The sequence below is a fragment of the Ochotona curzoniae genome, unplaced genomic scaffold (genome assembly GCF_017591425.1).
Source record: "Ochotona curzoniae isolate NIBS_2020 unplaced genomic scaffold, NIBS_Ocur_1.0 contig_1, whole genome shotgun sequence".
Lineage (NCBI taxonomy): Eukaryota > Metazoa > Chordata > Mammalia > Lagomorpha > Ochotonidae > Ochotona > Ochotona curzoniae.
Window position 1 is genome coordinate 2704671 of NW_024464918.1, and position 66959 is coordinate 2771629.

Genomic DNA, 66959 nt, shown 5'->3' on the forward strand with positions numbered 1-66959 from the left:
CTAAAGTCCTTACCTTGCACGTGCTGGGATCCCATAAGGGTGCCAGTTATGTACCAGCTATTCCACTTTTCATCCAGCTCCCTGCTTGTGGCCTGGGAAAGCAGGGAAGGATGGCCTAAAGCCTTGGAACCTTGCAGCCTCATGGGAGACCCCAAAGAAGCTTCTGGCTTTGGATCGACACAACTCTGCAGTGAATCATTGGACAGAAGGTCTTTCTCTCTGTATATCTGACTTCCCAATAAAAATAAATCTCAAAAAAAAAAAAAAAAACCCACATAAGTTTATTCCCAAAAGGAAGTGGATGAGAAACTGAGCAATCAGGATTTAAGGGACAATGATTCTCCATGAGCTTTAGTGATAGGCCACAATGCCCACCCCCTGGTATTGCTTAGGATATTTTTCTCTACAGTCCTATCAGACTACCGATTTTGTTTTCAACTTAGATGACAAATACATTATACAAACAGACAAAAAAAAAAACCCCACACATTTTCTTCATTTATTTCCCAGATTTAATTTTTTACATACAGATCTTGATTTATACAATTGTTTTCCTGGAAATCTCAAATAAATGCTGTACTGTCAGAATTGCTGCAAATTTAGCTATTTTCATTATGAGCCCCTCTGCTACTTCCTGTGGCACATCATCTAGGAGGTGTATTGGAAGCGGAGCAGGTGAAACCCCTGCATCACAGCCCTGCATTTAATAGGGCCTAGGGGCCAAATCCTCACCTTGCATGCACCGGGATCCCATATGGGCACTTCACATCCAGTTCTCTCCTTGTGGCCTGGGAAAGCAGAACATGTCCCAGGGCTTGGGGTCTCGCACTTGCATGGGAGACCCCAAAGAAGCTCCTGGCTTTGGATGGGCTCAGTTCTGGTGGTTGCAGCCATTTTGGGGAGTGAACCTACCAATGGAAATCCATCTCTCCCTCTTTGTAAATTTGCCTATCCAAGAAAAATATCTAAGAAGAAATTTAGGAAGATGCAACAGCCAAGAACCTGAAACAAGACTGTATGATATACATGAAAGGATACTTTGTAAAACAAAGGAAATCAATTAAGACATCAATGTTGTTGAGATACTAGTTATCAGGGAAGACTGGGCATAAGGAACCATGGTATCTGTGCATTTATGAAATAAGAATGGACACAGATCCCAATATCCAATACTGTAGTGCGTAGGTTCATGGCCCTGTTGTGTCTCAGATTAACAAGCAACCTAGGAGGCAGTGAATGATGGTTCAAATACTCGATGATCCAATTCCAGGTGTACTACAACCACTTAGGCATGAAACAGGGGTTTACGTTCTTCTGTCTCTGCTTCTACATTTCAAATAAAAATAACCTCTACTGATGCTCATTCCATATAACATTTCCTAAGGAGCTATAAGTCATCCTTAATTAGATTATTGCACCCAAAGGCCAAAGATGAGACAGGAATTCCCACGTCATGCCTCAGGTTAAATTGACAAACATGACACTGTAAGCCATTTTGCTGAACGTGCTCTTAAATATAGGATTAAAGAAAAATGCTGCTAAAAAGAAATGCTTTTGACATATTGTAGTTAATTTAGTGAAACTTTTCCAGGAGTATGCTTAAAAGTCCATTTAATGTAGCTGTTCATAAAGCTCTAATTAAGCATCAAGATTCCAAGGAGGCATTTTCCCTGCTCTTTATGTTCAATTAGCTGCTCTGAGCAAGCTGTTTTCCTTGTGTGATCTCCTAGGTGTTTACCACCTTTGGGTGTTCCTTTGGGGCCTGTGGATTTTTTCCCTCAGGGTTTTATTTTCTTAATTGAAATCAGACATAATTCAAAATGTCAAAGGTAAAAAACATTTAAAAAGCACCTTTCCTTTTAATCTCCAAAAAAAGTGAAATGAAATGCGAATAGGAGCAAGGGATAGCATTTTAACTGTGGTTCCCTACTTACCTTATAGTTTCCTCTTAATATGGTTCAGGACTGGAACCTGAAACTTGGCTGAAGCAATTAAGAGTGGTAGTTTTGGTTATTAACTGCCACTTAAGGCAGCTTAGGCCCTTAAATATTTACACCAGCTGTCTTGGCCATCCAATTCCAGTTCCCCTGCAGTATAGTGAAAGGGTAATAGGAAAAAAAAGTTATTTTGCAATGTTCTATTTAATCTCACCAGGAAATAAATTTTCTTACAAAATTAACATCACTTAGTAAGATAACCTGTATCCTCAGAGGTACTAGACTCCAGATTGAAAACCCCATAGATTATGTATGACTTGCCAACATTCCCCCTATGCTTAGCAAACACTCCTATACCTCCCTACCTGGTTCTGAGGTTGCAAGCTAAGGATCCCTTAAAGCACAGTAACAGTGAAGAGCCATCGAGAAAGCCCAAGCCAAAAGGGTCTATATTACTGAATGACTTACTACAATCATCATAGTTCTCTAAAACAGGAGTGGAATGATATAAGGCAAATACCCTGACAGCATATAGAATTTTTCAGATATGTTAATCTTAAATGTGTAGATCTCAAGGCCTGAATTTCTAGAATGGGTCTCAGTAAGACCCTACAGGCCAATTCCAGCCTGTTTAACTTGAAGTTTTTGCACGGGCTGTTCAGCATACTGATGAGCTGGCCATTGCACAAAATGAGGACTGGTCTTTAGATTCTTCACCGTTTTCTCTAAATCTAATTGGGATTTTTAGGACAATGTATATTACTTACTCTGATGTCACCACGGACTGTCAACTGAGGTGGTAGTAGGTACTGGTTTCTCATTCAGGAGATGGCATCTAGATTCAACAAGGTAAGGAATGACAAGCTGCCCTGTACCTGGACAGGACCCCATTTTAACAGAAACCAACTGTTTGCACCCAGACTAGGACTAACTCCACAGGAGGAGTCATTCCACTCTCAGAGGTGCAAAACACTGCTCAGAGTTCTTGACCCCAGCACCAAAACGGTGCAGGGCGCCAAACCTCAGTGGAGCCAGTGCTTGCTCTTCCAGCAGTGTAACACCATCCCAGGCATCACACAAGCCTGGATAGCTGACAACCACTGGATTATCCAGAAACAGCTTTCTCACCCGCCCCCACCGATTCAGATACCTCAGGTGTAGAATGCGCGCGCACACACAGGTATCAATCAGTAACAGATACACGCCGATTGTAAATCAGAAAGGGAAGCAATGATTGTTTTAGGAAGCAATAGACGGTATCTCATTCCCATGCTTTCACAGGGATGCAAGTCCCTCAATGTTTTGGTTAACATAATCTTGCTGCAATTCCTCAGGTGGAAGCGTAACTAGTCATGCCTTCATACATACCATCAAAATCCCACCCAACTACTGCCCAGAGGCTACAGTAGTTGCAGTTTCAAGCACAGGTGAGCTTTGCTGATGGTAGTTAACAACTAGCAAGCCTGGCACAGTTAGTAGTCCATTGGGGAACAAACAGGGACACTTACCAGTTAACTCCACATGCAGACTGTTCACCAGCCACTATTTTCTCTTTCAGAGGATGGAGCATTCTCTTCCTTTAAACTATCCTAGAAATGAATAGCAGCCAATGAGCTTCAGTTATCAAAACAGAGGGAATCAAAAAGTTAATAGCAATGCATTTAATATTTCTAAACTCGTACAAAATACAAGTGTTTCACCAAGTTCTGGTAATGTATGTGCTGTGAATTTAATCAGTATGATTCAGCAGTGCAGGGGCAAATACCAGGCACCTGCTACCCACATGGGAATCTCAGATGGAGTTTCTAATTTCCAACTTTGGCCTGGCTATTGAAAATCTGTTGCTTTGTCCTAATAAATCCTAAAGCAGACAAACATGGTCACTGCCTATGGATTGCAGGGTTCAGACAAAGCAGTTCCTCGGGTCTCAATCTAGAGACAGAAACAAAATGCTGTCACCATAGTTGCTACATCTTCAGGATATATTTTGTTTTCTTTCTCCTGGCGGTGAATACCAAAAAAGATAACCACTCTCCAAGCTCCATGCTAAAAGTATTCACAACTAGCATCTGCACTCAACTTTCAGTTGAATCTAAGAAAAAGCCCCGTGGTGGAACAAAAGTAGCTTTCATAACCAATTCCTTTCCTGAACACTCACAGTACTTCCTCCTGTGAAATCATCAAGTTGTCTCAAGTCTTCTGCTTAAAACTGCAAGAGGCATCTCTCCTTGGATAGTCAGCATTCAAAAACAGTCACTACGAAGGTCTCAGAACTTGCCGACTGAGGCAAAAATGGCTAGGATCAGAGTTAGTCCTGGTATCCAAGGTCTAACCAACATGCTTAATTTATCATAGACGTCTAGATTTCTATTCTAACCGAAGTCAAGCTCTTAATGTTAAAGAATAGCTAGCCATAATGGAAAACTGGTATAGATGGTATGAACCAGGCCTAGAATGCCAGTTGGATATTGGTTGCTTGTCTTAGTTTAACACTTGCCTAGTAAACCTGGCAAACCTGGGTGGCGAGCAGCCTAGGTCCAGGGCCAAAGCTGTTGCACTCAACTGGACTGTGTCGCTGTGCCCCTCCAAAAACTCATCCTTCTTTGAGTCCTGAGCCACGGAACCACAGCAGATACCATACACCTCATGCTGGGTTAGCTGGATTTTCACTTTGTTGCTACTCATCACTGTGTCTAAACCACACTGGGCTAGTAACCTACCCTCTCTACTTCATGTCTGTTGTCTCACTTCCCACACTTCTCCGGGGGAGCCTAGGCTGGCCTTACCACGTGGAAGCCGAGCCTATTACATACTTGGCAGGCAGCTCCCTGTGCTGCCCCGGAGGAATTAGCTGGCGCTCCCATTTGGATTTCATAACCCCCAGTACGGCTTAACTTGCTTTACAGTAAAGCTGGCTCTTGAAGGTGTTCGTAATAGTACTTTTCCATAGTGTGGTTCATAGGCTTGCCACAGGGCAGCATCTGGGACAGAAAGGAAATTCAGGAAAAAAATGACCAAAGAGTAGAGAAAAACTTAACCTGAGAGAGCAAGGGGTAGTGAAAGTTGGACGTTACAAATGGGACCTCTTCCGGAACAAAACCAATCCTTAAGAAACGAGTGCAGTAGCAGTGTAAGGGAATTTGGAAGCAATCAAGCTGCTGCTGCTGGGAACCTCAACTACTGATTCAAAGCAATAATCAATTTGTTCGCAAGAATGCAGACAAAATTCCTGCAGTTTGCCTTATTCAGATCCTCTGAATCCAGGTATTTTCTAACCATCCTCAAATTTGCTCCTAATCCCACCCAAAGTGTCAGGAAAACCAAGGAAACCGTCTCATTCGGGTTTAAAAATCATTCTCAATATTGCCTGCCCCTTTCAGAGAATCGCCTTGACCGGATTTGTCCAGTTCCGCCCGCACACGTGCTCCTCACAAGTGCGGGACCCTGCGCCTGGAGGGCGAGATCCTCTTGGGATCCGGTTCTAGGAAGCTTCCTGGGGGTAGAAACCCGAGCCACGATTTCCCGCCGCCTGCTCCACATCCCTCCAGACCGAGGCCAAGAAGCCCAGTCGGGTCCCAGACCCTGGCAGAAACCTCCCGACACCGCTTCTCGCCCGAGGACTCCTCACCACCACGTGTCCGGAGCTCCGCGAGAAGAACCTTCGCCGCCCGAGTTCGCAAACGGAAAGGCCGGTCCGCAGCCGACGGAACTCCGCCCCGGGGCGGGCGCTGGGCGGGGCTTAGGGCGGGACCGTTGAGCCCCGCCCCGGAAAGGCCGGGCTAGAGGACGGCGAGCGAGAAGGGGTGAGGCGAGCGTAGGCGTTGTGGGATTTGTTCTGAGGAGAGAAAGGGTGGATCTCGGAACTGAGGCCGCATCTGCTTGGATTGCCGCTTTAGGTTTTATAGACTAGGAGCGCTGGGTATCGAAACGTACGGAGCCAATCTCGCGTGTCGGAGCTGGGCCAGGCCTCCCCCCGGCCCGCACCAGCGTCTCCTCCGACAAGGGGCGCCATTCTCTCACTGTAGGCCCTGCGGTTTTGCGCTAGTCGCGCGGGAGCAGCTTTCGCTGGCTTTCTGCAGCAGCGTGGTCACGCGGTTAGCTTGATTGGAGTCTTCCGTCGCCCTGGAAGATTTTCGAGTGGATTAGGCTAGTCATTGCTGGCCTTCGTCTCCAGAGCTCTGCCTATTATCCCTAGCTGAGCTGTTGGAGAGACCCAAGTACCAGAATGCCGAGATTAACACTAAAATTCTGCCTTGCGGAATAGATAGTAGAAGCTGGGGTCCAGTCATTTATAAATCCATTGTGTAATTCCCCGGATCCTTCCCCCGACATCTTTGGACTCTTTTCATCTATTGCACCTGGTGCCATTTATTTGCTAGTGGGCCCCTGGGAATCTGCTCTTGGCATCTGCCAACAGGGTTTATTATCTGTCTCTTTAGCCGTTTGATAACGGAGGGGAATGAAGTGCTTTCTGTGCTAGCCCTGACCCTCGCAGTCCTGTCTTCAGAATCCCTAATGGACTTACAGGGGATAACCCTACAAGGCTATAGAGCCACAGGGTCAGCCGAGGAGAAAACAGCACGGGTCCTCCCCAGTTTGGATGGAGCTGGACTCAGATTCCGGTTGAGAAAAGGCTTTCATAAAAACAGTAATTTAAACGGTCCTGTGATCAAGCCGGGCCGGGCTGGGGGCCACCACTCTGCTTTGCGGATAAGCAGGGTTTATCTTTTTGATTAACAGCAGACTGCCGCCACAATCAATGCCCCATCTGGCTGTCACCGTGTGTACCTACAGGAGGGTTCTGAGAGCCATCAAACCGAGCACAGGAGAAATTGCAGTAGTACCTCATGTATTCTGTCTTTTTTCCTTCCAAACTGGAGAAGACAGAGTTACCCTGAGGACTCAAGAGGAGGGCAGATGAGGGGTGTGCCTGTGCAATGTGGGGGGTGGGGGGCGGAATAATTGAGTGGCGGGAGGTAGGAGGGCCAGAGGCTGTGGGGAGGAGCCAGTAACCTGAGGACCACTGAATCCACAGGTCAGGCCAGGTGGCGGGCAGGACCTGTGTGGAAGCAAGGCCAGCCATTAGGATTAAGGAGGAACTCAGTTCTGTCAAAAATCTAGCTACCTGTTTTAGCTATAGGCCTAATGATTTCTTCTTTTCCTATTGGAAAACATTAAATCTTACAAACTTCTTGACCTCTAACCTTTTAACTTTTTAATTCATTTTGAGGGTGGATATTTGACCTAGCAGTTAACACCTGCTTGGGGCACCACACTCTGCATCAGAGTGCCCGATTTGTGTCTGCTTATCTACTTGCAATTCTGCTCCCTGCTCACGTGCACCCTGGGAGGTAAGACACAGTGATTCAAACACCTTCGGTCCCTGCCACCCACGTGGGACACCCAGATTGTACCCTGGACCTGGTTTGGTCCTAACTCAGCCCTGTCTTTTGCAGGGATTTAAGGAAGTGAATCAGCTGATGGAAAGTTTTAATCTCCCTCTCTCCCTTTCAAATAAAGTGAATGAAAGAAAAAAAAAAACCTTTTTATTTTAAGATTTATTTATTTTAATCATAAAGAAAGAAAGAAAGATCTTCCATCCACTGGTTCACTCCCCAAATGACCACATGACTGGAACTGAGCTGATCTGAATCCAGGGATTTCTTCTGCATCTCCCACACAGATACAGGATCCCAAGGACCTGAGCCAACCTATGCTGCTTTTCCAGGGCATTTACAGAGAGCTGAATGGGAAATACAATAGCTGGGACATGAACCAGCACCTACATGGGGTCCCAGTACTTGCAGGCAGAGAGTTGGCCTGAAGAGCCATTTCACTAGTCCTCTGAAAATTAATCTTTGTATATTGATTTTTTATAAGATTTTTATTTTTAAAGATTTTTAAAAATTGGTAAGTCAGATATGCAGAGAGGAGGAGAGACAGAGACGAAGATCTTCCATCCGCTGATTCACTCGCCAAGTGACCACAATGGCCAGAGCTGTGCCAATACAAAGCCAGGAGTCAGGAGCCTCCTCTGGGTCTCCCACATAAGTGCAGGGCCCAAGGCTTGAACCATATTCCATGGCTCTCTAAGATTCATTAGCACAGGGAGGTTGATTGGGAGTGGAGCAGCTGAGAGGAACTGATGTCCGTATGGGATACTGTAGCACAATTTGTATGGTTTCTAATGTGTAATATTAATTAGTTTTTCTACTTTTTGTTTCTAATTCTTACAAAGGCAACATTGTTAGAAATGATAACAGAAATTAAAAGCATTTCTGGGGACAGGGGAGAAGAATGCAGCCTGGCAGAAGGTAAAGGATTAGGGCAGTCTGTTAGCTCTGAGTTTGACCTCATCACTAAAAATTTAGGCCCCCAGTAACACCAGGTCCCCAAGCTGCATTTTTCCTTCTCCTCCTTCTATCCCTTCCTTCTGGCCTACCTGCTTTGTGCCTTTTCCGCTGCATTTTATTTCTTCCTGAGTAAGAGCCACCAGTAGAGAAATGTAATCAGCAGTGCAAGCAGTCAACTAATCAGTCAATCAACATTTACTGAGCATCTATCATGTGCTGCACTGTTCAGGTGCTGCAGATAAAATCAGAGCAATAGACAGGCCTGTCTGCCTAAAGCTGACATCTAGTGGGAAAGAATGACAAATACTCCATCCTTGTACATGAGGCAGGAGGTAGCAAGCCTACCCTGGAGATTCAGGCTGTGATTCTCCAAGGCTGACCCCAAAGGCTTCTGGTATGGGGGAGATTGCTGCTCCTCCACACCTTGGTCCTCTGGCTGCTGTGTCATAGCTACCCATGGGTTACATAAGGCTCTGCAATTGTCCTTATTTCTCAAAAGCACAGCTGGATTGGCAAGGACATGGAGAAACTGGAACCCTCATATTCTGCTTAAGAGAATATAAAATGCTACAGATGCTTTGGAAGACAGTCTGGTAGCTTCTCAAGTGATAAAACCTATAACTCTTTTTTTTTTTTTTTTAAAGATTATTTGGAGCCCTGAGTGGTGGCCTAGTGGCTAAAGTCCTTGCCTTGCATGCACTGGGATCCCATATGGGCACCGGTTCTAATCCCAGCAGTCCTGCTTCTCATCCAGCTCCCTGCCTGTGGCCTGGGAAAGCAGTTGAGGACGGCCCAAAGCTTTGGGACCCTGCACCCACGTGGGAGACCTGGAAGAAGCTTCTGGCTCCTGGCTTCAGATTGGCACAACTCAGGCTGTTGCGCTCACTTGGGGAGCGAATCATCGGATCAGAAGATCTTCGTCTCTGTCTCTCCTCCTCTCTGTATATCTGACTTTCCAAAACAACAACAACACCCAATATTTATTTGAGGTTTAATTTGAAGTGGAGATTTATAGAAAGAAGGATCTCTGTCCGAATGGCCACAGTGGCTGGAGCTGAGCTGATGTGAAAAACCAGGAGCCAGGAGCTTCTCCTATGTCTTGCACGTGGTTGCAGGGGCTCAGGGACCTGGGCCATTCTCTGCCCTTTTCCAGGCCAAAAGCAGAAAGATGGATGGGAACTGGAACAGCCAAAACACAAAATGGCTCCCGAGTGGGATTCCAATGTTTTTAGGTAGAGGATTAGCATATTGAGCCATGGTGCCAGCCTTGCAACCTAGAGTTATTTTTATATACCAAATCCAGTCCTAGCTATACACCCACAAGAAATGAAAATACGTCCACACAAAAATTTATACATGAGTTTTTAGAGTAGTGTGATTCAGAACAACCAAAAGGTTTTAAAAATAATTGAATAATTAATGTTTTACTAATTAATGTTTATACAAAATGTGCAAACTGTGGAATATTTATGTAATGGAATATTTTTTTTAAAGATTTATTTATTTATTGGAAAGTCAGATATACAGAGAGGAAGAGAGACAGAGACGAAGATCTTCCGATCCGATGATTCACTCCCAAAGTGACTGCAACGGCCTCCGAAGCCAGGATCCAGGAACTTCTTCCGGGTATCCCACACGGGTACAGGGTCCCAAAGCCTTGAGCCGTCTTCGACTGCCTTCCCAGGCCACAAGCAGGGAGCTGGAAGGGAAGCGGAGCCACGGGGATCAGAACCGGTGCCATATGGGATCCTGGGGCGTTCAAGGCGAGGATTTTAGCCACTAGGCCACGCTGCCGGGCCCTATGTAATGGAATATTATTAGGTCACAAAAAGGAAGGAAGTACTGATTCATGCTACAATGTGGACGAATCTTGCAAATGTTAACTTCAAACAGCCAGCCACTAAGGATGGTTCTTTTGTTCCAAGATTGGGATGTGGTTTGCCCCCAAAGGTCCAGGTTTGGCCTGCAGGGTATCAGTATTTAGGTAGTGACATCTTTAAGAGATAGAGCCTAATTGGAGATGACTGGTCCAGTGGGGTCTTACCCTCGGAAGGAATTAATGCAGGTGCAAGTGCTGTGGTGCAGTGGGCTAGGCCACTATTTGGGAAGATGATATCTCTCATCCCAATGCAACTTTTTTTTTTTAATTTTATTGGAAAGTCAGATTTACAGAATGAAGGAGAGACAGAGCAAAAGATCTTCCATCTGCTGATTCACTCCCCAAGTGGTTGCAATGGCCAGAGCTGAGCCAATCTGAAGCCAGGAACCAGGAGCTTCTTCTGGATCTCCCATATGGGTGCAGGGTCCCAAGGACTTAAGCCATCCTCTGCTGCTTTCCCATGCCATAAGCAGGGAACCAGGTTGGAAGTGGAGTAGCCAGGACATTAACTGGTGTCCATATGGGATCCCAATGCTTGCAAGAATGATGATTAGCCAGTAGAGCCACTGCGTTGAGCCCATTTGTTTTTATTTGTCCTTTTTTTTTTAAGTTTTGTTTATTTTTACTCATAAGTCAGATATACAGAGAGTAGGAGAGACAGAGAGGAAGATCTTCCGTTCGATGATTCATTCCCCAAGTGACCACAACAACCAGAGCTGAGCCGATCAGAAGCCAGGAGCCAGGAGCTTCTTTCAGGTTTCCCATGCAGACACAGAGTTCCAAAGCTTTGGACCGTTGTTAACTGCTTTCCCAGGCCACAAGCAGGGAGCTGAATGGGAAATGGAATAGCCAGGTTACAAACTGGTGCCTATATGGGATCCCAGCATGTGCCATGCAAAGACTTTAACCACTAGGCTATCGCACCGGGCCCTTTTCCTCTTCTTGGTATCATATTCTTGAAGCTCCACAACTGCAACATGTATTAACTTATTTTCTTTATAAAGTACTCAGTGTCAGGTTTTACTTATTTATTTGAATGGGGGAGGGCAGGAAGAGATCTTCCCTTCGTTGATTCTTTTGTGAAATGCTTGCAACAGACAAAGCTTAGTCAGAATTAGGAGCCAAGAATTCAGTCTAGTTCTCCCATGTGGTAAGGACTCCAGAACTGGAGCCATTTCTGTTGCCCCCCAGGGCATACATTAGTAGGAAGCTGAATTGAAAGCAGAGTTGAGGTATCAGTCTAATATGCTAATGTTCCAAGCAGTGTCTTAAATACCATGCCTGACTCCCACTGGTGGAAGTTCTTTTATTTTTTTATGATTTATTTACTTGAAGGTCAGAGAGGCAGAGAAAGAGATCTCTCTGTTGCTTCACTTATCAGGTGACTACAATGACCCAAAACTGAACCAGGCTGAAGCCAGGAGCCAGAAGATTCATCTAAGCTTCACACATGGATGACAGAGGCCCTAACTCTTGGGCAACCTGTTGCTGTTTTTCCAGGCTCTTATCTGGGAGCTGGATTGAGAGTGGAGTATGCGGAATACAAACTGGTCATATATGGGATGATAGCATTGCAGGCGACAGCTTAACCTGATCTGTGTAAGTTTCGTTTTGAGTTGATTACAGTGTTCTAAAATACTCTATGGTGATGGTTATACACATCTATGAAAATACTAAAAAACATTGAATTGTACACTTTAAATGGATGAATTACAGGATATGAAAAATGTGAATTATCACCCAATAAAGCTATTAAAACAAAAATAAAAATCATTCTTGGGAGTCTAAAAAATCTGCACCTTTGCTTTTAATTGCAGGCTGCATGGTCATTGCAAATCTTAAGGATGAGCAAGGACTTAATATTGTTCTGGGTCACGTGGCCTTTCAGAGCCCCAGCATAAACCTGTGAAAAGCTTTAGGCCCAAGAGTGAGCAGCACAAGCTGCTGGAAAGGGACAGAACAAAAACCAGGCTGTCCTTGCCCCACTCCCATCCATCATGGCTCAGATTAACATCTAGAGTGCATCTGCTAGGTAGAAGGCATGAGAGACCCCAAAGAACCAGAGACGCTATTCTCTGGATGCTCACTTATTTTTTTAAAGATTTGTTTATTATTTATTTTTTAAAGATTTATTTATTGTTATTGGAAAGGCAGATGTACAGAGAGGAGGAGAGACAGAGAGGAACATCTTCCGTCCGATGATTCACTCCCCAAGTGAGCGCAACGGCCGATGCTATGCTGATTCGAAGCCAGGAGCCAGAAACTTCTTTCTGATTCTCCCATGTGGGTGCAGGGTCCCAAATCTTTGGGTCGTCCTTGACTGCTTTGCTAGGTTACAGGCAGGAAGCTGGAAGGGAAGTGGAGCTCCCGGGATCAGAACCGGTGCCCATATGGGATCCTGGGGCGTTCAAGGCGAGGACCTTAACACTATGCTATCGAGCTGGGCCCTGTTTATTATTACTTAGATCATATTTACAGAGAGAAAGAGATCAGACAGAATCTGCTTGTTCACTCCCTAAGTGGCTGCAATGGCTGGAGCTGAGACAATCTGAAGCCTGGAGCCAGGATCTTCTTTCAGGTCTCCCATACAGGTGCAGAATCCCTCCCAAAGCCCTGGGCTATCCTCCATTGCTTTCCCAGACCATAAGCAGGAAGCTGGGTGGGAAGTGGAGCAGCTGAGGCACAAACTGGTGCCTGTATGGGTTCTTGGCAGTTGCAAGGTGAGGATTTAGCCATTGAGCAATTGTGCCAAGTCCACTTATTTTTATTTTTCAAGGTTTATATATTTGAAAGGCAGAGTGATGGGTCGGAAGAGGGAGAACTTTCATCTATTGTTTCATTTCCAGATGGATGTAATAGTGGAGCTGGGTCAGGCTGAAGCCAGGAGCTTCATTCAGCTCTGCCATGTGGTTGGCAAATACTCCAGCGATATTAGCAGAGAGCTTAATCAGAAACAGAGCAATCAGCATTTGAACCAATACTGCAATATGGGGTGTGGTGTCCAAACCAATGGCTTAACCTGCTGAACCACTAAGGTGGTCCCATTTCAGAATGCTCAAACTTAAATTGTTAATGTAATGCCCTCTAATATAAACAAATAAAGCTATTTGGATAAGAGGCAATGTGGAATAAAGAATGGTAGCAAGGGCCCGGCGCGGTGGCGCAAGTGGTTAAGTCCTCGCCTTGCACGCCCGGGATCCCATATGGGCGCCGGTTCTAATCCCGGCAGCCCCGCTTCCCTTCCAGCTCCCTGCTTGTGGCCTGGGAAAGCAGTCGAGGACGGCCCAAAGCTTTGGGACCCTGCACCCGCGTGGGAGACCCGGAAGAGGCTCCTGGCTTCGGATCGGCATAGTATCGGCCCGTTGCGCTCACTTGGGGAGTGAATCATCGGATGGAAGATCTTCCTCTCTGTCTCTCCTCTCTGTATATCCGCCTTTCCAATGAAAAAATAATAAAAATAAAATCTTTAAAAAAAAAAAAAAAAAAAGAATGGTAGCAAGGCAGCCTATGAGTCTTGGCTCATGTAGCATGAGGAGCATCATAGTGACATCAGCTAAAGTAAGACCAACTTGCAGTCCTTGGAGTTGGGCAAGTTCCAGGATTTGGCTCTCTGCTCACATGCCTCCAATCACCCCTTCGTTTGGCTGCTAGACTCAATTTGTTAGTCTATTTCCATACCCCTCATTTTCTCACCAACCCCACCCCCACAATGTCCAATTTGGCCCTCCACTACTGGAACCATTTGCCGGAAATTCATTAAACTGAACACATGGGAAATTACAGAGGAGATTTCACTTGTCACTTAAAGTTCAAATATAGAAAGTAATTTTAAAAGGACAGTGGTGAGAGGTTATTTTTATCTTACTTGTTTGTGCTGAGTTTTCTTGTCTTGCTGCCTCTCATTCTTCTCTCTTGTTCCTTGATTCTTTAAACTAAATTTTAGCCTTTTAAATTTTATTTTTAAGATTTATTTTACTTTTGTTTGAAAAGTGGAGTTACAGAGAGAAGGTAAGACAGAGAGAGGGAGACAAATCTTACATCCGGTGGTTCATTCCCCAAATGGTTGCCACAGCCATGGCACTGGGTAAGGCACTGGGTAAGATGCCCATGTCCCACATTACTGTGCCCAGGTTTGATACGTGGTTCCAGTTCTTGACTCTAGCTTCCTGCTAATGCAGCCGTGGGAGGTAGTGGCGATGACTCAACTAACTAGATTCCTGCCACAATTTAGTTTCTGGCTGACATCTAGGGAGTGAGCCAGTGGGTGGAATACTCTCTCTGTGTTAAATAAATAAAACCTTAAAACTTAAAACAAACAAACAAACGAACTTAAGTCTCCCAGGTGATTGAAATATGGTTTCATTGGGGCCAGCATTGTGGTTTGGTGTGTTTGGATGCCCCCTGCTACCCCAGCATCTTATGTGAATGCCACTGATTGAAGTCCTGGTGGCTCTACTTCTGATCCGTCTCCCCACTAGTGCTCCTAGTAAGGCAGCAAAGTGCTTTGGCCCATGTTGCACACTGGGAGACCTGAAGGAGTGCCAGGCTCCTCTTCAGCCAGGGCATTTGGGGAGTGAGCTAGCAAATGGATGATCTCGATCTGTCTTTCTCACTGTTATTAACTCTCTCTACTGTCATTAACTCTGCCTTTCAAATAAATAAATAAAAATTTAAAATATTTATTTGTTTTTGTTGTAAAGGCAGATATACAGAGAGAAGGTGATACAAACAGAAAGACCCTCTGTCTCCTGGTTCACTCCCCAAGTGGCTGCAATGGCTGGAGCGAAGTCGATCTGAAGCCATGTACTAGGAGTCTCTTCTGGGGCTCCCACATGGGTGCAGGATCCCAAGATTTTTGGCCATTCAACTGCTTTTCCAGGCTACAGGTAGTGATTGGGAAGTGGAGCATCTAGGACATGAACTGGCAAACATATGGCATCCTGGTGACGCAAAGTGAGGATTTTAGCCACTAGGCTACCGCACCGGGCCAAATAAATAAATTTTTGAAAAAAACTCAGAAAATGTGATTTTTTAAAAAAGATTTATTTATTTTTTATTGCAAAGTCAGATATTCAGAGAGGAGGAAAGACAGGGAGGAAGATCTTCCATCCAAACCAATGATTCACTCCCCAAGTAAGTGCAACAGCCAGTGCTGAGCCGATCTGAAACCAGGAGCCAGGAACTTCTTTCCGGGTCTCCCACGTGGTGCCCCGTCCAAAAGCTTTGGGCCGTCCTCGACTGCTTTCCGAGGCCACAAGTAGGGAGCTGGAAGGGAAGTGGAGCTGCTGAGATTAGAACCTGCGCTCATATGGGATCCTGGCATGTTCAAGGCGAGGACTTTAGCCACTTGGTCATGCCGCCAGGAGAAAATATGATTTCTCAAATGATACTTACCAATTACACATACGTCCTAGGAGATGGGTTGTTACTATATTGGTTACATTCATTATGCCTACAACTTCTGACAGTCAGATCATACCCTTCTTCTAGGGTAAGAAAATGACAACAAAAAATGAAATCCTAGGAAAAAGAACTAAAGGGGATAGAACAAAGGCGTTCCTCACTATGAGAGCTGGAAATGAAAGTGGCTGCCACGGAGAGCTACAAAATCTCCTTTTCGAAGAGTAGCTATTTGGGCCAGGCCCGGGACCTCCTGGAGGTCAAGCATGAGCTCGACTGCCTCTTCCTGTCCCATTTAGCAGCACCTGTTAATCCTTGCAGCAGAAATTGCTGTTTCTATTCCTTTTTCCAGGCAGGCGTGCCCTGGGAGATGAATGCTGCCAACGAGGCTCCTTGCTCTGAAGGAAAGGGAGAGATGACAGCTGCCATTTTAGGCGCTTCGTAAGGACGCTTAGCAAGAAGCTGCTGATTTGGTTTACCCAGTTCCTCCTCCCTGGTTAAAGCAGAAATCTCTTGGATCAGAGGTTCCTTGGAGGAGAAAAGGAAGCCTGAGCTCCAACTGTGGCAACTGGCAGAGACATCACTCAAAAGACCAAGCAGGCCTACCTTCCCAGCAGCAGCATTGCGAGCCGGGGATTCCCACCTCCCACCCCCAGCACAGATTTCAAGTTGCCTTGCTTCTTATGTTGCTTGTCCTTTTCTCTCTTGACACCATTTTACTTTCTTCTTGCTTCTTGTTTCCCTTGTTCTCATTTTCTTCCCTTCTCTTTTATACCTCCCCATTTTCCTTTTTTTCTCTTCTTCTCATTACTGTTTCAGCTGCCGGCTCTCATTGCCCACTCCACTGGGATTTTTGTTTCAAGAACTTTAGCATTCCTTCTTGGTCTAAGATAACAATATAGTCTGATAATATAAATGACCAGATTGCATGAACTGGAATGTCCACAAAGGTCAACATATTTGAACCTACATTTACAGAGCTTCTTTGAGCTCTCTCTCTCCTTCCCTTTTCATAGCATATCCGGGGACAAATGATCTTTGGAACAAATTTTAGAAAACATTTATGTCATGGGTTAAATTTTCTTAAATGTTATAGTGTAATTATTTAATTTGACCCTCACAAGTATGCTATGATGGGACAGGAAAGCTACATTATTCCTGGTTTAGTTAGTTTTAAGGTTTTTTTTTTTTATTGTTTCTTTATTTATTTATTATTTTTTTTTAAGGCAGAGTTACAGAGACAAAAGGAGAGAGAGAGGGAGAGATCTTCCATCTGCTGGTTCACTCTCCAAATAGCGGCAACACTGAAGCTGAGGCAATCCGAAGCTGGCAGCCAGGAGCTTCTTCCAGGTCTCCCATGTGAGTCCAAGGGCCCAAGGACTTAAGCCATCCTGTGCTGCTTTCTCAGGCTGTTAGCAGGGGACTACTCAGAAGTGGAGCAGCTGGGATATGAACTGGTGTCCATATGGGATGCAGCACTGCAGGCAGAGGTTTAGCCATGGCTCCAGTGCCCATTATTCCCACTTTATTTTTAAAAGGATTTTATTTTTTTATAGTGTATTATTAATCAGGGTGGGAAGGATTGAGGTTTAGGGGAAATTGGGTGAACTCATTGTTTCCAAAATTGCTATTTCTTCTTGTTTCTGGTGGTAGGGCAGAGACAAAGGGGGAAGCCACACGGACTTTCCAAATGTCCCAGTATCCAGGGATGAGAAATCGCCACCTATTCCCACTTTATAAATGAGTAAAACAGAGGCCTAGGTAGTCACAGTCTGGCTCATAGTCACACAGTGAGACAACAAGCAATACAGCCAAATCTTATTTATGGGTCTGTTCTCTCTGCACTACCTTGTACTACTTTAGTATGTATTATACAGGTGATCTTCTGGAATATAATACATGATACATGAGGTATGAAATGGGGCCAAGAAGTGATACTATCACTGGTAAGTTATTACATTCATTTTTAAAAGATTTATTTTTTGAGAGCATGTCAGAGAGAAAGATGTTTCATCTGCTGCTTCACTCCCCATATTTCTAACTGCAACCCACAGTTCTGGGCCAGGTGAAAACCATGAACCTGTAAATGCATGCTAGTCTTCCACAGGCATGGTAGGGGCTCAAGTTCTTGGGTCATTTCTATCCTCCCAGGCATGTTAAGAGGGATCCAGATTGGAATCAGAATAGCAGGACTTGAACTAGTGCTCCAGTGTGAGATGTCAGCATTGCAAGCAGCAGCTTGACTTGCTCTACCACAGTACCAGCTTCATTATATTCATTTGTTCCCAGTCAATCAAATATATACTGTACTTCTGCCAAGAGCTTAACACTACTCCAGGTTTTGGGACGAGAACAGTGATTGAAACAAGTACACAAGTTCTTGGAGCTTGAATTTTTCCTGGAGCTTATATTCTGGTGAGGGAACATAGGCATTACAAGATACATATGTCAAATATTTTAGTATACATGCTAGATAATCATAAGGACTGAGGATAAAAATGGGAATATAATAGTAAGAGGGTAGAACTGCAATTTAAGGGATGGAGGAGGTCAAGGAAGGTAATACTGAAGGTGACATTTGAATAAAAACCCAAAGAAGATTAGAATGTGACCATGCAGGGACTTGGGAGTGGGTGGGTGGAAAGAGTTCCAGCAGAGAGAAAAGTCAATTAAGGTCTGAGGAGGAGTAAACCAAGGCTGAGGCTGACTGGGGAGGAGGCAGAGTGGTAAGGGAAAAGGTTGGAGAGGTTGGTTGAGGGGCTGGAATCCAGACACTAATCTTGAAAATAAATAAGCTGACAGAGGGCAGGGATATGCCATGATGTAATCATATCACATGACAGGGCTGTTATGTTGCTTTAAAACAGATGATCTCAAACGTCAAGCCATTGAAACAGCACACATTTATCTCACTCAGTTTTCATGGGGTGAGGTCTGAGAGCTGCTGAGCCGTGATGGTTCTGTCTTTCATGGGGGTTTCGGGTTACTGAAGCCTTGATTGGGTCTGCAGATGATGCACATGGCTGTTGCCAGAGACCTCATTTCTTCCCACGTGAGCCTCTCTGTAGGGCTTGTCACAACATGTTACCTGGCCTCCCCCAGACTGAGTAATGGGAAAGACCGAGAGAAAGTGGCCTTCAAGAAAGCCATAGTGGGCCCAGCACGATAGCATAGCAGTTAAAGTCCTCGCCTTGAATTCACCAGGATCCCATATGGGCACATGGGAGACCTGGAAGAAGTTCCTGGTTTTGGTTTGGTTCAGTTCCAGCCACTGCAGCCGCTTGGGGAGTGAACCATCAGATGGAAGATCTTCCTCTCTGACTCTCCTCCTTTCTGTATATCTGCCTTTCCAATAAAAATAAATAAATCTTAAAAAAAAAAGAGTCATAGCTTAATCATGGAAACTGCTTATCATTACCTCTCTTTTAAAAAATTATTTATTTCCACTGAATTCGAAAGGCAGAGGAAGAGGGAGACAGATCTTCTATCCATGTGTTCACTACCCAAATGCCTGAAAAAGCCAGGATTGAGCTAGGCCCAAACCAGGAGCCCAGAATATAATCTGAGTGTCCTATTTGGGGACCCAAGTACTCGGGCTGCCATCTGCTACCAAGGTGTGCATTACCAGGAAGTTGGAAGGGAAGCATAGGAGCCAGGACTCAAACCCAGCACTTCATTATGGATGGAGGCATTTCCATCAGTGTCTCACATACTGCACTAAATACTTACCCTGGAACAGGATCACTTCTGTCATATCCTATTGTTCACATAGACAAAGCTGGTACCTTGCAGCAGGGGACCACCATTACATAAACACCAACAGGTCAGGATCACTGGAGGTCATCCTGGAGACTGGCTACCACTACTGACTTGCAGAAAATTCCCTCAGACTATTCATGTTTCCCACAGTATCAACAAACATGTGGTCCCTACAATAGTTATGCTCATAGTCCTCCATGTGCCAAGAATTTGGAGGCCCGATTTCAATTCTGCAGTGGTACGCTTGCTTTTTCAAAGCCCAATTTCCTTTCAATGGCTTTGTTATTTCTTTCTCCTGATTCACTCAAATTGGAATACTCTGAGTTAAACCTGTAACAACAACAACAACAAATGCTTTGGGGTCAGAGTTGTGGTATGGGGGTAAAGCTACCACTTGCAATACCAGCTTCCTATATGGATGTCAGTTTAGGTCCTGGATGCTCCACTTCTGATCCAGTTCCCTGCTAGTGACCTGTGAAAGCCTCAGAAGATGGCTGAAGGATTTGGACCCCTGCCACCCACTTGGAAGACCTAGATGGAGCTCCTTGCTCCTGGCTTCAGCCTGGAGCAGTGCTGCTCATTGCAATTATTTGGGGGAATGAACCAATGGATAGATGATTTCTCTCTATGTTTCTCTCTGTAATGACTTTCAAAATAAATAAATCTTTTTTCTTAAAAAAAAAAAATGTTTGTTGGGCCCAGAGCCGTGGCCTAGCAGCTAACGTCCTCGCCTTGAATGCACTGGGATCCCATATGGGCGCCAGTTCTAGTCCTGGCAGCTTCACTTCCCATCCAACTCCCTGCTTGTGGCCTGGGAAAGCAGTCGAGGATGGCCTAAAGCATTGGGACCTGGCACTCGTATGGGATACCTGGGAAGAAGTTCCTGGCTCCTGGTTTCGGATTGGCTCAGCACCGACTATTGTGGCCACTTGGGGAGTGAATCATCGGACGGATGGAAGATCTTCCTCTCTGTCTCTCCTCCTCTCTGTATATCTGACTTTCCAATAAAAATAAATAAATCGGAAGAAAGAAAGAAAGAAAGAAAGAAAGAAAGAAAGAAAGAAAGAAAGAAAGAAAGAAAGAAAGAAAGAAAAGAAAAGATGCTTGTATGAAAGGTATAATGCTTCAAAGGTAGACTGTGGGTAATTTAACCTTGGGATGACACTGGACTTTTATAAAGGGCAGAGTTGACCCCTGCCCTTTGCCCCAAGCCTCTAGAATCTGAAGGCAGCCATCAACTAAGAAGAATGGCTGATGACAGCAAACAGAACATTCTCTCTATCCCCAAAGATCAGTATGGGTTCTGACTCAGGTGCCTTCCCGCTAGGCTTGGCTTGGTGGCACAGCTGGCCTCGGCCAGTTTCTGAAGTGAGCAGCAGATGGCATCGCAGGCTCAGGAGCGAGGAAATGAGGCTGCAGGCACAGGCAGCGGCTCCTGCTGGTTGGCACCTGGGGGCTTCTGCATTAGGGCCCCCGCCTCCCCAGCCTCCAATGCAGGGACATCTTGACTGGGTGTCTGCCGATTAGGGTGCTGTCCAGCCAGGATCTCATAGAGCAGGACCTAACCTCCACCCCCCACCCTGGGAAGAAACAGATGGTGAACACTGGGTCTCTGCTATGCATGCTGTGCTGGCTGCTCTTCTCAGAGCTACTGTGTTTTCATCATGGTCTGCTCCTTGCTTGTGAGTGTTCCCCATAGACAATGCCTAGTTTAAGGGTTGGTATGTCCCTGGCAAAAGCTTCCTGGGATGGCCAGATGGGGCCAGAGAAAACTCGAGGCATTGTAGATTTGAAAAAGCAATCTAAGGACTCTCAAGTATTCAGAATCAAATACTCTTTGCTTGTCAGTGACCCAGGTGGGGAGCTACACTTCAGAGCTGCCTGGCAGGGCTGAGTCCTGTAGGCTTTCTGTGCACCTGTGTCCTTCCCTTGCCCTAGGTTTCTTTCCTCCTCTTTCTCTTCTCTTCTCTTCTCTTCTCTTCTCTTCTCTTCTCTTCTCTTCTCTTCTCTTCTCTTCTCTTCTCTTCTCTTCTCTTCTCTTCTCTCTCTCTCTCTCTCTCTCTCTTTCTCTCTCTCTCTCTAAGATTTAAGACAGATTGTGCTCGCTCCGGCAGCACATACATTAAAATTGGAATGATACAGAGAAGATTAGCATGGCCCCTGCACATGGATGACACTCAAATTCGTGAAGCATTCCATAAAAACGAGAGAGAGATTTACGGCAGACTTATAGAGAGAAGGAGAGTCAGGCAGAAAGATATTCTGTCTGTTGATTCACTCCCTAAGTGGCCGCAACGGCCATTGTTGAGCCGATCTGAAGCCAGAGGCCAGGAGCTTCTTTGAGTCTCCACACAGTACAGGGTTCCAAGGCTTTAGAACATCCTTGACTGCTTTCCCAGGCCACAAACAGGGAGCCAGAAGGGAAGTGGAGCAGCAGGGATATGAACCAGTGCCCATAGAGGATCCTGGCACGTGTAAAGTGAAGAATTAGTCACTATCCCCTCATGCTGGGACCTCCCCCTCTCTTCTTGTTTCTCTTCAACTTCCTCTTTCCTCTATAGATCTCTTTCTTTGCTAGGGTAGGAAACAAAACCAGTTACCAAACTGCCTTGGTCAACGTGACTCTATCTTTCTGCTAACACAAACCCTAGGAGGCAGCAGTAATGGTGCAAATAACTGAGCTTCTGCCAGCCACATGGGAGACCCAAATTGATTTCATCATTCCCCGGGCTTCAGCTGGTTGGCATTTGGGGAATAAGTCAATGAATGGGAACCCTCTGTCTCTCTGCTTCTCCAGTAAACAAATTTTAAAGAGTAACGAGTGGATAGAGGAAAGGATGAATGCTAAGCTCTGAGGTATGCACTGTAGGTACAAACATTCAAGTGTAATCTCAGTCCATTAAGAGAGCGGAGCACTCAACAAGCAATCACCCACAATCTTGAATAAGGACTCTGAGACTGAGGTAGGAGCAGCAGTGCTGTCTGAGTCTCACTGAAAAGACACCCATCAGTTCAAGAATTGCTCATGGAGAGCCTACTAGACATGGGTCTGTGGCCCACAGGTGGCTTCCAGCTGTAGGAGTCATATGAGTAAACAAATAGGCAGGAATAAACAGGATGGGTGCCTTCTGGGGGAAATGCTGGGTAGCAGGGCAGAAAGCATTATGCTTAGTTGGGGGGTTCTGGAAGGTTTTATGTTTGCAGGAGTTCAGGTTAAGACCTGTTTGAGGGGTCTATAGAAATTAGGTGATGAAAGAAGAGGAAATAAAAGTTCTAGGCCAAAGAAAACATCAGGCACAGTCAAGGGAGCATAGTTTTTAGGAACTGAAAAATGTATCAGGAATGCTGGCTGGGATAGAAGGTGCGCAGAAGTGGGTAGGAATATGGAGTGGAAGAGCCCAAAATCAGTATAAGAAGAACGACTTACTTTAGGGCATGGGAAGACATTTAAGAGTTTTAAACATATACGATTTATTCATTTTTATTTGAAAGGTGGAATTTACAGAAAGATCCTCCCTCTGCTGGTTCACTCCCTAAATGGTAGCAATGGCTGGGACTGAACTGATCTGAAGCTTGCAGCCAGGATCTGCTTCCAGGTCTGCCATGTGGGTGCAGGGTCCCAAGGCCTTGGGCCATCCTCTGCTCTTTTCCCAGAACATATCCAGAGAGCGGGATCAAAAATAGAGCAGCCAGGTCACACATAGGTGCCTATATGGAATGTTGGTGCTACAGGGTGGAGGATTAGATTGCTGCACCATTACACCCGCCCCACATTGAGGAGTTTAAAGGAGGATAGTGATGACGTCAAGTTTGCATTTAGAGAGATTACTCTGTATTCAACATAGAAAATGGATAGGGTCAAGGAGCAGCTTCCTTCTGCTTCCCCCATGGACACAGGCAGGAGGGAGAAAAAGAACTAAAACATTTATTTCACCCACCTTCCTCCACAGCTCGACCCTCCCCACCCTAATCAGAGGCATCAGAGGCACACATGGGTATACATCCCTCTCAACCATATAACCATTATTAAAAATAAAAAGAAAGTAGATGGGGCAGGACTAGAGTGGTATCTTTGAGACCAATTAAGAAGTGGTCTGGGCAAGAAGCTAATGATGATATCACTGAGGGTAGAGGTCATATGTGAGTTGAAATTAGAATAACTGGGAATTTTTCAGGTAGGGAGGGTTCTGGTGTTCAGAGAAAGAAAACTGCACATGAAACTTCAGGGGTTTGGTGTGATTTAGGAAGTGCATGGAAATAGGTGATTTCAATCTGTGAAAGGCACAACATAATAGGATTAGGAAATGAAGCATGGTGAGAAGCAGAGGTATGGCCACTGCCTGTAGTTACCCAGACAATCTGCAGGGGTTCCAGAGGGACTACAGTTCATTCAGGCATTTTGCAGAACAAATGCTTTATCCATACCCCAGAGCACAAGGCCAAACAGTATCCAAAGAAGTAAGCAGGTAAACCAAGAAAAAGGGCAGGAACCTACCCAGCACTGAGAGGCGAGATGAGCCCCAGGGATTCAGAAATTCCTCTCTCAGAATCCTCCAGCCCCTGGCTGGATCACACTTGCCCCTTCTGCTTCTAGACCTCAAAGGCAGCAAACAGATATCTTTAATTTTTTTTTAAATCCCCTAAAGAAAAGACTTTGAAAAGAGTAGAGTGCGTGGGCCAACTAGCATGATGGTTCAGAAACTGGGCTCTGTTTCTTTCTTGATTTGTGTCTTAGGAGAAATAACAGAATCATTTTCCTAACCTGACGGTGCTGAAAGGTTGAAGTGAGGTAATGTGAACAGACAGCTAGCACAGTGAAGATTCTCAGTAAATCTTTGGTGTTACTAAGATTTTAGCATAAGGCAAGTGGGGCAGGGCAAAGAGATAGAAATGCTGTGAAAGGGACTGCATAGAAGGGGACAAAGTTCTGTTGTGTGCAGAGTTCTTCAATACTCTGCAAGGCAAATGACGTGCATGTATTTTCCCACAGTCACATGTTGGAAGCCTAGTTCACAGTGCAGCGGTGTCAGGAGGTGGGGCCTGTTTAGAGGTAATTGTGTCATGAGAGCTTTGCCCTCAAGAATGGATTAATGTCCTGTTTCTGAGTGGCTAAATCATCTGGAGAGCAAACACATAAACGCAAGTTGTGCAGTAGGTTGAGCTGTCACTTGGGATGTCACATCCTATATTGCAGTGCTGGGATAGAGTCCTGCCTCCACTTCTCCTTTCATTATGCTTGCTAATAATGGTTCTTGGAAGGCAACAGGTGGTGGCCCATGTACCTGAGTTCTTGCCAGCCCTGTGGGAGGTTCAGACGGAGTTCCTGGTTCCTGACTTCAGCCTGGCCTTTAGCTGTTGCAGGCATTTCAAGGAGTAAACCAGCTGATGCAAGATCTCTCCCTCTCCCTCTCTCTCTCTCTCAGAGTATCTAGGTGTGTGCTTGTCTGTCTCTCTCCCTGTCACTTACCTTTAAAAGGAAAAAGCAAATGGGCCTAGCGCAATAGACTAGTGGCTAAACCCTCACCTTGAACGCACCAGGATCCCATATGTCTTGCTTACTCCACTTCCCATCCAGCTCCCTGTGTGTGGCCTGGGAAAACAGTCAAGGACAGCCCAAAGCCTTGGGACCCTGCACCTGCGTAGGAGACCTGGAAGAAGCTCCTGGCTCCTGGTTTTGGATTGGCTCAGCAATGGCCATTTTGGCTACTTGGAGAGTGAACCAATGGACAGATGATCTTTCTCTCTGTATCTCTGTATAAATAAATTGAAAAAATGACATTTGACAAAGTGCTTAGGAGAAACAGAGGGCAGGTGGATTGAGAGGTGGGTTTCTCTTGACAGCAATGTTAAGATCAGGTGTGAAGAAAAGGGACCATATTTAAAATAAAGATTTATTTGTTTATTTATTTAAAAGGCACAGTGAGAGACAGAGAGAGAGAAAGAGAGCTGGACTAAGCCAAAGCCAGGAGCCAGGATCTGCATCCAGGTCTCTCACAAGGGTGGCAGGGACCCAAGTACTTGGGTTGTCGTCTATTGCCTTCCAGGTGCATTAGCAGGAATGCTGGATTGGGGGCAGGGAGTAGTCAGGACTGGAACTAGGCACTCTGATGTGGAATGTGTGTATTCCAAATAACAGCTTATCCCAATCAGGCCACAGTGCAGGCCCTGGAAGGGAGAATTTTTAAGAGAATCCAAGGGCACCCCTGGACTTCCACTCTTTGCCTTTTTTTCCCTGCCTTCCATCTGTTAGGGCTCCAGTTCCCTAGAGGGAATTGTAAGCCAGAGAGGACTGTTCAAGAATCCCCCCATTCCTGTTACGAGCTGAGCATGATCCTGTTCATTAGACACATGCAGCAGACTGTGGAAGCCAGAGAGGGTACAACTGACCCTGCCCAGGGGAGCCTGGGAAGGCAAAGCAGGGCCTTGGCCAAGGCACCATCACATGGGAAGGATTTCCAGGTGACAAATGGCATACATGAAGGCAGCTTCTGTTTGCTTCCTGTGATAACTGAATAGGTTCTTCAGTCCCCAATGCTTAGTTCTCCTTCCCTCTGTTCCCAGCCCATCCTTAGAAACAGACTATCCCAGCTGGAAGGAACCTTAGTCACTTGGCAGTTCATTCCCAGCCACAAGTCTTGTGGCTGTAGAAACAGAAATCCAGAGTGGGGAAGAGCCAAGTGTTACGTTCTCTCAATAGGTGGGGGTCTTGGCCTTAGAGCTCAGAGCTTCAGACTCCTCTCCACCCACATTCCTAGGGCTACAGTGGCTGGAGCTTTCCTTCCCAGGTGGTGAGGGGAAGGGGTTTTTATATATGCAATTCTGCTAACCATGGATAGCCACACCATCCTTTATTGAGCATTTACCATGTGGCAGCTGTGGTTCTAGATTGTGGCGAACCTAACAAAACCAAGTCTCCACTGTCATGCAACTCACGTTCTAGCGTGGAGACAGAAGTTAAAATAACCAGACTCTTCTACCATGTCGGGTGGTAAGAGCTATAAATAAAATTAAGGTCAGCAAAGGGAATTGAATGTGACCATAAGGAGTCTGTCTGAGAAAGACTCTATTACTGCATAATAAATTACACTAGAATATAAAGGCTTAAAACAAACACTTATTATCTCTCACATTTTATGAGGGTCAGGAATTTGAGAATTGCTTAGCTGGGTGGTTCTACTTGGAGCCCTCCACCTCCCGCCCCCCTTTGAAAGCAGCCACAGTGTGAGCAGGACTGCAGGCTGGAATCTTGGCTAGCATTTGAGGGTCTGCTTCCAAGAAGGCTGGCTCACCTGGTCTTCCCACTGGAGGCCTTGGTTGCTCACTACGGGATCTTATCCGTAGGACTGTTTGAATTTCTTCATAATATAGCAATGTGTTATCTGAGAAAGAGAGCAAGGAGGAAGATGCTGCCTTTTTTTTTTTTTACTTTTAACTTTCAGAATAATTTTAGATCTACAGACGAGTTGCAAAGATAGTATAGAGTTCCCACATTCCCAAGTATATTTCACTCAGCTTTCTCTAAAGTTAATATCTTACATAACCATGATACATTTGTCAAAACTAAGAGATTAACATCGGTGCACCACTGTTAGCACACTTCTTGAGATGTCACCATTTTTTCATTAATGCCCTTTTTCTGTTCTAGGATGCAATCCAGGACATCGCATTAAATTTGGTTGTCATGTTTCCCTAGTCTCTGTCAATCTGGGACACTTTCAGTCCATCTGTATTTTTTATGACCTTGACAGCTTTGAAGAGTGCTGATCAGGTAATTTTGTATAATATTCCTCAGTTTGTATGATGTTTCTTCTTGATCAGACTGAGGCAATCACAATGCCTTTTATGACCTTGTGTTAGAAGCCTCGCACCATTGCTCTATCAGGTTCTGTTCTTTAGAAAGGAGTCATTAAATTGAGATAACAGTCAGTGGGAAGAGAATTTGTTCTCTTTCTCTCTTTTATTTGAGAAGCCAAGAGACAGAAAGAGAAAAATAGCTCTGATCTGATGGCTCACTCCCCAAGTGCCCACAATGGCCAGGATTGGTCTGGACTGCAGCTAAGAACTGTGGGTAGCAAGAACACAATTACTTCAGCCACCATCCACTGCCTCCCAGGATTTGCATTAGCGGAAAGCTGGAGCTAGGAGTCAGATGTGGGAGTTTAACGTAGGCATTCTGATGTGAAATGCAGTTACCTTTACCACTAAGCTGAACATTCACTCCAGTGCAGGATCCTGCTGGCTGCTGTTTGGGTAGATTGCAAGTGGCAAGGGTGAGTGTCAGATGAACTCAACACTCTTCTAGAACAAGGCTCTTCCCATAGAGAAAGTGCTGACTGTCTCTTTCAATTCCTAGCTCAGGGGCCATCATGAAGATGAAATAAGATAATATTCAGGGTGTCTGGCACACAGTGGGTGTTCGGCCATCTTGAGGAGCAGTAGAGCCTGGAGGAAAAAATGAGTGTTGGGGAGCTGGACTACATCCTTTGCTCACATCGTATGTGTGATTTAGCTCTAGGGACTCAGGGAAGAGAACATTCAGTTCTTAACTTTTTGGAGCTCAGAGTGGTGGGCTGAACATTCACACAGGAAATAACCCCAACAAGCTTTACAACTGATTTGGCACAAGACCTTATGAAAAGGGTCCTGTGAGGAAAGCCTGGAAGAGTGCCAAGGAGGAGGCTTGTAGGGTTGTCTAGATAGAGAAAAAAGGATTTCCAGACAGCCACAGCAGCCTGTGCAAAAGCCCAGTGATCCCCGGGAGGGCAGCGCCATTTCTGTGCTGGCTTGAACAATCAGTCACTCTTCCTCGAGGCTCCGAAGTGGTGGCGAAGTCAGGCTTTGCAGTCAGAACTGAGGCTTGAGGTCGGCAAGCTCAGCTGCTTCAACTTACAGCTGGTCCTGTGGACACACACACACACACACACACACACACCCCACACCTCCCCCCCGACCCCCACAGGCCAGGGCCTTGCCAGCAAATTCCCAGCAGACTTTGCAGTGCAAGGCATTGAGGAGTCTCTGAAACCCTGAAGGCCAGGGCCTTGCCAGCAAATTCCCAGCAGACTTTGCAGTGCAAGGCATTGAGGAGTCTCTGAAACCCTGAAGGATGAAAGCAAGTGCAGGCTTCATAAATTTATATTGACTGCAGGTGACGTTAAGTGCCACATGCCAAGGGAAGAAGAAAGAGCTCTGTCAGGCTACTGGGCTCCTGTGGCCAGGGCTTTCGTGAGGCTTCTCTGCACCAGAATGTGGACAGATCACTGAGGCTCCTCCCCAACAGGCTCACAGGCATTGATTGAAACTACTTGGCCCATTTCACAGATGCAGCCAATCTGCCCTCTGTGGGGAGAAAACTGGCTCAGAAATCACCCATTATGATTCAGCCGGGTGAGCTTTTTCATCAAAGAGGCATGAAAAAGAGAAACAAAGAAGCACGGGAGCAAAAAGGACAAGAATGCCAATGAGATAGAGAAAGTAAGAAGGACACAGTTGGAGGATGGTGAATTCATCCGGGGACAGGAAAGGGCAGAGCGGCTTGGCGAAGTTTGAAAGAAAAATAAAAAAAGAAAAGAAAAGAGAAAGCAGCTGGAGAGAAGGGGAACAGCTCTTTTCCCTAAATAAATGTCAGCTGATCATAGTCCCCTCTGTCTACAGAGTGATCCTGCCCCCAGTTCACCCTCGTCGGCACCTGGAATGGGAGGCAATTCCTTGATTTCTTGCAGCAAATATTTAGCAAGCGCCTACTTTGGGTCAGAAGCCGTTCAAGGCGCTGGGAGTACAGCTGTGAACAATCAACAAGCATGGAGGTGAGTTCACAAGCCTGATTTGCATAGCCGGAAAGGCAGGGGCGAAAAACCCCAGGAAAACAGAAAGGCTGCTGCAGCTAGGGCATTCTCATCTGTGCAGGGGGAGCAGTAGCAGTAGCTGGATCTTCCTCAACGGGGTGCTGAGGCAAGGCCTGTTTTTCTGAGTAAGTTTGGTGGTTCTCTTTGGATTGTGTGTGCCTCTTTAATAATTTATTTTACTTATTTGAAAGGTAGATTTGGGGGGTGGGAGAGAAGAGAGGGGGGAGAGAGAGAAAGCTCCCATCTACTGGTTCACTCCCCAAATGGCTGCAACTGCCAGGGCTGATCCAGAATGAAGCCAGACCAGGAGTGAGTGCAGGAGTCCGAGCATTTGGGCCATCTGCCGCTGCCTTCAGAAGAAGCCAGGGAGTTGGCTAGGAAGTGGACCAGCTGGGACTCGTCTGGGATGCCAGAATTGCAGGTAGTGGCTCAAATTGCTGTGCTTTAGCTCTGGCCCTGGGACATGCACTCTGAAGGAAAGGATGTCTCTGTTGAGTTTAATACTACATAGATGGTGCCATGATCCCAAGTATGATGTACAATTACTGTATACTTGTTGGGTGAATGGATAAATTCCCATTTTCCCAAGAGAGAAGCCAAGCTGAGTTAGAGGTGAAAATCATTCAGTGGAGTTGGTGGCAGGATCCATGCCTCTGAGTGAGAAAGACTTGAGGCTAAAGCCAGCTTACTGTCCCCAGAAACAGGTGATGGGTAGTGATGAGATGAGACCCAGAGAGGCCTTGGATGCCATCTTAAAAAAAATGAATTTAAAGGGGGCTCGGTGTGGTAGCCTAGTGCCTAATGTCCTTGCCTTGCACGTGCCAGGATCCCACATGCTCGCCATTTTTTTTTTTTAAAGATTTATTTATTGGAAAGTCAGATATACAGAGAGGAGGAGAGACAGAGAGGAAGATTTTCCTTCCCCCAGGCGTGCAAAGCGAGAACCTTAACCACTGCGCCATCACGCCAGGCCCTGCTCGCCAATTCTAATCCTGGCTGCCCCACTTCCCAAACAGTTTCTTGCCTGTGGCCTGGGAAAGCAGTTAATGATGGCCCAAAGCCTTGGGACCCTGCAACTGTGCAGGAGACTCAGAAGAAGCTCCTGGCTTTGAATTGGCGCAACTCAGGCTGTTACAGTCACTTGGAGTGAATCATCTGGTGGGAAATCTTCCTTTCTGTTTCTCCTCCTCTCTGTATATCTGCCTTTCCAATAAAAATAAATAAATCTTAAAAAAAAAAAAAGGAATAGAATGTAAAGGGAGTCATGGGCCTGGGAGTTTCCTTATTCTTTTAACTTCTCCTGATGAACTATGGAGACCTCTGCATCTGTCTCCCCTACCTGCGGTGGCCCACCATGCTTCCTGAAGATTAGCCCTGGCTGGGATGAAGCCACTTTGCTGCTGACTTCCTTTCCCTGCCATTTGGTTTCTTGACCTTCTGTCCCTTCTCGTTCATCCTTCCTTTTCCAGATCTCTGATCTTCATTCCTCCCCCTTTCCTTTCTCTCCCTTGCTTCACAAAGCAATAGCCTTGCTCTTTCCTCCCTAAATGGAAGGGCAGTCGTGTAGTAAAACAAATTGCTGTCAACAGAAATACATTTCCACTGTATTCATCCCCATGCAGGGAAGATTTATCAGGGTCTCTCACCCTGCGCTGCTATGTAAATGTGGTAATCCAATGGAAATATGTGATCAGAGGAGTCTGAGGATAAAGTCACCAGAAAAACTATCAATTACCCGCTGGGGCCTGGGTTTCTTTAACTCACTCACTGTCTTGCCTCCCTCCTACCTCCCCACTCTGGGAGGAGGGGGCTAGCAAGGAAGATTTGGCAGGTGGGAACAGCTTATAAAAGATGTTTTTTTTTTGTTTCTTTGGGCCCTTAGAGGTCATCTGGAAGATGTTTTTGTAAATCGTCACGTGATTCAAGAGCATCATTTCTATTGATATATGGGCTGTCTCTGTGTCTCTGGCTGGACAGATGCAAATTCTGTCTAAAGCCCTGACTAACCCCATGCTTAGTGTCTAAACGCCTGTTTTGCCAGCCTGTAACTTTGAACATGTGTTTGCCCTTCTTTTTTCATTCTAGGCAGCCTATGGCTTCCCTGAAGTGTGTGACTGTTTTTCCTAGAAGCTACATAGCAAGGTAAGCTGTTAAGGGGGATGAGAGGGCTGGCACAATAGCCTAGTGGCCAAATTCCTTGCCTTGCATGCACTGGGTTCCTGTATGGACGCTGGTCTGTGTCCCAGCTGCTCCACTTCCCTTCAGCTCCCTGCTTGTGGCCTGGAAAAGCAGTAGATGATGGCCCAAAGCCTTGGGACCCTGAACCCACATGGGTGACCTGGAAAAGGCTCCTGACTTCTGGCTTCAGATCAGCTCAGCTCTTGCCATTGCAGCCTCTTGGGGAGTGAACCAGCGGATGGAAGATCTTTGTCACTCCTTCTCTCTGTAAATCTGACTTTCCAATAAATAAATAAATAAATCTAAAAAAAAAAAAGGTGGAGGATTAAAAATCCTCTGGCTAGCTTTTTGCACTCCCATCCCACTGGATGGAGGGTGGGGCAGATCCGCAGATCTATGGAACTAGAATGCAGGGCAGGGTTGAAGTCCTTAGCGCCAGTACTACCCCAGGTGAGCTGTTTTTAGGATCTCCTAATTGCACATTCTACCCTCGAGTACTTAGGCCTGGTACACAAACAGTCCCCCAGTGCCTTTGTTTTCAAGATAGGGATGAAAGCCTGGTGATTGAAAATTCAAAATATTGGGTTCTGGGTTTGAGTTCCAGCTTTGTTACTTTCTGAATGAGCACATTTTTTTTCTGCTTGTGAAATACCAGTGAGGATGGTGTCTGCTTGTGATTAATACATGAAACAAAGTTTATGAAAGGGTAGGAAGCATGTCCTAGAATACTTTTCTTGTTTTCAGTGGCAGTCAAAATGCTTCCTAGCTTGTAGGTCTTACCTGTCCAAGACCTGCCTGTGAAATACAGACTTTGGTCACTGTCTCTAGCAAAAGGGCCTCTGAGTCTGGGGTTGTGTCTGCTTCTGTTGGAATAGAGCTATTTCCACCCAGTAGACCCTGGGAGCTGGAGTTGAGGACTGGAGGAGGCAACGGAAAGGCAAGAAGAGTCTTGGGGGAGGTGGGTGTCTCCACGAAGAAATGTCAAGAGTCAGAGCTGGAAGTGAGGGAGGTGGCGGGGGTGGAGGGAGGAGGGAAGAACATAGGATGTCTCTAAGCTGCCAGAATCCGGATAGGGCTGCAGCTCTGGGGCCCTGGCACTTCCTGCCACCCCCAGTCTTGGGGATGAGTCACCAGAGGGAGGAGTGATGGAGGCGTCATGCTCTGCCCACAGCGCATCAGGTTCTGTTCCCCAAAAGAGGACTGGTGGGAGGCAGAAGGAGAGTCAGAGCTTAGTGCCCAGGGGAATTTGGTGTAAGGGGAGCCAGGAGGAATGCTGTAAGACCCTCCTTAGCTAGGGAGCCAGGCCTAATCCTGTGGCCATTTCACTGCCCTGGCCATAAAACATTAGGTGATTTTTCTCCTTCTGCCTGTGCAGATTTCTCCAGGGAGGAGATTTCTTCCAGTCTCCCAAGAGAGAAGTGAGATTAAGGGTTCACTCCCTCCTTTTCTACTTTGTCAGTTCTGAAATGATCCTTGGGAGGACCTCTGGCCCAGTGGCTGAGATGCTGGTTTCAATGCTCATGTCCCATATCAGAGGACTGGGTTCAGTTTCTGGCGGCTGAGACCAGCTTCTTGCTAGTGCAGGACTTGGTAGGCAGCAGACAGTGGCTTACCTGGAAGACCCAGATGGAGTTCTCAGTTCCTGGCTATTGCAGGCATTTGGGGGTACAAACCAGTGAATGGAAGGTGTTTCTGCCTGTGAGTATGTCTGCCTCTTTAGTAAAAAAGTAAAAACGAAATAATAGGCCCGGCGCAGTAGCATAGTGGCTGAAGTGCTTGCTTTATATGTGCCAGATCCCTTATGGGCGCTGGTTTGTGTCCTGGACGCCCTACTTCTCATCCATTCCTGCATGTGGCTAGGAAAGCGGCAGAAGAGGCCTAAAGCCTTGGGACCTTGCGCCTGTGTGGGAGACCCAGAAGAAGCTCCTGACTCCTGGCTTTGGATTGACTCAGCTCCAACCATTGCAGTCTCTTGGGGAGTGTACAGATTTTTTTTCTCTGTATATCCTTCTTTCTAAATCTTACTTTGTATAAAATAAAAATAAGAAAAACCCTAATAAATAAACCTTGCCCCTTTTAAGAGCTTTTCCCTCTACCTCTGAACAGTCTATTGGTGACTGTGTTGTGGCACTGGGCCTGCCTGCCTGTCTTCCTTCCTTCCTTCCTTTCTCTTCCTTTCCTTTTTCTTTTCTTTCCTTTCCTTTCTTTAAAGATTTATTTTTATTGGAAAGGCAGATTTACAGAGAGAAGGAGAGAGAAAGAGCCTCTGTCCTCTGGTTTACTCTTCAAGTGGTTGCAGTGGCTGGAGCTGAGCCAATTTGAAGCCAGGAGCTTCCTCCAGGCCTCTCATACATGTACAGAGTCCCAAGGCTTTGGGCCATCCTCTGTGTTCTCAGGCCACAAACAGGGAGATGAATGGGAAGTGAGCAGCCGGGATATAAACCGGCACCCATGAGGGATCCCAGTGCATGTATGGTGAGGATTTAGTCACTGAGCCATCGTGCTGGCACTGGACTTATTTTTCTTTTCTGGAAAACCTGATCCCTCAGCTTTCTAGCTCCTCCAAGTCAGGGTCTTCTTTCTGTGCCTGGAGTTCAGGCAAATGTTAGGCAAAAATGTGTGGAAGTGGCCTTGGTCCAGGAAAACTGTCCTTTTGACCTCTTACCTTCTATAGTCATCGCTATTGCCTGACTCTTCTTTCTTGGTTCCATTTACTGAGCACATATAATAATGTGTGACAGTGTCTTCACAAATGAATTTGTTTTAGAGATGGGAAAACTAAAAGAGGTTAGTGTGGTTAAGTAATTTGTCCAAGGTGACAGTCAACAGGTGATAGAAGGGAGCTTTGACAGTGAACTACTCACTTCTGTTATTCTTTTGTTTTATGAATCTTTTTATTATTATTTTCAATCAGAACCCTTAGTTGTAGTGATTTTTAAAATTTTTATTTTATTTATTTTTAAAGATTTATTTATTTATTGGAAAGTCAGATATACAGAGAGGAGGAAGATCTTCCATCCGATGATTCACTCCCCAAGTGAGTGCAACAGCCGATGCTGTGCCAATCCGAAGCCAGGATCCAGGAACTTCTTCCGGGTATCCCACACAGGTGCAGGGTCGCAAGGCTTTGGGCAGTCCTCGACTGCTTTCCCAGGTCACAAGCAGGGAGCTGGATGGGAAGTGGAGCAAGCAAGACATATGGGATCAGAACCGGCGCCCATATGGGATCCCGACACATTCAAGGTGAGGACTTTAGCCACTATGCCACGCCGCCAGGCCCTTTAATTTTATTTTTGATAGCTTTTATATAGTTGATTAGAGTGTGAAGGGTCCAGGGCTAGAGGAAAGTGGATGAAACCATTGTTTTCACATTCTCTTTTTTCATTCCTATATCTGGGGGAAGTGGAGAGATAAGTGGAGATGCCACACTCAGGCTCTCAACCATCCCAGTGTCCCTGATGTGGGGCATGCTCTGAGGGTATAGCTCAAGTGGTTTTAATACTTCAACAGTTCTGTATTGCTGTCAATCTTACCACTCCGATTACAATGAAATCTCCAGAATCAACTGGCTGACATAGTCCACCTTAGAGTCTCCATTTGTCCAGCTATTCACTGCCAACTCACTGCTGGTTTACATAAGCCAGGGATGGGAGCAGATTTATCTGTGCTCCATCCTCTGTTATGGTATCAGGGGTCTTCTCAGGCTCCAATGTACTGCCATATCCTCCATGTGCTTCTGGAAATGCTGCCCACTGCTACATCTAAGCCACTGAGGAGGCCCAGTTCTGACACGTGCACTCCACGGTCAGACCATGGAACCTGCAATTCTCTCCACGGTCAGTGTTCTGAGTCCAGCAGTTCAGTTGGGGGGATCCCCATAGAAACCTCGTCTGAGGTGATCATAGACCTGATTCTTCTGTGTGCATGCCAATACAGGGTCTGGCACAATCCATTGGCCCAATCAGCTTAGGCACATGCTGGTGGTTGCAATTGCTGCGTCAATTCTGTCTCCAATTATGTCTTTTATGCAAACTAATAGATGTTGAAATCTAGCCTGATCCTGCTCACCACACACTTGGTCCTCACGCAAACCAATGGGAGCTACAACCTATTTGGAGTGATCTGCAATAACTCCCACCAGGCCCACCCTCTGCCCTGGTTTCTGTGCTTGCCAGTATGAACTACAGACCGGTCTGGTTTGTCCCACATTTCATTCTGGCTGGCTCCGAGTCCTGACTCTAACTGGTGGGTGCTACAACCTGGCCTTACTCAGTCTGTTGCCATCCCTGGCTCATGTAAACTGTTAGGTGTGACAACCTAGGCTGGCATGACCTGTACTCGATCCTAGTTTCTGCACTTGCAGGTCGGTTAAGGTTTGCTCGGCCCCACCCAGTCCATCCCCTTCCAAGACCAACTCACATACTTGACAATGGATGGAGCTACCTTGCCCAGCCTGCCCAATACCCAGATCTGGACCATGTGCTCATCAATGGGATCCCTGACCCACAAGGAGAATTTTCTAGTTCCTCTGCTTGGGCCACTCCCAGACCCAGATCTCATGTATGCCAATGGGTGCCTGGTCCTTACCTGACATGGTCTGTTCCATGCATCCTGGTCCTCGTATGAGCTGGTGGATGTTGCATCTTGGGCTGCCCCACACTCTGTGTTAGGGTGCTCCTGTGGGTGATGCAGCTTGTACCTGCCCTGTCTGTTCCCAGCCCTAGCACCTGTGAGTGTTGGTGAGTTCCATGGTCATGCTTAGCTTAGCCCATCACCATCCCAACACTTAAGCTAACCAGCAGGACTTATAATTCCATAGAGTTGGGCCCACATATTCCCCACAGAATCCAGCCCCGGACCTGGTTCTCTTGCATGCTGGTTAGTGTCATGGCCCAGCCTAATGTGACCCATCTCCTGATCCGACACTCACTGTCAGGTACTGGGATCTAGCCCTACCAGACAGGTCCCCAGCCATAGCTTGTGTGTCAGTTAGCATGTGGTTGTCAGCAACGTTTTAACAAGCCCAGCTCAGGTCTCCCATGTGGGCTGGGGCATCAGTCTGACTATAAACGCCCACCAGTCTCTTCCTTCCAAATCACTAGGTCGCAGTCCCCTTGCTTACCTGCAAGTACAGTGGCCCTGGTATTGGGAGTCCTTCAGGAGTCATTCCTCACCTGCAAGATACTCCCAGGACGACCTTCCCTACCCCATATCCCTTTGCTCCTTTTGCTAATCAATTCACAATCCTTGTGCCCAGGAATGCATGGGTTCTCCTGCCCAGAGTTCAGAAGCCCAGTGAATGGTATGTTGTTCTGGTGGCTCTGCTGCCCACCTGGGTCCCACATAGGCCGACCTGATGCCTTACCCCACCGCACACCCAAGATCCAGGCCCATGGAAGTCTCCAGGCCTGGTCCACCAGCACACCAGAGCAGTGTGCTAACCTGGGGCTCTCTGCTCTGCTCTCCACACCTTGCCCAGGACCAAGCACGTGAGGCAATCCCCAGGTTTGCTCCCCTTGCCTAGAAGTGAGCACCCAGGTCCCCAAATAGCCTCTAGCCTTCCCCGCACTCAAGCCTGCATCCTCAGGCCCCCCTTGGTGCCCTCCGCCTTCTCGGCCTGTGTGTGCTGGTGCGGTAGCATGGCAGTGGGTTCAACTGTAGTGATCTAATCTAAACTTCAATCAATTTGCTTTATTGAGATGTAATTTACATACTCTACAAGTCACTTATTTAAAGTAGATAAGTTAGTGTCCTGAGGTAATCCTGGAAAATTGTCAGCATCCCAGAGGAAAGCTCCATACCTCTTTGGAATTGTTCCCCCATTCCCCTCCAACTTTCTTAGCTCTAGACATCTAGAGCTTTCTGACTCTCTAGGTTTGCCTTGTCTGGATACTTCACAGAAATGGGATCATACAATGAAAGCCATTCTATCCATCACATGGTAGTCTCAAGGTGCTCCAGATTGTCCATCTCTTTCAGTTACTGGATACTGTACTGTTTTGTGGAAGGGCTGCTTTGTATTCATCCATTGACTAGTTGATGGACATTTTATTTGTTTCACTTTTAAGCTATAATAAGTAATATTGCTATGAACACTTGTATATAAAGTTTTGTGTGAGTGTGGTTTTTCATTTCTTCAGATATATTTCTATGGGCCATACGGTATCTCTGTGTTGAACCTTTTGAAGAAATGCCAGTCTGTTTTCCAAAGCAGCTGCACTGCTTTGCAATATCCCTACAGTATCTGAAGGTTCCAATATGTCTACATCCTCCCTAACGCTGGTTTTGATCTATCTTTTGTGATAATCATCCTAGTGGTGTGAAGTAGTATCTCATTGTGATTTTGTTTTTAATTTCCCTGCTGGCTAATGATGTTCATTATCTTTTTATGCGCTTCTTGGCCATATGCAGCTCTTCTTTAGTGAAACTTCTGTTGAGAACTTTCACTCATTTAAAGATTTTTATTTTTTTTAATGTCTTTGATGTTTGGAAGGTAGAATTTGGGGGGGGGGAGAGACAGAGAGAGAAGCACAGTGATCTTTTATCAGCTAGTTCATGCCACAAATGGTGGGAGCCAGGAGCTCCATCTGGGGGGTCTCATGTGGGGCACGGGCCCAAACCCTTGTGCCATCTTCTGCTGCTCTCTGACATATTAGCAGAAAACTGGGTCAGGAAAAGAGCAGCCAGGTTTCAAACCAGGGCTGATAAAGGATTTCAGCATTGCTGGAGGTTAGTTAACTCACTAAACCACAACACTAGTCCTCTTTTCATTTTTGAAAGAGATTTAAATAGATTCAAGTCCCTCATTAAATATGTGATTTGCAAATATTTCTCTTCTATTCCATCGGTTGCCTTGCTAGCTTCATTTGAAGCATGAACTTAAAAAAAAATTTGGGGGCAGGGGTAAGATTTATTTGCTTGAAAGGCAGAGTGAATGAGGTAGAGGGAGATGCAGAGAGACAGATTGAGTTCTTCCATCTGCTGGTTTACTCCCCAAATTTTCACAACAACTGGGGCTAGGTTAGGCTGAAAATAGCAGTCAGGAACTTCATCTGCGTCTCCCACATGGGTAACAGAGATCCATAGAGTTGAACCATCATCTGTTGACATGCAAGTGCATTAATTAGGAAGTTAGATCAAAACTAGCTGAGATTTGAACCAGGCACTTTGATATAGGTCAAGGGAATCCCAGCTGGCAGCACAACTTATTGCACTACAACTTCTGTCCCCAATTTTAAGATTTTAATATATTTGATATAAGTGTTTTTCTTCTCCCCCACCTCTTACCTCTTGTGCTTTTGTTGTTACACCTAAGAAAGTTTTGCCTTCCCCAAAGTAAAAAATGCTATTGAAATTTCCTTTTGGAGTTTTATAGTTTTAAATCTTATGTTGAAGGCTATTTTTAATTTTGATTTCCTTTTTGTATATGTTGTGAAGAAAAGATATAGGTTAATTTTGTGTGGTGTGTGTGTGAGAGAATATGTGGTTGTCCAACATCATTTACTCATAAGATTGTTCTTTCCCATTAAATTACTATTATTTTAAATGTTTTAAAAAGATTTAAATTTTTATTGCAAAGTCATAGTTATGGAGAGAAGGGGAGACAGAGAGAAAGAGCTTCCATTTGTGGTTCACTCCCCAGGGGGCCACAATGGCCAGAGCTGAACTGATCCAAAGCCAGGAGCCAGGAGCTTCTTCTGGGTCACCCAAGCAGGTGCAGGGTCCCAAGGCTTTGGTGTTTCATCTACTACTTCTGCGAGCCTGGGAGCTGGAAGAGAAGTGGAGTAGCTGGGATATGAACTGGTGCCCACATGGGATCCCGGAGTATGCAAGGTGAGGACTTTAGCCACTAGGCTACCAAGCCAGGCCCCATTAAATAATTTTGGCAATTTCAACAAAGTTGTTGAAAATCAGTTGGTGCTAAATGTGAGGGTCTACTGTATAATCTCAAATCTATTTAATTTCTCTACATCTCTCTCTCTCTTTTTTTTTTTTTTTGAGCTGCAGAAAAGGAGGGATGGACCAAGAGATCTTTAGATAAAGATTCACTCCCCAGATGGCTTCAATGGCCAGGACAGAGCCAAGTTGAAACCAGGAGATAGGAGCTTCACTCAGGTCTCCCATGAGGGTAGAGGGGCCATCTTCCCATGCTTTTCCCAGGCCTTAATCAGGGAGCTTGATAAAAGGTGGAATAGCTAGAACCCAAACCAGCCCCTAAATGGGATGCTTACATTGCAGGTGGTGGCTTTACCTGCTACAACAGGACACATTTCCCCTATGTGCCTATCTTCATGTTAATACCACAATATCTTGGATATTATAGATTGATATCAAATTTTGAAAGTATGTGTATTGGGCCCAGTGTGGTGGCCTAGCGGCTAAAGTCCTTAAAAAAAAAAAAAAAGAAAGTATGTGTATTCCAACCTAACTTTTCTTTTTCAAGATTTTTATTGTAGCTATTTTGGGTCTCTGCATTTCCATTTGACTTTTGTGGTCAGCTTTGTTAACTTCTGAAAAGAAACCAGTGGAGATTACAAAAAATTAATTACAAAAAATAATAAAACAAATGAAATAACACTAATTTGCTTATTTGAGAGGCAGAGTGAGTTGGGGGCGGAGAGAGAGAGAGAGAGTGAGAGAGAGATACTGTTTGCATCCTCTGATTGACTCCCCACATAGCCTCCAGAGCCAGGAACTCTACTTGGGTCTCCCTGTGGGTGGCAGGGACAAAAGTATTTGGGCCAGCATTTGCTGCCTTCCCATTGCATTGCCAAGGAGCTAGATCAGAAGCAAATCAGGCAGGACTTGAACCTATACTGGACATGGGATGCTGCCATCACCAGCAGAGGCTTAACCTGAGCAGCTGGGATTTTGCTGACTCTGAAATCAGTTGGATGAGAAAGCTGTCTTAGCCTGCCTTTGCCACTTTCACAAAAAGCCCAAGACCATGTGATTCACAACAAACAGAATATGTGGCTTCATGCTTCTGGAATCTGGGAAGTCCAATATCAAGTGGCCAGTTGCTGATGAGGGATTTCTTACTGTGTTGTCACATGCTGGGAGTGAGAGAAAGAGAATGAGTGGCACAGGGACCCCTCCTACAATAACGGCATTAGTCTGTCATGAAAGTGGATCCCTTATGAGCCAAGCATGTCTTCTAGGTCTGGCCTCCCATTGCCAACACTCTGGCAATTAAAGTTCATCCACATTCAAGTTATAGCCCTCTTCTCCATGCAGTTTATTCATCTTAACACAAAGGAGAAGGGGGGGGATGTAGAAAAGTGAGAAGGAGGAAGAGGAAGCAGAAAGGAAGAAGGGCAGTCCATGTGGGGTTACACAGATGAATCCAGGGTTCCAGGCTAATCAAGAAGCAGAATCTAAGACTAACACTGTGACATAAAGCCATCTCTTGGGACACTGACATCCCATCTGGGAGCCAGTTTGTGTTCTGGCTGCCCAACTTCCAGTTAAGTTCCCTGCTAGTGGCCTGGGAAAAGCGTTAGAGGATGACCCAAGTGTTTGGGCCCCTGCCACTTATGCAGCAAACCCAAATGAGGTGCTTGGCTCCACCCAGGCCTAGCTGGTGCAGCCATCTGGGCGATGAGCCAGCATATGGAAGACCTCTCTCTTTCTCTGGCTCTCCCTCTCTCTATGGAACCCTGAGTTTGAAATATATGTATTTTAAAGAAGGCAGATTCTTAGAAAAACTGAATTCTCCCTCACCACACTCACCACATATACCTTTATTTAATTCCAATTTCAGCCCATACGTTGGTTAATGACCCGATTTAGTCTCTCCCAGGATCGTTACTCTCTTTCCCCCAGAGTTCTTACAAATTCTTCTGTATATGCCTCAATTTGTGGGATATATTTACTTTAAAGAAGCATTTTTAATTTTATATACTTAAAAGCTAGAGAGAACTCCCATCCACTGTTTCATACTCCAGTTGGCTTACAATAGCTAGGACTGGGTCAGTTCAAAATCAGTAGCCAGGAAATCATTTGTGGTTCCCCCGAAATGGGTGTTCAGGGTGTACATTAGCAGGAAACTGGAACTGAAGGCAGAATTGAAACTAACCAAAATGCTCCAGTATGAGACAAATGTATCTCAAATGGGATCTTCACTGAGGTGCTGAACTTTTACCCAGTTGGTGAGATATAATGAAAACTGTGTGTTGAAAAGCCCCCTGTATGAATAGTGCAAAGATAGTGGGAATCTCATTCCCATCCCCTTTCTGTAGTAGAATTGGTTAACAGAGTATTTGGGTGGCCCCAAAATTCAGCACGCAGCACGCCTCTGTCCTGGGTAGACTGGTATATGGCAGAGGAGGAGGGTATCCATGAGTCTGCAGGGTAGGGAACAGGGCTGTGACTCCCTCAGGATCTGATGAATTCAGCTGGGCCTAACAGGTCTTGCTTCAGTTGATATCTTCAGCATCCCAATCAGACTGTCTTTCTGGCTAAAAGCTGATATGGGAGTGAGGCTGTGGGAGGAGGGGGTTCTGGTTGGTGGGGAGGCAAGCGCAACTCCCTCCTAGTGGATGGAGAGAGGATGATTGAAATTGCTCATTTAGCGGTTGATTTAGCCAGCTGTGGAAAATCCTATTAAGTGACAATTCTTATCTCAGTCCCTTGCTCCTGGGAAGGGCAGCTCTGGGCTTTGTGGAGACCAGAGCATAGCTGTCTGAATCTGGTCAAACAATCCTCACCAATAAGAAGCTAAAACCCAGAGACAGGCAAACTTCCCCCTAGTCTCTACCTCTTCCTACCTTTCACACTGGCTCTTCAGATCATCTGTCAATTATCTGGTTAGTTGAGCCTTTTCTCTGCCCATTGTAATATAAATAGCAGGCATTTTATGGGTCCCCATTAAGCAATGCGATCAGCATCAATTACCTAATGAGACTCTGGAAAGTCCTGATATAAAATCCTGTCCTGGATTGTGACCAGGCTTTGTCTGGTGCCAATGTGATAATTGCAGTGACATCCAAACTAATTGCACTCCAGATGTGGGGTTTCTGCTCCCTGGGTTTGGCCCTGGGGAAAATTCATATTCCACTAAGGGGGCTGATGCCTGAACTTGGCTCTGGGAGGAAGTTTTTCCTGTGTTCTCTGAAGGCTCCAGGGGTCATTGCTGGGCCTGCCCAGTTCTGACTGTGTAGCCTCAGGAACTCTGGGTGTGTGAGGCAGGAGGAGCACGGAGGAAATGCAGGAACCTGGAGCACTGCCTGAGGGCAGGCAGTGCTGTCTGTTTTGTTCTCCGCTGTTTCCATGATGCTGTAGACTACCTGGCACGTGGTAAGGGCTCTGAAAGCACTGAATGAATAAAGGCATTGAATGCTTAGCATGATCCTTTTGTGCTGCAAGCCCTCCTCTCTGCAGATCCACCTCTCTTCTACCCACCTCTCCCCAACCCACACATGCCCACCTGCTTAACAGATTTGGGGGAAAAGAAATACCAGAGACAAAAGGACAGGTTTGTATTGCTGTTGTTTCCAGGTTTGTGGCTAGTTCGTATGTTTTTGGAAGGTAAGGATAGAGTCTTGTGTTTTTTCCATTTTTTAAAAACTAGATTTTTTATTGATTTCATTCTCTCATGAACTTATTTTTAAACAACAAAAATTGCTTGAAGAAGATGGAGACAAGGAGATAGAGACAAAAATCTGCCATCTGCTCATTCACTCTGAAAATGCCTGCAACAGCTAGAGCTGGGTCAGGTCAAAGTCAAGAACTTTATCTAGGCTTTCCATGTGGATGTCAGGGACCCATGTACTTCAGTCATCGTTGCCACCTCTAGGGTTACCATCATGAAGAAGTTGGAATTGGAAGCAGAGGTGGAACTTGCACATGGGGACTCCAGTATGGGATGAGGATGTCTCGAGCAGCATCTTGTTGCTTAATTGCTGTGCCAAGTACCCATTGCAAGAGGAGATTTTGGTGTTTGGTGATGAGTTTTCTATCCTGAACATTTGAGAATTGCCGTTTGGCTTGATGGTCTGAGATTCAAGTGCTTGATGTTGACAACCCAGTGAGTTTCATCTTTCTAAACATCCTACTCCCCTCACCCCAAATGGACTGGTTATGGCTTATATTCTGGCTTGTTTCCAGAGCCTCACAGGTGGTCCCTTGCTTTTCTTATTTTTCTTTTAAGAAGCAATTTTAAGCCACTTGCCAAATCTGCTTGTCAATTTTCATTTGCCTTTCAGATTTAGTGTCTCAGTAGCATTTGGCCCAGCTGATCATATCCTTCCTTTGGAAACACTTCGTGGCTGGGACTCCAGCACTCTCTTGGTTTTCCTTTTTTTTTTTTTATTGTTAATAACATTGTATTATGTGATACAGTTTTATAGGTGCTTGGATTTCCCCCTCTCCTCCCACAACCCTGCCCCCATGGTGCATAACCACAGTTCAAGTTCAGTTGAGATTCCTTCATTGCAAGCACATACCCAGCACTGAGTCCAGCATCTTATTGTCCTGATAACTTTAACGGCTTCTTGGGGAGGCCTTCCCTGGTCTGAAGGCAAAGCTAACAGAGTAAAATCCCGGTCAGTTAAAAGCCCCAACAAAATATCAGCAATAATATATAGTGTTATGGAATTGATTGACATAGTATTGAGTAAACAATATGTTAACAATAATGCAAGTTCAATTTTTCAAAACACATGTGTTGAGACAGTATCAATGACGGGATAAAAAAATACAGATTAAATTAAGGCAAACATGTGGTATCTAACCTTTTGGGATTCACTCATTTCCCTTAGCATTATAGTTTCCAGTTGGGCCCATTTAGCCACAAAGCACTGCATTTTGTTTTTTTTTTTAATAGCTGAGTAGTATTCCATGGAGTAGATGAACCAAAGCTTTCTTATCCAATCTTATGCTGATGGGCATTTTGGTTGCTTCCATGTTTCTGCAATTACTGATTGTGCTGCTATGAACATAGGGGTGCATGTTGGTTTGTCGTGAAACAGGTGTTTTGGATATATTCCTAGGAGTGCTATTGCTGGATCATATGGTATGCAGATTTCGAGTTGTTTAAGTGTTCTCCATACTGATTTCCATAAAGGCTGTACTAACCTGCAGCCCCACCAGCAGTGACGTAGGGTTATCCTCCTGTTTTTCTAACAGCTGCTTCCCCTATCCCCATGGCCTCTCCCTGTTCAAGGCCCCTGGGATCCATCTCATATTAACATCAATCACTGAGTGGTTTTCTTCAGCATGTATCTCTACAAATTCTTTCTTAACTGATAATTCTTTGTTTTTTTTTTTAACTGATAATTCTTAGTTGATATCTATAGCTTGACCCTTTCTTCTTAGCCCTAGACTCAGTTATTTGGCTGCCTTCCTGTCATCTCCACTTGAATCTCAACTTGGTGTTTCCAAAAGAGAAGTCTATTCCTTGCTTGCTGCCCCCTCACATACTCTTAAAATTCAACTCTGCAAGTGACATCTCCATCAGTATGTTTGCTCAAGTAAGATAATAAAGGGTCATTTGTGTCTCCTTTCTTTCTTTTTTTTTTCTGAAATTGCTTTATTTTGACAATCTTTACATAGTTAATTAGCGCACAAAGGGTCAAGGGCTACAGGAAAGTGGGTAAGACTATTTTTCCATATTATTGCTTTTTTTCCTGTATCTGGGATAAAATGGGAGATAAAGGCAGAAGCCCCACCCAGCCTCCCACCAATCCCAGGTCCCCGATGTGGGACATACTCCGAAGGTCCTGCTCAAGTGGTTTTGATAATTCAACAGTTCTGAATTGCTGCCAATTTCGCCATTCAAAGCACGATAAAATTGCTGCAGAATCAACTGGATGACATAGTCCACTTAGAGTCTCCATTTGCCCAGGTTTTTACTGCCAACATGTGGCTGTGGTAGTTGATTGATTTGTTCTGTTCTCCATCCTCTGTTGTGGTACCAGATATCCTCTGTGGGTTCTTCTTCTTCTTTTTTTAAGATTTATTTATTTTTATTGCAAAGTCAGATACACAGAGAGGAGGAGAGACAGAGAGGAAGATTTCCATCTGCTGATTCATTCCCCAAGTCACTGCAACAGCCAGAGCTGCACCGATCCGAAGCCAGGAGCCAGGAGCTCTTCCAGTTCTCCCATGTGGTTGCAGGGTCCTAGGGCTTTGGGCTGTCCTTGACTGCTTTCCCTGGCCACAAGCAGGGAGCTGGATGGGAAGTGGGGCCACCGGGATTAGAACTGTGCAGGGGCCTAGCACGATGGCACAGTGGTTAAGGTCTTCACCTTGTACGCCCCGGGATCCCATATGGGCGCCGGTTCTAATCCCGGCAGCTCCACTTCCCATCCAGCTCCCTGCCTGTGGCCCGGGAAAGCAGTCGAGGACGGCCCAAAGCTTTGGGACCCTGCACCAGCATGGGAGACCCAGAAGAGGCTCCTGGCTCCTGGCTCCTGGCTTCGGATCAGCACAGCTCTGGCTGTTACACTGACTTGGGGAATGAATCATTGGATGGAAGATCTTCCTCTCTGTCTCTCCTCTTTGTACATTAACCTTTCCAATAAAAATAAAATAAATCTTAAAAAAAAAAAAAGAACTGGTGTCCATATGGGATCCTGGTGCATTCAAGGCGAGGACTTAAGCCCCTAGGCCACCATGCCAGGCCCCTCTGTAGGTTCTGATGGATTCTTGGCTCCTTTCTTTATCTCAGTTCTTGTAATTGATCTGTCAGCTAGATTAATTTATTTGCAGAGTCAGTATTGTGGCATAGTGGATTAAGCATCTGCCTGTCATGCTGGCATCCCACATGAGCCATGACCTAGAGGTGAAGTTCTTGTTATGACTGCTCATTGTTCTGATTGCTTCTTGATCAGTCCAACTCCCTGGTAATGCATCTGGGAATGCAGCAGCAGATGACCCAAATACTTGCATTCTTGTATTATGTGGGAGACCTGGATGAAGCTCCTGGCTCCTAGTTTTGGCCTGGCCCAGGGCTTTTGCAGCTATTTGGGTAGTGAGCCAGCAAAAGGAAGATTCTCTCTCTCTCCCTGTCTCCCTCTGTTTATCTGTTTAACTCTGCCTTTCAAATAAATATGTAAATCTTTTTGAAATTTCACTTAATTGAAAGGCAGAAAGGGAGAACTAGAGCAAGCAGTATTTTCCATCCACTGGTTCATTTTCCAAATGCCCACAAGAGCTGAAACTGGGCAGATTATCACCTGCTGTATCCAGGTGATAAATCTGCAGGAAGCTATAATGGTAAGAGAAACTGGAACTTAAACCTAGGCACTTTAATAGGGGATGTGGGTGTCCCAAGTGGCTTAATCACTGTGCCAAAAACCTGTCCCTATGAGCTACAGCTTCCTGTTTCTGACCAGCTTGCACCGATTTTATCATTACCGTCCTAGTCCAAGCTGTTCTGTCTTCTAGGTTACTATATTTCCTTCTTAACTGTTCTCCCTAGTTTAACCCTTGATCCTTACCTCACAGTCAATTTTCAGCTCAGCAGTCAGACTAGTCTTGTAAGAACTTTAAGTCAAATCCTGTCTGCTTTCTGCTCCAAGTCATCCATTGAGAATGTGCTCAACATCATTATTCATCCAGGAAACACGAATCAAATTCACATTGTGTTATTATTATATAAGAGTTCTTTAAAAGTTCATGAAAAGGTGAAATTCTGAGCATTCAGCCTAGAGGTGAAGACATGCTTGTCCCATAACAGAGTACTTAGGTTCAGTTCCCAGGTTTGCTCCTGACTCCAATTTCCTCCCAATCTAGACCTTGAAAGGCAGAAGTGATGGCTCAAGCAGTCGGGTTTCTAATACCTGTGGAAAACATCTGGATCGCATTTCTGGTACCTAGATTGGGCCCTGGCCTAACTACCGCCATTGCAAACATTTGGGGAGTAACCAGCAAATGAGAACTCTGTCTCCCTGTCTTTCCAACTAAAAATTTAAATTTAAAAATTAGTCCTATTTTTTTGGTATAAATTTTTTGAAATGCACCCATAGAAATTTTAGCAATGGATATTTCCCATAAACTTTTTTTTAAATGACTGAAAGAATTACTGAAAAAAGAAAATGAGAGATCTTTCATCCACTGTTTTACTCTGTAAATAACTGAAACAACCAAGGCTGGGCCAGGCGAAATCCAGGAAATAGAAGCTTCTTCTGGGTCTCTCATTGCTTTTCCAGGTACTACAACAGGGAGCTTTATCAGAAGTAATCAGGACTTGAACCAGCACTTATGTATGTTGCCAGCATTACAGGATGTGGGTTTACCCTCTATGCCATAATGCCAGCCCCTCTATGAACTTTTCAAAGACCCCTCATACACTCACCAGAATGCTAAAAACCTATAACTGTAACACCAAATTTAGGCAGGGAATGTGGAACTACCAGAGCTATTACTGCTTCTGGGAATGTAAACTGTTAATTGTACTTAGGTGAGCTGGCATTTCTACCAAAGCTAAACATGTAATTTTTCCAGCAATTTTACCCCTAGGTAAAAGCTCAAAATAAGTGAGTACATATGTGTACAAAATACACATAGGAATGTACATAGAAATTTTATTCATAGCTGCCCTAAATAGGGAATAACTGGTATATACTCCAACAAGAGAATGGCTAACTGCTGTATGTTCACTTAATGCAATACTATGTAGTAATGAAAAGAAACTAACAGCGTATATAAGCTGATGTTGAACTTCTGGCTTCAAGGACTCTGAGGTAATGAATTTCTACTAATGTAAGTCACCAAGGGTGTGGTGATTTGTTCTGGCAGACCTATAAACCAATAATGTACTCACTGTGGCTTAAAAGGCTCCAAGCACTTGGGTTATCTTTCATTGATTTCCAGGCACATGAATAGGGAGCTGGATTGAAAGTGGATCAGCCACGACTCAAACTGGTGTTCAGTGGCATGTTCAAGTTCTGACCAGCCATGCAACGATGCTGGCACTGAGAGTTTGATTTTATGACCTTATTTAACATTTTTGAGGAGTGTATGTCACATGTTATGTAAAATTTCCCCTAGTTGGAGTTTATTCAAGCTTTTCTCATAATTAGAGTAGGATTATGGGTTTAGGGGAAGAAGACTACAAAAAGAAATAAAGAGAGAGCTGTTATCATCTAATAATTAGCATGTCTTACCGTGGCTGGTGTCAGCTGTCATCACCTGTCTGTGTTAAGATTGCTATACATCTCCACTGTGAAGTTGTCCTCTCTCTCCCTGCACGCTTGGGAAGGAAGTCAACAATGTGCAGGCCACACTTAAGGTGTTCAACAGGACACTTTGTCTTTTCTCTCCTATTTGCTTATTTAGTCTATCCTTTCAGTATGGACTTAGGGATATTTATTTTGTACTTTGGGTTATAATCCAATTATACTTTATTTTGTTGCTCAAATTGTTCTAGTTTTGTTCACTGGGAGTTCTTTCAGTTGGCTGCTATGTCCCTTTGATGCACCCCAGCATGTGTTTTTCTTTGAGGCATTATTTTTTTCTAGCACTACAAGATTCTCCAGTGCATATTGTATATTTCCTGCCCCAACCTTCCAATCAGGCATTTCTCCAGTGATCCCTGGTTTCTTTTATTGCAAAAAAATTATTGCACTACCTGAAATTATGTCTTTACATTCTCTGTCTCATTCTAGAACATTAGGTCTTAAAATCAGAAACTTTTCTGCTTGGTCACTGGTATTTGAGTATCTCTATTATTCAGGATATTCCCTGCCTGATAGAGGGATATCAACAAGAGTTTAATGGATAGATGAAAAAGTGGATACAGCCACAAGTACTGTGCCCTCTCTATACCTGCATTGTTCATGGTGTTAATTACAAGACTTTTGAATAGCTGTGTAGATAGAAGGACAAATGAGTGATGAATGGACAAATGAATCCATGAATGACCAGATGGATAGATTGATTATTGGATGTGTGAATGGATTGAGAAATAATGGAAGTTGGTGCCACTATTTTGCATTCTAGTTATTCATGAGATAAACTGGATGATGAGGGCCCTCATTCTTGATTCTTTTCACACTTTCCACACTCCCACATGCATTCAGCCACTAAATCCTGCCAATTTTACATCCCAAGTAGTTCTCAAAACTGTTTTCCATTCTTCATTTCAACTGCTACTGCCTTGGTGGGGGTTTTCTTCCTCTCTTGCCTGTATTATGATTACAGTTCCTAACTTAACACTGTATCTTCAGCCTGGTTCTCATTACCATCACCATCCATATTTCTGCCTACAACTGTGCCTGCATCATTCTCTTGCATCAACCCTCGGGGTAAAGTCTGGACTCAGCATGATTTGTAGTGTCTACAGTGATTGGGAGTTGATTGGCCTCTCTCTACCATCCCCTCTTACCATTCTCCACCTTGGGTTGATTTGTGTGCCTCAAATACCAAACTGCTGGTAGTTCCCACCAAGGACCCTGCTGAGTCTCTGCTCTGTTTTTTGCTCATTCTAGTCCTCTTGTTTGGCATGCTCTTTCTGCACCATGCAGCTTGGATCCTTCCCTTCCCTTCCCTTCCCTTCCCTTCCCTTCCCTTCCCTTCCCTTCCCTTCCCTTCCCTTCCCTTCCCTTCCCTTCCCTTCCCTTCCCTTCCCTTCCCTTCCCTTCCCTTCCCTTCCCTTCCCTTCCCTTCCCTTCCCTTCCCTTCCCTTCCCTTCCCTTCCCTTCCCTTCCCTTCCCTTCCCTTCCCTTCCCTTCCCTTCCCTTCCCTTCCCTTCCCTTCCCTTCCCTTCCCTTCCCTTCCCTTCCCTTCCCTTCCCTTCCCTTCCCTTCCCTTCCCTTCCCAATGAGTGCCCCTAAATGAGTTAAATCTTTATTCTTATTTTTTTATCTTTGAAAAAGAAATACTATCTCCATGATGAGATATTTCCCATTTTATGGGAATTTATTCAATTCCTCCAAATTTCCATTTTTTGTCCTGAAAGTTTTTAAGACTTTCTACTTTATCTACAATATGTCCCCTTTTAAAGTTTTCGATGCTATTTATTTATACCTTATCTTTTCTCCTTTTTTTCTGGTGAAAAGCTTATATTTAGAATTAGCCAGCTGGCCTCAGTTCAGAGGACCCAATTGTGTTGGCAACATTCAAAGCATCATAATTAGCAGCCAGGCGAACTTAGGCTTTCCTCTGTCCATTAGACCTAATCAGGGTATTGACCTTTTCCATTTCTATGTCCTAGAGTTTCTTTATAGTCTGCTTGACCTGGTGTTTGTTGGTCTTGCAGCTGGCAGGAATGCAGTGTACTGTTGTTTTCTGTCTTCATCATGGCAGGGTCAGTGGTCAGTGGTTATGGTGTTGGCATAGTGTTCAGGATTGTTGCTTTTGGGGTCATTCTTGTGAGGATGTTTGGGCTGCTCTGGGCAGCAGTGTCTTGGACTGCTGGTAGGTGGGTGACATGTGAGCTTTTGTTTATTTAGTTTTTGTGGTTGTGGATGTCTTTTAGCACTATATGCATTCTTGGCCTTCAAATCTTTTGATTTAGTTTCACCATTGAGAGAGGTGGGAGCTTCTTTTTCCGGTTTTGGCACCATCTTGATGCAAAGTCCTTGTCTTCATCTTCATTGAGCTTGTCATAAAATTTTATTGATCTCCTGTGCTATTCTTATGTTCCAGTTCATTAGTAATTATTCATTTTTACATTCAGTTATGCTTCAGTTATTTTTTAACTTCTTGAGTTAGATTTTTTTTTCCCAGTTTGTCTTTTTAAGATTTATTTATTTGCCTGAAGGTATGAGTAAGAGACATGATAGAGAGAGAGAGAGATAAAGACAGAAGCCAGGAACTTCATCTGAGTCTTAACATAGGTGGTAGAGGTTTGAGCACCTGGACCATCTTCTGCCTTTCCAGGCCATTAACAGGAAATGGAATTGGAAGTGGCGTAGCTGGTGTCCATACAGTATGCCAATGTCATAGGTGGCAGCTTTACCTACTATGCCACAGTGCTGGCCTCGTGTTTTTGTTTTTAAAATTGTTTTTGTGTATGCATGTAATCATTTGAGAAGGAAGGAGGGAGAGAGGGGGGGAAAGAGGGAGAGAGAGAGAGAAAAAGAGACAGAAATAGAGAAATGCTCCCATCTGTTGGTTCATTCTCCAAATGTCTGCAACTGTTGCGGTTGGGCAAGGCTGAAGTCAGGAACAGGAAACTCAGTCTGGATCTCCCACATGGGTGTTGGTAGCCCAAGAACTTGAGCCATTCCTTCTGCCTCCAATGGTATGCATTAACAGGAAGCTGGCCTTGAGAATAGAACTGGGACTCAAATCCAGGCACTCTGATAAAGGATGCAGGAGTCTGAAGTAATACCTCAACCACTAGGCCAAATGGCTGCCCCATTTTGTTTTTCTTACACAAGCATTTACATCCTTGTATTTCCCTTTAAGAACTACTTCATCTGCCGTCGATAGCTATATTTAATTTCTGAATATCTACACTTTGGAAACACTCCAGAAGTGTTTGCAAACACGTGGGGTCCTTGTTATCTTCCTGTTGTCGAGTTCTATTTTGATTAGAGAAAGTGGTCTATTGATTTTTTGATATCTGATGAGCTGTACTCTCTGGCCTAGTATGTGATTAGTTTTTTAGATGCTGTTTGAGTGCCTGAAAGAATAATAGTTAGTTGCCTCATAGAGATATTATAAGAATAAACATTAGATACTATATAAATTTCTCTCTGTATATAAATTATTTTTTTTAAGAATTTATTTACTTATTTGAAATGCAGAGTTGCAGAAAAAGAGAGACACACAGAGACAGGGAGAGAGATTTGTCTGATAGTTCACTCCTCAAATGACCACAATGGTCAGGGCTGGTCTAGGCCAAACCAGGAGCTAAGAACTTCATACAGGTCTTTCACATGGGTGGCAGAGGCCCAAGCAGTTGGCTTGTCTTCAGCTCTCCTGAGAATAGTATAAGGAAACCATATTGGAAGAAGAGCATCTAGGACTCAAAACAGTATTTGCATATGTGATGCTGGTATTACAGGTGACAGCTTAACCGACTGTGTCACATACTGGCCGCTGAAAATGACTTAAAACAATATCAAGCACTTAGTGAGATCTCAACAAGTGGTGGCTTTATTGTTATGATTATTGGTGGGTGAGAATCTTAGCTGTTGTTTGCTGGTTACCAGTGCCCAGGTAATTATACGTTATAGTTATACATATATATAACTATACGTGAATGCTGTACATATCAATGTCTACATTGACTATAGGACTAGCTGATTAATCAACCTATCTCTCTCTCTCTCTCTCTCTCTCTCTCTCTCTCACACACACACACACACACACACACACAGTGCTCAGTCCAGCATTCAGAATTTTAGGACTAACTGGTGCTCAGGTCCTTGTCTGGATATTAGTTGTGTAATATCCATCTCCTCCAAATTCTACTTCTCTTATATGCATGAAATGAAAAAGAAAATCAAGAACCTTCTTGAAGAAAATGATGTTTCTGTATGATCTATGAGTCACTGAAGATTATAATCAGAAGAAATTTTGAGAAGGTGAAACTAACAAAAAAATCAAAACTATGAGATATAGTTTCTGCTGATCTTTGTTGGTGAAATGTGTCTCCTGTACGCGACAAATAGATGGGTTTTGTTTTTTAATCCAGTGTACTAATCTGACATTTGATTGATGAGTTTAAGCTGTTCACATTCAGGGTTAATATGAATGGGTGGTAATTTGGTTATGTCATTTTAGGAATGGGTTGTTCATTGATTTATTCTTCTGTTGTTATTTTACTAGGATGTTCTTCACATTTGGCTTTGGTTTTGCTGGGTGCTATTCCTCTTATCTGTCAAGAGAACATCTTGAAGTATCATTTGTAGATCAGTATCATTTGTAGGTTTGGAAGAGGCATATTCTTTTAACTTTGCTTTACTGTAGAAGCATTTTATTTCATTTTCAAAGACAAAGGAAAGCTTTGCTGGGTACGTTATCCTGGGCCGACAATTTTTTGCTTTTAGAATCTAGAGTATGTCACTCCATTTTCTTCTGGCCTGTAGAGTTTCCTGTGAGAGGTCTCCTGTGAGTTTAATTGGCATTCTCTTATATGAGTACAATTGCCAGGGATGGACTAAGCCAAAAGCCAAAGCCAAGAATCTGAAACTCAATCTATGTCTGCCATGTAGGGCACATCAGTGATATACATTAGCAGGAAGGTGGGTGAGAAGCAGAGTAGTGGTGCTGGTGCTTAGGCATAACAGATAAAGCTGCTGCATTCCATATGGACACTGCTTTGTGTCCCAGCTGTTACATTTCTGCTCCAGCTCCCTGCAAATGGACTAGGAAAGACTGCAGAAAATGGTCTGAATGCTTGAATCCATGCACCCACGCACCCATGTGGAGACCTGGATAAAGCTCCTGGTGTCAGTTTTTAGCCTGGCCCAGTGTTGGCCATTGTGGCCATCTGAGGACTGAAGCAGTGGTTGGAAAATCTATTTACTTTTTCTTACTTTCCTTTTAAAATATATGTGTATTTTTTTTTTTTTTACTTGAAAGAGTTAGAATCTTCTGTCCTCTGATTCACTCCCTAAATAGCCACAGTGGCCAGAGCTAAGCCAGTCTGAATTTGGGAGCCAAGTTTCTTCAGGGTCTCACAGGGGACCAAGGCCTTAGAGCATCTTCTACTGCTTTCCCAGGCCCTTAACAGGGAGCTGGATGGGAAGTGGGGCAGCCAGAACTAGAACTAGAACTAGCACTCATAGGGTCTCCCCACACAGATGGCAGGAGCCCAAGAATATGGGTCATCCTCCACCACTTTGTTTCAGGTGTATTAACAGGGAGGTAGATTAAAATGAAGCAGTAGATATTTGAACCAGTGCTCACAAGGGATGCTGACATCACAAGCTGTGGCTTAACTTTCTGTGCCACAGTGCTGGCCTCACCACATACCATTGTAATGCAGCTCATTCATTGCTCATTGTTTGGAAAACACAATGCAACACTCAGTGCCTTTATTGCCTCATCCTCCGTTTCTTCCTCAGCAGGTGTAATTCTGGCCATGATGTCTCATCCTTACAAATGGTGAAATAATTGACTAACAATTATTTAAGCAGTAAGGACATTTATTTTTCTTGCATAAAAAGAAGTTCACAGGTAGGTGGCTTCAGATTTGACTAATTCAGCCAGTCAAGGATGTCCTCAAAAATATTTTTTCTCATTTTTGTCTTGGTCATCCTCAGGGTATTTGTTTCAGTCTTTGGTTTGCTTCCTCGTTGTCCTTAAGATGGTTGACAAAGCTCTTGAATATTTTTGTACCAGAGAGGAAATTCTTTTTCTAGAAGGCTTCCTCCCAAGAACCATTGTTCAGAACTGCATCACATGTCTGTCTCTAGGTTTAAAAGGGGAGTGGAAGGAAGATAGTTTTTAGCCTTTATAATGGGAGGCAGTCATTTGCAGAAAGTGCAAGTGAGAAAATGGCTTTCAATTTGCTCAAAAGTAGTGTCTTTTGATTTGATCATCAGTAGTGCCTCCCACAACATCTCACACAATCTGTTCTTAGAACATGACCTTAATTGCTAGATCCAAGGACTTCTGTCTGGTTTTCCTAGGCCTTTTTTGATACAGTACTCTGTTTTTCTTGAAACTCCTCTTTCGTTTTCTGCTTTACATTTTCTATCTCTGTCTCTGAGCATTTATCTTCCTTGGGCTCCCCTCAGTCTCTTCCCCTTGTTGTATATTGGTATCATCCTGAATTTTGAATCAGCTCCTGTTCAGGTGCCTGTGAGCATCCAAACCAGGAAATTAAATCTAACAGTGTGATTGGGACCAAACAGGAGCTTCTTGTTTTCTACCAATGAACCCTTGTTTTTTTGCCATGGGCTTTCATTTCCCTGATTTTCCTGATTGTTCCTCTACCATGTCTTTGTCTTGTCTCTTCATTATAGAGCAACAGCTCTTAACAAATCCTTATTTATCTTATTAATGACAGATTTTTTTAAGGTTTATTTATTTGAAAGGCAAGAGAAAGAGGGAGAGACGGAGAGACACAGATCTTTCATCCTTTGGCTCACTGCCCAAATGGATACAACAGCTGTAGCTAGGACAGGCCAAAGGCAGGGGCATTGAACACTATCAGGGTCTCCCATGGTCTCCCATCTGGAGAGCAGGGGCCCAGGTTCTTGGACCATTAACCACTGTTTTCCCTGGCATATTAGCAGGGAGCTGTTTTGGAAGTTGAGAAGCTGCGACACAGCTTGCACTCTGGTATGGGACACTGCATTGCAAGTCATGACTTAGCCCATTGTACCATAATGTCAGTTTGGGACAGACTTTAATATCCTCTCTCTCTTTTTTTTAAATTTGAAGGCGGACAGACAGAAACAGAGATTTTCCTATCTATGGATTGATTGATTCAAATCCAGACTCCCAAATACGAGATGCAAGTATCCTAGCAGGCTCTCAAGCATTGTGACAAATGCCTGCCCCAAGGACAGACTTAAAAAGTTATTTATAACCTGCCCTAGCCTAGGTCCTGGAATTAATGACCTTTTGTTTTCTCAAACATTCTGAGATTCAGGAATAGAAGCTAGAAGGCTCTATGAAATCAAGGGATGACTAATTTGGAGTTCTAACTTTAAAATATCAGGAAAAAGGGAGGTCAGAACTGGTTGAGAGCTTGGGCAATGAAGAGCTGAGATGGATTTGAGACGATGTAAAGAACTCTGAGACAAGTGCACAACTGAACTTTGAATTAAAACACTGTGTCGTGAGTCTACTCTTCCCTCAACTGTGAAATTCTGCAGCTATCACATGTGCAGTGGGCTCCATTTCAAGTGGACATCTGAGATTGGGTCCCGGTGTTTCTGAGGCTGCCAGTGTTGGCAGTCCCATTCTCCCTGAGCTTTGTATATGACCTGGTGCCTTTTCAGCTTGCCTGCATCCCTACTCCCATTGTGGCTCCTGAGTGATCTTTCTAAGATGCAAACCCGAGTCATTTTCCTGTTTATAATCCTATGATGACTCCCCAGTTGTGTCTCGAACCTGGGGTTCATGGATGTTAGGGGACACATTCTTGGGTGTCTTGAGTACACTTTCAGAAATTAATTATTTGTTTTAATTTCAGGAGTAATCTCAAAATTTAATAATGTAGGCATAATCTGTGAAGCCCAGATGACCTTGCAACCAATTTTGGGAGATATGAGTGCTTTGGTTTGCACTTGTAGTTATTGATTGGGGATGGTGCCAAGGAATCTTCTGGAATGACAAAGCATTTAACTTTCAATGCTGTGATTATTTTTATCTTTTCACCAATACATCCTCAGTGTCTACAGTAACAGTGCACATTAGATGTGTTCGGTTATGACTTGTTGAACAAATAAGTGAATGAAGTTTTTTAGACTAGCTTTTGAGATTCTTGGGGATCATCCACAGTTTGATATCTTCACAGCAAGGCATGTGGGGCTCCCCACAATCAAACTAGGAATACCAGACAGTCTGGGCAGGATGTGGGGAGTGTTATCCTTTTTAGAACATTTTTTAAAAAGTGCAAGTATAAAGAATTTATGTACATTTTGACAGGGCAGATGCAATATGCAAATGCATTGCAAATATAATGCAAATGACATGCAACTCCTCATGCAAATGAGCATCCTGTCTTTGGAATCAACTGCTGGTATTCACTTATTTGTCTGCAATACTGGCAGTAAATCTTTCAAGGGCTTGGGAGATATATGTTGTTTTGGGGGAAAGGTGTGTTATTGGAGAGCAGGGGGTGGCAGGACAGGTTATCTCAAGGGACCAGTTGGCACTGTAGGCCTGCAGTGCAGTATGAACCTTAATAAAGCATATGGATTACCATGAAGCTACTATGCTGTGATATTCCAAGAGCTGGCCTATGGAAATTCGCAGAAGGTTAGGGCAGTGGAATTGGACTCCTTATATCTCTTCTGTTGCTTGCTGCCCCCACATCTCTCTGTCCCTGCCCTCAGTAACACACCACCAGGGCTTTGGTGTAGAGAGCAGGAAATCTGAGATCCTTGGCCACGCATTCTCACTGTGAGGACTGTAAGTCCTGTCTGGAGGAGGTCAAGAGCAGGGTGTGGACTTATGCATTTTCTAATCGCCAAACAAGACAACTTGAATATCTAGGCCAGCTAGAAAAAGATGGGAAGTTTAAGAAGAGTGAGAGCTTTCTGAAAAATATAGTTTTAAAATCTCAATGTTGATGAAGCAAGATCTGACAAAATTGGGAAGCTTACTTGGAAATCTAAGGGGAAAAATGTCAACAGGCTTTTTTTTTTCCCACTACAAAAACCTGTTCTTCCCTGTCCTTGGTGTGAAAGGGAATTTTTGGTTGTACAGACTCTTCCCCAACAACTATAAAAAGTACTGGGCAAATGAACGAAAAGGATTTCTAGCAGATATATTTTAACATAACTCAAAATCTGCTTTTTTTTTTCTTTGACATTTTGCAGTCAGAACTGATTTCAAATACCCACCTCTCAGCTATCTAGACTTGGGCAGATTCCTCAAGTTTTCTGAGATTTAGTTCTCTTATCTGTAAAATGGGAGTAATAGCAAAATACATACAAGGTTGCTTAGAGAGTTACATGATATAGTGTACATACTAAAAACGGTGCCAGGCTCATGTCACCAATACATGTAGCTGTTTGCAATGGTGATCTGTGAATTTGTTGCTTAGAGTCCATTTGCTGTCTACCTGATAACCAGTTTCTTCTAATATACCATTGTTCTCTTTAATCTGTATAATTCTGGTGAAACTGACTGTCCCCAGCACTAGGAGTGCAGCATGTTAGTTAGGTTTAAACCAGTTAGTCAAGGACCAGGGTTATGGAATAGTGAGTTAAGTCGTTTCCTGCAATGGCAGCATTCCATGGGCCACTGTCTGAATCCTGGCTGCTGTACTTCCGGTCTAGTTCCCAGCTAATGTGCCTGGGAGGTCAGTTGATATTTGGCATTTGTCACCCATATGGGAGACCTGGATGGAATTTCCAGGCTTACAGGCCATGGTCTGGTCCACTTCCTCCTGTTGTGGCCATTTGAAGAATGAACCAGCAGATGAAAAATCTATTTCTCCTTGCCTTTCAAATGAACAAATTGTTTCTAAAAAGTGAATCAGAACACTTTGTACATATAGTCACTATGTGATTCAATAATTTAACTGGTAGGTACATATCTAAGTGTTGAAAGTAGTGTACAAATAACAACTTGTACGTCAATGTTTGTAGTAGCATTATTCACAATAGCCAAAAAAGGAAAAAAGCCAAATGTCCATAATATGACGAGAAGATACACCAAAAAAAAGGTAAACAGTGCAGAGAAATATTACTTATCCATAAGAAGGGCTGAAGTATTGATTTTTGCCTCAAGGTGGATGAACCTTGAAAACATTATGCTAAGTGAAAGAAGATAGATGCGTTAGACCATATGTTACATAATTGTATTTGTATGAAATATCCAGAATGGGAATATCCTGGGAGGCCAGCAACTGATGATTGCCAGGTACTGAATGAGAAAATAATATGGTTTGATTGTGATAAGGTAATGAGCTTTTCTTTGGGCAGCTTGAAGTGTTTTGGAATTTGTCCAACATTATGAATATATATATTTTAAAAACCTGAAATCTTTTTAAAGATTTATTTATTTTTATTGCAAAGTTAGATATACAGAGAGGAGGAGAGACAGAGAGGAAGATCTTCAATCCACTGATTCAGTCCCCAAGTGACCGCAACGGCTGGAACTGTGCTTATCCGAAGCCAGGAGCCAGGAACCTCCTCCAATTCTTCCACGTAGTTGCATGGTCCCAAGGCTTTGGGCCTTCCTCAACTGCTTTCCCAGGCCACAGGCAGGGAACTGGATGGCAAGTGGAGCTACCGGGATTAGAATCGGCACCCATATGGGATCCCAGTGTGTTCAAGGTGAGGACTTTAGCCACTAGGCCACCATGCTGGGCCCAAACCTGAAATATTTTAAAAAGATATGAATGCATTTTTCTTATTTATTTTTCAAGATTTATTTTTATTTCAAAGGCAGATTTATAGTGAGAGAAGGAGAGACAGAGAGGTCTTACATCTGCTGGTTCATCTCCCAAATGACCTTAATGGCCTAAGTGGGGCTGAAGCTGGAAGCCTGGAGCTTCCCTGGGGATTCCCACGTGGTCAAAGGGGCCCAAGGACATGGGCCATGTTTTGTTGCTTTTCCAAGCACACTAGCAGAAGGCTGGATTGGATGTGGAGCAACTGAGACATGAACTGGTGCCTGTATGGGATACTGGAACTGAAGACAGAAGCTTAAACTATTATGCCCTGGCACTAGCCTCTGAAATACTATTTAGAACATTTGTTTTTTGGTTCAGCATGATGGCTCAGTGGAGAAATCCTTGCTGTGTATGTGCCAGGATCCCATATGGTACTGATTCATGTCCAGGCTGCTCCACTTCCCTTCCAGCTCCCTGCTTGCAGCTTGGGAAGGCAGTAGAAGGTGGCCCAAAGCCTTGGGACCCTTCAAGCACATGGGAGACCCAGAAGAAGCTTCAGATCCGTTCTGCTCTTGCCTTTGTGGCCACTTGGGGAATGAACCAGCAGATACAAGATCTTTCTTTCTGCCTTTCCTTTTCTCTGTAAATCTCCCTTTCTGATGAAAATAAATAAATCTTTAAAAAATATTTTTTTATTTATTTCAAAGGCAGTGTTTCAGAGAGACAGAGGAAGGGATGGTTTGAGGGTGGGAGGGAGAGAGAGAGAGAACCTATCTATCTGTCTGCTGGAACCATTCTCTCACTCCCCAAATGGATACAACAACTGAGGCTGGTCCAGGTTGAAGCCAGGAGCTTCTTTTGGGTTTCCCACATGGGTGGGAGTCAGGGGCCTGTGTATATGGATCAACTTCTGCTGCCTTCTCAGGTGCACAGCAGGGAACTTGATCCAAAGTACAGAGGTCAGAATTTGATTTGGTGTCTCCATGGGATGTTAGTGCTGCAGGCAGCTGCTTAACCCACTACTATACAGCTACGAGAGTGCTTGAAAGGAAAAGAGAAGAAAAGAAAAGAAAAGAAAAGAAAAGAAAAGAAAAGAAAAGAAAAGAAAAGAAAAGAAAAGAAAAGAAAAGAAAAGGAAAGGAAAGGAAAGGAAAGGAAAGGAAAGAAAAGAAAAGAAAAGAAAAGAAAAGAAAAGAAAAGGAAAGGAAAGGAAAGGAAAGAAAAGGAAAGAAAAGAAAAGAAAAGAAAAGAAAAGAAAAGAAAAGAAAAAAAGATTCTGGGGCACTTTACTCAGTGGTTGGGACTGCTTAGACATCCATACATATTCTATATTGGTTTGTTGGTTTGAGTCATGCTCTACTCTCAATTCCAGCTTCCTGCTAATGTATAACCTAGGAGGCAGCGGGTTATGAATCAGGCAGTGAATGAGACACAGAGTGAGTTCCAGGCTCCTGGCTTTGGCCTGGTCCAACCCTGGCTATTGTGGACATGTGGAGAGTGTATCAGCAGATGATGTATCACAGGTTCCTCTGTCTGATGTCTCTGTCTCTCTCTCTGTCTTTCAAGTTAAATAAGTACAAGTTTTTAAAAAGATAATTTTTAGGATAAATTATATTTTAATTTACAAAAGCTAAAACAAGAAGGAAATTAGCATGAGACTCCAGCAGAACAACAGAAGCCAATAAGATTCAATACAATCCTTTGGGGTCATGGGAGAAACAAATTAGTTACTTTCTTACAGGTCTCACACTTGAGAGAACATAGAACACAGGGCTTGGAGTTGCTGACCTATCTTACTACATGTAGATTTGGAACCTGAATTATTCAATCTGACTGAAAACTGAGACAGGAAGACACCAAGGTTTGGTTATTGGAGCTTTAGGGAAACTGCTTTTCCTGATGTGCCTTGGATTTTCCTGGGGTTAACACTGCAAATTTGCATATTGTGTCAGTCACCTTAGTTGGAGCTCTGAATCTACTTTGGTTTGAAGCTCAAGATTTTACCCGTTGGCTCTTCCCATATACCAGGCAATTTTTTTTTTTTTTTTTTTGGCCAGTATCACAGGTTAAGTTTTCCAGAGGCAGGCTCAGAGATAGAGTTTAGGGTTTGAGGTGTTGGGGAATGCTAGCTTTGAAAAAAAAAGTGTGGCAGAATCAGGACTCTTGGCAGAGGAAAAAGTCCAATGTGAAGGAGTTGTAAGGCAAGGGTTGTTCTGCAAAAGGTTCCATATTGGGTCAGAATGGCTGGACATTGTATTGTGCTATGCTTCTCTCTGCAAGCAAACTTCTAGTCATCCTCCAAATCTCAGCCTAAATATTGTCTTTTGTGGGTAGTTCTACTGGAGTTCCTAGTGATGTTGAAACCTCATGGTATATGGTAAATTGACTTTATACTAATCTGAGTATGAATTATTTTTGTTTTATATTCTTCCTACAACATTTAAAATAATTTATTTTTAAGTACACTTATTTGAAAGACAAAGAGGGAGAGGGAGAGAGAGAGAAAGGAAGAGAGCATAAGGTCTCTCTCTTATCTGCTGGTTCACTCCCTAGATTCCCGTAATAACTAGCCTGGGCCATGATGATGCCAGGAGCTGAGAATTCATGTTTGTGTCTTCCACTTGTGTGGCAGTGACTCAACTATTTGAATTATTACTTGTTACCTTCCGAGGGAGCACATCGATAGGAAGCTGGATTGGAAGTGGAGCCAGGACTTAAACCCAGGCTTTCCAGTATGGGATGCCAGTGTCCTAAATGATGTGTTAAACACTGCACCACATGCCTGCCCCTGAAAACTTTAGCTTTATGAAGGAAAGGACTCTTCTGGAAAGCTGTTGCTAGGTTACAAACTACCCTGAACATGAGTGTTCAAAACAGGAGTTGGCAAAGTATCACTGATATACCAGATCCTGCCCACAGCCTGTGTTTGTATAGCTGGCAAACTAAGAATGGTTTTTCACATTTTCAAAAGGATGTAAAAACAACAACAGAAACATACCACCAAAATAACAACAACAAACAAAAATAAAAAGCCAGAACAATATGCAATAGGGTTAGTATGTGGTGCACAAAACCTTAAGTATTTGCTCTGTAGCCCTTCCTAGGGAAAGTTTGGTAATCCATGTATTCAAACAATCATTTGGTTATAACTCAGATTGTTGGGAGTCATAAACTTGGGGAGAGTTTTGCAGGACATTCTACTCTCTATAACATTGACTTGGATCTCTCAGGGGTATTTAGCTGAGTGTCAGTCTGTTCTGGAAGATCCAAGAAAGCTTCACTCATATGTCTGGTGTCTTGGCAAGGTGGCTTACAAGTCTGGGCTCTACTGGGTCCCTGTCCTGGCCACATTCTCTTTCCGGGTGTGGTTAGAGTTTTTACAGAATGATGAAGGGCTACAGGAAGCCCTCAAGTGGAAGCTCCCAAAACTAGGTTTCTACCTGAATAGAATTATCTTTCTTTTGTTGGTTAAAGGAGACATAGGCCTGCCTAGACTTAAAGGGAGGGGAAGCACATGCCCCACCTCTTAATGACAAGAGAAGCAAAGAATCTGAGGCTATTTGGGAGGCAGAGTTACAGAGATATATATATATATATAGAGAGAGAGAGATTGGTTTTTCCATTTGCAGGCTCACTCCCCTAGTGTCTCCCAATACTTGGGGATGTATCCGGCAAAGCCAGGAACAAGAATCTTGGGTGGCAGGGACCCAAGCACTAGGGTCATCTTCTGATATCTTCTTAGGCTGGATCTGAAGTTGAGCAGCTGAGATTTGAAACAGCTCTCATATGGAATACTGGCATTGCAATTGTATCAAAACACTGGCCCCCAAAGTTATCTTTCAAATTTCACTATTGTTTTTTACATGACTAGTGGAGGGAAAGAGTGAGAGCTGCCACCTACCAGTTCACTCCTAAAGGCTGATAATGGCCAGTATTGGATCTAGAATAGGCCAAGTCTGGAAGCTGGGAACTCATTTCAGTTCTCGCATGTGGGTGGCAGGGACCCAATAACTTAAGCCTACTGCCTTCCAAGATATTATACATTAGCAGAAAGCTCAAGTTAGGAGCTGGAGCCAAAAATCAAATCCAGGTAGTCTTAAATGGAATGTGAGCATCATAACTACTCTGCCAAGTGCCTGTCTCTTGGGACCATTTTCAAGCTACCTTAGGTTTGAGTCTGTTGTAGCCCTACCATTGTATCCTCAGGTCATTGCACAGCACCTGGCAGATAAATTCAATAAAGATGTCAGCCAGCAGACGTACTCCGATAGGGTGGAATCTGCCATATTCATAATACGAAGACTTTTGAGTTGGAACTAAATTCAGGATGACATCTACTTGGGTCCTCAGGGAACACTCCATTCCTCATGCTCCATTGGGGGCTGGCATGTATCCAACACCCAGCACAGTGCTGTAGCTCCCATCGCTTCAGTTCCTGTTCTGATTAATGAGGGGCCATAAAACCTAGATCTCACAGGGCTTCTGTGAGAATTAAGCAGCAAAAGGAATGTGAGAAAGCTTCATGCACTGTAGATTAGCATTTTTCTTGCCTTCCAGGATGGGCACAAATTAGGCCAGAGTGCCTAGATCCCTGGAGAAGGCCATTCTACTTGATGCCACATTCAAGTTCCTGCTGCTGTTTTTTTCTGAGGAGCAGCAGGTGAGAGGAGAATGCAGTGACATTCTCTTGGCTCTGAGATGCCATCCCAGCTGTGGTGGACTTGTCTGCGGTGACTCTAATGATGATCTGCTGGATCTGCTGATGCCATGATAATTGTGGCGCCAGTGCCTCCTACCTTGGTTACATCCATGGAGCTCTGTGGGGGAAATGTGAAGCCACGTGGCTCAACTGATTCATTGTCTGTGGCCAGCCCCTTGTCATTTGAGTCAGCCTGTTGTCTTTTCCAGGACAAGGAGTAATAAAGGCACTTCTGAGAAGATTCATGTTCAACTTGTCATTCTCATTCTCACTGAGCCAGGGACAGAAAGATTGTTCTGCTACAAAACCCTCCAGAATCTTCTGTCTGAGAAACAGTTTTGCTTTTCTCATGTCCAGTGTGTTCCATTTTTGACAGGAGGACGAGAGTGTTTTTCTGCTTGAGTAATGGTTCTTTTTCCTGGCCTAACACAACTGCTCACTTGGCTAATCCTCTCCCTGCAGGAGAAGAATTGGTTCAATTCTTGTCCTGGCTGCTCTACTTTCCATCTAGATCCCTGTTTGTTGCCTGGGAAAGCAGTAGAGGATGGCTCAAGGCCTTGAAACCCTATACCCATGTGGGAGACATGGAAGAAGTTCCTGGCTCCTGGCTTTGGATTAGTGTAGCTTTGACCATTGTGGCCACATGGGGAGTGAACCATCAGATGGAAGATCTTTCTGTCTCTCCTTCTGTTAATCTGCTTCTCCAATAAAAAATTATTAAATCTTTTAAAAAGTTGTACTTTATATTCATTTTCTTTCTAATCTTCCAAACCCTAAAAGATAGGCATATGAGAAAACTGAGGCTTAGAAAGGCTAAGTACCTTTCTCATAATTCTGAGTAATAAAAGGAAAAATGTTCAATATAAGCCTACCTGAATAAAATGCCCTGGTTCTTAACCAATATGCTATCTCATTAACTGGTAGCATTGTTCTCCTAACTAAGGAAATGAAATTCATCAATTATTCCTATTCCTATACCATGAAATGTAACTTTTAGCCTCTACTTTGCATTTGTTTCTTTGCCAATGACCATAAGCTCTAGACCAATAAAACCAATGTTCTTATAGAAGTACTGGATTAGGGCCCAGTGCAATGGCTCAATTGGCTTTGCAAGTGCTGGGATCCCATGTGGGCACTTATTCATGTTTAGGCTGCTCTACTTCCCATCCAGCTGTGGTCTGGGAAAGCAGTTGAGGGCGGCCCAAAACCTTGAGACTACTATATGGGAGACTTGGAAGAAGCTCCAGGTTCCTGATTTCAAAAAGGCTCAGCTCCGGTTGTTGTGACCATTTGCAGAGTGACCAGTGAATGAAAGATCTTTCATTCTATCTGCAAACCTGCCTTTTCAATAAAAATAAGTAAATAAATCTTTAAAAAAACAAACTTCTTTTTCCAGCCTTTCCTTAAAATTACCAGCCAGTCTGGGCATGGTGCAAGTGTATGTTGTATGCCTGTCTCAGAATCACTACTTAGATTGTTCAATGTAATAGAAAGCAGGCTTTCCTGTGTGAATTTGTCTGCACTTATGTATGTATCCTTGTGTGGTTCAGTTGGCTTAGCTTCTAGTGTGATGTCTGTGTGGTCCATGGGCATGGAAAAATATACTACTGAACAGCCAACACACATTCAGTGCTGACTGTGGGGGACCAGGCATCATGCTGAGTGCTTTGCATGTATTGTTTCATTTAATTTCCATATCAGTGGTTGAGGTGAGTACTAATATTATCCTGTTTCACAGATATGAAAGGTACTCTTTAAGGTTGGTTGGAGTTAAATAACTTATTAAAGTGGAAAGAGAGAAGAGTACTGAGGCCTATATTTGATTCTAAAGATGTTCTTTTTTTTTTGAAGATTAATTTTATTTTTATTGGAAAATCTAATATACAGAGAGGAAGAAAGAAACAGAGGAAGATCTATCTGATGATTCACTCCCCAAGTGGCCTCAATGGCCGGAGTTGAACCAATCCAAAGCCAGGAACCAGGAGCTTCATCCAGGTCTCCTATGTAGGTACAGGGTCCCAAGCCTTTGGGCTGTCCTCAACTGCATTCCTAGGCTACCAGCAGGGAGCTGGATGGGAAGCGGGGCTGCCAGGACACAAACTGGTGCCCATATGGGATCGTGGTACATGCAAGGTGAGAACTTTAGCCACTACACTATTGTGCCAGGCTCCTAAAAATGTTCTTATAACTACTCCACAATATTACATCTGGGCTCTCTGACCACAACAGTTGTTGGATTTGATGACCTGACACATGGAGGTATACCACACAGTGATCCTTACCGTCTTCATTTCGTCTTCAAAGGCTTTGATACTTTGAAGCCTTCATTCAGTACAGCATCAGAGGAAGGAAGAATTCTCCTGTTATTGGCCAGAGTCAGGCTTACATGCCTGGCCATTGTACTCACTGTGACCTCCTTGCAACAGCTGCCCTCCCAACTCTCCTGGACAAGCAGACGTTGTTCTTGTGTAGGAGTTGGCACTGATACAATTGGGGAGAAGGAGATCTTCATAAGTTGCTGTCCACCAGCCCTGCAGTAGCCTGCTTCCTAGGAGTCTTCCAGGTGAGGGATAAAGAGTACACTAACATTCTGGTCAGTGTGGCTCACCCCAAATCTGGAATGCAGGGTTGAATGGTTTTGGCAGTTAGATAGCTTGACATAATGCAGATAATGCTATACCGTGAGTATGATTTGTCCCGAATTTTATGTCACTGTCATGGTAGAGCTAATTGAAGGGGGAGCCTTGGAAAAGTAATTAGATTGGGTTGTTAAGGTGCAGCTCCCAGGACTGATTCCTGGTGACTATAAGAGAGGGTGAGAGACCACACAGATAGATGTATGTGTGTGCTCCTACTATGACTTAATACAGCCAAGAGAGGCCCTCAGCAAAGCCTGCATGTGCTGGGTACACTTTGAATCCCCAGAATCGTGAGCACAACTAAGCCTTCTCTTGACCTCAGGTATTTTGTTATAGAAAGCCAAAACT

At 44.3% G+C, this 66959-nt stretch overlaps 1 long non-coding RNA gene and 2 other non-coding genes across 4 annotated transcripts; 1 reads left to right on the forward strand and 2 right to left on the reverse strand.

Annotated features, from left to right (window-relative positions):
- Positions 1-494: 494 nt before the first annotated feature.
- LOC121154633 lies at positions 495-5623 on the reverse strand. Of its 2 annotated transcripts, none has more exons than XR_005883590.1 (6): positions 4747-5544; positions 4658-4662; positions 3446-3488; positions 2705-2772; positions 1935-2087; positions 495-788 (listed from the first exon to the last, which is right to left on the reverse strand). It is a non-coding gene; the product is annotated as an uncharacterized LOC121154633 (long non-coding RNA). The 2 variants fall into 2 exon arrangements; XR_005883573.1 differs by lacking the exon at positions 495-788 and adding an exon at positions 5566-5623 and having other exon boundaries at positions 1515-2087; positions 4747-4918.
- Positions 2843-3042, reverse strand: LOC121154588. The gene has a single exon (XR_005883561.1). It is a non-coding gene; the product is annotated as a small nucleolar RNA SNORA74 (small nucleolar RNA).
- A 15803-nt stretch (positions 5624-21426) lies between the features above and the next one.
- On the forward strand, positions 21427-21533 carry LOC121154503. Its single transcript, XR_005883536.1, has one exon. It is a non-coding gene; the product is annotated as a U6 spliceosomal RNA (small nuclear RNA).
- The last annotated feature ends 45426 nt before the right edge of the window (positions 21534-66959 follow it).